The sequence below is a fragment of the Calidris pugnax genome, unplaced genomic scaffold (assembly GCF_001431845.1).
Source record: "Calidris pugnax isolate Ruff unplaced genomic scaffold, ASM143184v1 scaffold14, whole genome shotgun sequence".
NCBI classification, from domain to species: Eukaryota; Metazoa; Chordata; class Aves; order Charadriiformes; family Scolopacidae; genus Calidris; species Calidris pugnax.
This window is the reverse complement of record NW_015090793.1, coordinates 4343260-4415348: the sequence shown is the minus strand read 5'-3', so window position 1 is coordinate 4415348 and position 72089 is coordinate 4343260. Positions and strand designations below refer to the sequence as shown.

General features: G+C 41.1%; 2 protein-coding genes across 2 annotated transcripts in view; both read right to left on the bottom strand.

The window, feature by feature from the left end:
* Positions 1 to 17871: 17871 nt before the first annotated feature.
* On the bottom strand, positions 17872 to 52309 carry CPZ (carboxypeptidase Z). Its single transcript, XM_014936133.1, has 11 exons — positions 51976 to 52309; positions 39625 to 39648; positions 38049 to 38423; positions 37050 to 37262; positions 34792 to 34988; positions 33671 to 33832; positions 28815 to 28973; positions 24728 to 24863; positions 23515 to 23654; positions 20199 to 20298; positions 17872 to 18437 (listed from the first exon to the last, which is right to left on the bottom strand). The coding sequence occupies exons 1-11, from the start codon at positions 52196 to 52198 to the stop codon at positions 18082 to 18084; spliced, it is 2085 nt and encodes a 694-aa protein (XP_014791619.1). The 5' UTR covers positions 52199 to 52309; the 3' UTR covers positions 17872 to 18081.
* Positions 52310 to 66905: 14596 nt separating this feature from the next.
* GPR78 (G protein-coupled receptor 78) overlaps positions 66906 to 72089 on the bottom strand; it is a 7695-nt gene continuing 2511 nt past the window's right edge. Inside the window, exon 3 of the mRNA XM_014966665.1 lies at positions 66906 to 68960. Coding sequence (XP_014822151.1) covers positions 68723 to 68960 — 238 coding nt within the window. The 3' untranslated portion in view covers positions 66906 to 68722. The remainder of the gene's footprint in view (positions 68961 to 72089) is intronic.

Below are 72089 nucleotides of genomic sequence, written 5' to 3'. Positions count from 1 at the left end.
ACTTGTTATATCTTAGGGTCTATGCTTCTAATGCTTATCCAAAACACAGCTCAAATTTCATGCACTTTCTCTTTTCTTCCTATAGCTTTCCTCCTCCTCCTCCTCTGTCCAATCCTATAGCAGTTTTATCCTCGTCTTCAGCCAATTCCCACCCATTCTTCTTTGCAGCAATCTGCCCGCTCTGGCTTTGATACAAGTGAGTAATGAGCTGAAAAATCTCCTCTACAAGCCCTGTTTTTCCAGGAATCTTTTCCTGGCTATTCTCCACCCCAGCATTCTCCACAGTCTTCTTCCTGAAATTTATGCAATGCTTTGAATTGCCTTTGAATAGTGAGAGTTGAAATCAGAAAACGTTTCTGCAGAAAAAGAGATCTGCACAAAATCGGGTCTAAAACACTTGAAACATGTCATCCTTGTATTTTCTTTCTCTTTCATCAGTAACCCTATTGAGGGTATCTATTACATTATACTATATGATGGCTATAGATATTGCAATTTGGACAATTATAAACCTCTGAGCCCTACAAATTCTATTGAAAACCATATCCTGACTTTTGTGAGTATGGTCTATGCTTGCCTTTTTTTTTTTCTGTGAAAGTGATTCAATTTTCCTAGCCACAGACATGTTAAGTAGTTACAATTCCATTTACACTGAGGTATAAATTCACTTCTTTTACTAACACCACAGTGACAGAACTGAATTCTCAGAAAGATTAGTCAATTAAGGTTTTCTTAATAGTGCAAATGCCACTGGAATATTTTTAGAGAAAAGTAAGACATATTTAAAAATTAAATGGAACATCATTGCCATGTCATTCAACCTCAGTTGGCAAGTGGTACTAAAAATGCCCAAACCAAACAAATTGGAACATTTGCAGTGTACCTGTGTAATAAGAGTTTTTATGATGGTATGAGTCAGTCAGGATTTAAATTAATATTTAGTGTTTTTAAAGAAAACCAATGCCCTTTATTAATTTCATGGTACAAGACATCTTTGCCAATTTCACAGTTTCTCCTTGCATAATAATGTCACTGCAAATCTGGGGTCTGGTCTAATACCATTAATGTCAGTAGGAAAACTCCAGCTCCGCTTAGTGGCAACAGGTTCAGCCTCTAAGATTCTTTTTAACCTTGCCTACAAGCTGCCATCAGCTATACATTTGTTCCACTTTATTCTAATTTTCAGTATTTTTTTACATCAGTCTTAGAAACTCTCCTGCAATACTCAGGTTGTACAGATGAGATGAGGTTGCAAAGAGTAGCTCTCTTATACCATTAATAAATATATCAAATTGTATGTCTGTAATTTTTGCAGCCATATAAAGAGTATATGTCGGGAAACAAAGAATGACAGTGAATTTTCAGGCACGGTGGCAAATGTAAGGTCAATGTAAAAGGATGGTAAAATAAAATATTATAGGAAAAAAATACAATAAGAAGGGGAACTTTTTTATTGGGAAAAAGATCAATCTCAAAGAAAGGTAAAAGACTAGTTTTTGAAAAAACCTAGGAGGTAGCAAAAGATTCCCCAATTACATCAAAGTCTGTGCCATGCAGCATGACCTGTCACGTGACCAAGATATTCTAGCTGTATTGTCCAGACATCAAAAGTACTAGTCCTTATACTTTCCTGCTTGCTCTACAAAAAATATGACTTCCAGTAAGCTGTAGCAGTAAATGACATGCAAGAAGTTATGGGGAATGCATATTTATTTTTTGAAACATATTTTAACAGATGCTACTTTTCACAATAGACATTAATTAATGGTAAGAGGAAGAAAAGAATACAGTGAGGTGCAAATCAAGGATAAAATAATACCAGTTGTATTTTGGGAATTTTTTGAATTTAAAAAAGTCATAACTAACTAACTATAAATATATATATGATGGCAGTGTATGTGAAATAGTATATTCACAGTTTAAGTCTGGGCTGCTTTTGCCTTTCACTGTGAACTTGAAGTGGCTCACTTAATTTCCTAGAAAGTTTCTTCACTTATGTGAATATTTCCAAGCAGAAAAGTACTCATTTTCCAGGGAAAGTAAAAAGAGGTGTAATCAGAACCAGACTTATTTCTGAAAGGAAACTGGCTCATTTTTAGAATGAAAATATGTCTTGCATTAAGGAAGTGTGATCATTCTTGATTTTGTGACTTCCACAAAGCAAAAACGCCAAACCCCCAAATCCTATTTGTGAAACAGAAAGAATAGGACTTTCCATACTGGATCAAACCAGAGGCCTGGGTAGTTCAATATCCTGTTTGTCACTACCCGAGAGAGCAGCTACAGAAGAAAGCATGAGAACTCCCCCAGGGAGCTCATTTGACACAATCTGTCCCCCTCCCCAAGATAATTTCTAAGGGTAATTCTAACTTCTAAAGTTGGAAAATGATATAAGCTCTTAAATTAAGAGCTTTAGTATAAGTTTCAGAAATTTAATATAACATATAATGTTGATTGAAGATATTTTTTGTATACTTCTGCTATCGTAAGGTTATAAGTCGCTCTTTCTTAATTTGTTAGTAATGAAGTGTGTGCAGGCACACATATTATTTTAAGATTTATAAGAAAAAGTTGCCAGAAATTACTCTAATCATCTCAATATCTGCAACCAATTAAAGCATTTTTCTCGTTTCTATTGATTCCTCTGAAGTATTCAGAGAGAAAAAAAAAAAGAGGAGGGGGGAGAGAAATGAAAAAAAAAAAAAGGGAGAAAAAATGTTACCTGGTCAAAAATGTTACCTGGTCAACAGTCAAACAATTAAAACAACCCCCATGTAGTGGGGGATTCACGAATGCATGGGGACGGTTGTGCCGTGGGGCAGACACGAGGGACAGGGTGATGCTCCGTCCCTGCTGAGGCAATTGCAAGCTGAAGAACATCGGTGGCCGGCAGTGAAGCATTAACCGCGACGGCCTACCTGCAAGTGGCCTGATGCTAATGTGAAATGGCAGCTGAGAGCAGCTCCATACAACTTTCTCAGCCTCCCTAAGTAATTGGTAACCTCTGAACCCTGCTCACATGCGTAGCTGGGGAGAGCTGCTCCCAGTTAGGCACAGAGGTCAAGCCAAAGCCTGATTGTCTGGACCTTCAAACATGTGACCTTCTTCCTCAAAACTTTCTTTCTCACACCTAAAGATCACGCCACTGGCCCCCAGAATTGCACTTTGATCGGTGCTTGGAGAACTTTGTTTACCTTGTGTATTAAGCCCAGTCAAATGTGCTTGAACTGTACAGTATCAATTTTTCCCAGGTCCTTTAAATTTGGGCGAAAAGAAACTACCTTGTCTTGGAAAACTTCTACCTTATTTAGTGCTGATCTTGGACTTTTGCAAAACTGACAGTGTCACTAATCTAATCCTGATGTCTGCAATGAAGTTTAACACTTGGAACACCCAAATGAAGTTTAACTGGAGCAATTTACTGAACTTTTAGGTCCAGCATTTTTCTGGGGCATATTCTGCTTTTAGATTGAATATGACAGTATGTCCTGATTAGCCCGGTATTGTGAAAAGTGGAATCAAAGCCTTGTTCCAGGCAGCTACCACGTACTATGACATTCCCTGTCACACTTAGCATTTGACCATGCATGCACTAAAGTTTCGCCAGGGCTTTTGAGAGGCCAAATCAAGTCTTTCATTTTTAAACAGGAATGTAAAAGAATGGAAGTCAATCTCTGTTTAGTTTTTACGGGCTTTAAATATTTTTATTTGGAAAAAGATTCAAATATTCTAATATTCAAATATTCTAATTGCAGGATGAAATGGTTATTTCTTCTTTGCTTCCACTAGCAACATTTTCTGGAAATACACCTCACTGGCTGATCATGCTCCCACATTCCAGGTGAAGCTTTTGCTGCATGCTTTTCTCTGGCAGAAGCTCTTCTGTTGCCCAGCATCCTCAACTCTGGCTCATGTTAAATATCTAATTTTCTTTAATAATTAAGAAGACAGTTTGGAGGCAATTATTGTTATTTCCTTCCTACCTATTCATCTGCTCTACTATCAGCTTCTTTTCCTGCATTTTGATTTCTGTTTTGGTAGAAATCATTTTCAAAAGAGGTCACTGAAAAACTGGCAATGGTCTTGCTTACAGTGGTATTAACAATAACCATTCTGGCATCCTCTGATGCTGAATTTCACATAGCAATCACCAGCAAGCCTTAAACTGTTGCAAATCTTACCAGTACAAAAGGACATCCTGGTACTCCAAAAATTTGGTACTCACTTAACCTAGTCAAATTCTTTTACAGTTTAGAAAGCCAGCTGCCTTGCAGTGACCGTCAATTTTATTGTACAAATCAATTTGTCTCCACTGACGGAAAATAATTGCAAAGCAAACAAATTATCCATGCTACATTGAACCCTATTCACTCCGGGGATGCTGAGCTTACAGCTTGAGAAGATTTTCCTCTGCCTGTCTCAAAAATAGGGCTTGCTATTTAAAAAAACCTCAACAAAACATTAAAAAAATCTTACTGCTCATTCTCTTACTGCTGCTGGAGAACTTCAGTATATTAATTTTGCATTTGTCTAAACATTAAGATGCATTACGTGGAACTTTTCTGAGTATATTCAAACCCAAGTCTATGATAGGACTTTGTATACTAAATTTTTAGTATAAAGAGCACTGTTGTTGAAAGTGAAGTATTTGGAAGCTGCTGAAGGCTTACAAAGTCACTTAGGATCTTACGTAAAAGCAGAGCGCAGCAGCTTTTTATATAGGCCAATATCCACAGAGGGATTTAAACTCCTGTATAGACTGTAGGGTTGGAGTGCATTTACTCAAATTTCACTCCTCAAAACCACCACTCGCTTTTCATCTGCCACTGGAAACATTTAAATTCTGTCAACACGCCTAATGCCCAGCAGTTCTACTTCTGCAAACCCCGCAAAGTACCTCCACAAAGGGTGCTGGTCTGGCTGCCCTGCTCAGATGATGGAGACCATCAACTTGGACTCCACAAACTGTGGATGCAGCTCTCATTTCCCAACAAACACCTGCCAGTGACTAGGATTCCCCAGTAAAGGTGGACAGAGTACCCCTACTTGAGCCATGCCATGCTCCTTCTTTCTGCCTCTGGCACAATAAGTATTTAAGTACCTTGGTGAAACTTCTCAGGAATGCTGTCAGACATATGTCTCATCCACTCCTCCATATCCCTACAAAGCCTTCCTGAGGGCAGGGTACCTCCAAGGTGATGGCTCCAGCCAGCTCCTGGGAGGGTTGAGATGAGGCCAGCACCAAATCCCAGTAAGACTTCAAAAAAAGAGGGGTCTAACTTTAGAGAAAGGTCTGCTCTTAAGCCTCAAGGACAGGGAGCACTTCATCCAGCTGGGAAAGTCATACAGCTACCAGAAGAAATATTTTGTGCCTTCAGCACTCCTTAAGGAGCCAGGAAAGCCCACAATTAACATTTTTTTTGCCTCTGGGAGTCAAGGTCATAGTATCTACTGGAAGTACAGATCACGAATGCCAGCTCACAATCCTAACTGATGGTGTCCAGATTCAGACCACAGAGTCTTGCCCTAAATTGAATGAGAGAACTCAATGCCAAGCTTGGAAAGCCCTCCAATGTGGAAAAAAATTACATCCAGTGAAAATAAAAATAATAATTTTATTTATATACTACCATCTGCTTTGGTTTCAGGTGCTGAAGGTGAATCTTCTCCTCATTTGAAATACTTCCTCATTTTCCAATTCTTGCTCAGTGGGGCTATTTATAATCAACATTCAGTGCTATGGCAGAAAAAAGAACCTGGGTACTTTCAGTATTCTCTGCTATCAGTCAATTTCAAAATAGGATCACCTTACTAATTTTTAAATAAAAATGAGGGTTACATAAGCAGGGCTGATGCTGGTGTTTCCATTCTGTCCCAAAGATCACCTGGGTGATAACTTGTCCCAGTAAACCAATCTTTGAATCTGCATTTCATTCCAAATCTAACTATTTTATTTCACTGCCTCAGCATTTCAAACAGAGATGCCACCTGGTAAGAGACGCAGCAGTAAGCTACACTTTTTCCCAAAGATAACTTTGAATACGGTGTTTGATGACATACATCCCACGTCTTCTGTTTTTTAAGGGAGAGGGTTCTAAGAAATGAGTCCTGTGGTGTCATTTTAAGTGTATATTAAAGCCTACTGGACTGTCTGTATCATTTAGTGGAAAATTTTGGGAAAATTTATCAACTTGTATTGATATAAATTTGTCAGGGGTAGGTTGGAAGAGCTCTCAAATTTTCTAAATTGTGGAAATAGGCATTCATTATTACATAAAAGTTGTAAAATTACCTCCGCTGAGGAAATAGTTACAGAAAAAACCCTACTTCTTGTTTGACACCGTAGAACCTACATGAAAGAAAAGCCTTAGGAAAGCTCTAAATGCACAAAATGGGGCACAGACTGGGGTACAGCTTCCTTCTTCTTAGGTGTCAAAGCCAACAAACCTTTAGAGAAACAGCACTGAGAAGCCAGACTTCCTCAGTTCCAATGTTCATCAACCACCTCAAGCTACTTACCAGACATGAAAGAAAAAGAGAGGCCAAGAAGTCAGTGGAGGGAGTTACAAAATACTTGGTAGCATACAGCCTAAATTCTTTAATGACATTTTTAGTAAATGTTCTTGCTGCCAAATGCGGTTTGCTTCACCATCACATCTGTCTCCATTAATAATGCGTAACTCCACTTCAAAATTATTCCTATAAAGCACTTTCTTAATAGCAGGCATTAGCTTTGTGCACTGCTACAAAAGTCAGTAGAATTTGGTTTTTGTGAATGTATGGAGTTCTTTATCTGAACATTTGCAATTTAAAACATCACTTAGAACTACGAGAATTCCTGACAGAAATCCACCCCGAGAGAGGCTGAAGTCAAATCACTGGAGACACATTTCTATGATCCTGACCTGGGAAGAACATTGCCCAATCTAGGCTATGATGGGAAAATATTTGAAACAGGGACAAATTTCTCATTGACCTCCTCTTCCCCCACTGAGCTCACATTCTTCACCTCCACTTCATAATTTTTCATGGAACCAGAGGAACAACACGTATTTTCTCCATATGTTTCTGCTCAACCTCTAGTTGCATTTGCAGAGAGGTTAACTTTCCAAATAAGAAGGGGCAAGAGTATAAGCTCCACATTTGTATAAGAAATAAGAAGAGGCAAGAGTGTAAGAATTCAGATGCCTGCAGGAGTAGAAGATCTGAAAAAAATGGAGATATTTTCAAGAACACACTTTTAATGATATTTCCAGGAGGTCCTTCAGCTGCTCCCCAAATAAAATGAAATATTTTTGCCTATCGTATATAATCATGTGTAACTTCATATCTACTTTCTGCTGAAATTATGTGAATTTTTGGAAAGTAATATTTGTGAGGAAAAAATAGTGTGTGAGGAAAAAAATAGACAAAAGGATTTGTTTCACCCACTCAATAACATCCCAGGAGTCTGTGAACCCACTTCATTATAATTGTGAGTTAATACTAATTATTATATATGTTAAATTATAGATTAAATATTTTAAAATAAAACTTGGCTTCTACTGGGACTTTCAGAAGAATTTCTATTTAAACATCATCCATTTCTCTCTCTCTTTTTGCATCTAATTTATCTGCTAAACACTAAAAACATTAATTATGTGGTTATCATAACATCATTATGTAAAAGGAACCAAGATGAGCTCTAAACTCAATCATGTATAAAGTAAACAAACCGCAAACAGGCAGATGGCACATTTGGGACCTGACTCTGCCCTGTGAAGTCGTTTACTGTTTTAAAACTGAAAGAGCAATGTCTACATGGTCCTTGTCACTGGTTTAGCAAAGTCATTTTAAAACCACCTTTTTGTTCAAACTGGTACAACGCTGCTTGCAATGGCCATGCTTCACAGGCTCTGTACATAAATTTATGAACCACAGCTTTCAGAGCTAGCTGATTTAACATTCAGGTAACTCCTTTACCTTTAATGTGTTTCCTCCTAATTCCCACCTGAAAGTCTGAGGGATAAGGAAGCCCATTGCACTCATTTAATATTTCATTAATTGCATTTTAAGTCCACGGTATAACCATGCACTGCTACTGGGAGGACGAAAGGAAACACTGTATTAAGATAATATTGATTCATTTAACCAGCATAAAATGAAGAAAAGGTCAAATTGGGGCAAAGCTGGTGCAAGTAAATACATCCCCGGCAACTAACTGTTGTGATTCAGCTACCGACAAGTGCAGGAAGGGCACAGGAAGAGACTCTTCAACCCTCACTAAAGTGTGCCATTAGTCTGTTCTTTGGAGTCATCAGACTGCCATCAGAGTTGGTTTTTGCCCCTTAGGCAATCATCACAATTAATTGGGCATGCAATTTATCATAGAGTAATTAAGTGGCTTCTACTGCATTTATCACTGCTTGTAAAGTGAAGGAGCTCATTCTGGCTTTTTATTTGTATCACTCGCAAGGCAGTTTAAAACACATGGATACGGCTAGATTCCCAGCAATGGAGCACCCTTGCACCCAGGAGGGAACGGCATTGGTTTGGGGCAGATGTGTCTGCATTGCAGGTGTATTAGGCTGTGTTCTGCAGGAAAAGACCATGATAAACTTATGAGGGTGTGTGGATGGGTGTGTGCTTGCGATTATCCCTACTCTCCACTGACTTAAATCAAAATTTCAGAGAAGGAGAGGATCTCAAAAGAAAGCAAATCTGCTAAGGGTCCCACTAAGACGGAGACTTTACAGTGAGTTTAGCCCTGATTGGACATTGGGGGATCTTCTTGGGAATTCTATCTTGAGATACAAATTAATAGGACACCAGACATCCTTGGTTCCTGTGCTCACAGAGTTGTGTGTACTCACCACTGGTCCTCTGTGCTGTTATATCTTTCTGCTTCCCCCAGAATATTTGCTTTGCACGTGCTGATCTGGAGGTCATTTTGTAATCATTAAAGAATATGGTGATTTAAAAGGAAATCTCCTTTGAACCAGACTCCATATTTACAACTGTGTCACTTTTAATGGCAAGGTGGATCAGTGGTACCTGTATAGTTATGGTGGGGTACGGTTGCTTCTGAAAGGTGTTTTTTCACCAGAATGCTTTAAGCAGAAGCTCTGCTGGCTTATTCCTGCTGACATTGCTAGTTAAGGCGAGAACATTCATGTTTGGCTGCCTTTGCTTGTGCAACGCGTACTACAATATCGAGCCATGGTAGATATCCCAGTCTCCCCACCATTGTCTAAGGAAATAAGACCTAAACCACTCCAAGGTCAATGTTGATGCCGCCAGACACCTGAAAAGCTCCAGAGAAGTGTGTACAGTATTTTTTATTATTTCAGAATTTAGCTGTGTGTAATTGTCTAAAGAGGAATGAATTACAAGAGGTGATGAAGGATGGAAGAATTTGAATCTAAAAGATAAGAGGGGAAAAAAAAGTTCAGCATTGTTTCTGTAATTGGCATAAGAAAGCAATCTATTCTTCATCAAGATAAGGCAGCTTAGCTACTTTATTTGATTATTAGGGCATTTTAGCAAATACTTGTGAGTCCTCATGACTGTTCCCATATGCCCCAAAGGGTTGTGTGGTCTCTTCTCTTAGTCTGTGCACTGCAAAGTTGACTTTAAACATATAAAATCAAGATTGCAAAAGCATTCCTCAACAAGGGGACATTTCCCATTTGGTCTTCAGCTCCTCATTGTGTTTCCCACCCACTTAGCCACAACATTTATTTTTATAAACCAAGCTGCCAGGAGCACGCCTGCACCACCCTTTTTGCATTTTTAACAGGGGCTAAATAAAAGAAAATGTCTTGTATTATGACAGCTTCAAATCTCTGCCTTTACCTCCCTGTTCACATAGATTTTCAGTCATCATTAAGGGTAGAGGATGTATTTAATGTATAGCTATACTGCACATTAATATGTTGAGTAGTGATAAGTTATCCAAGTTACCTTTAAGCCAAGTACATGCGGGCACTGGAAATTGTCTATCCATAGCTGCATTGAGCTCTTCAAAGCTCTTTTCCCCCTCACTTTTTGATGTGCCACAGGTTTCTCCCTTTTGCAGCAGAACAGGTGAATGGGTACTAGCAGCAGCAGGGGGAAAGTGGAAGAATCCTTGACCCTTACTCTACCCCAAGATGTGTCCTTAAAGAAATATAAGACTTAAAGGTATCACACAGGCTAGTGTAGCTGAAAAACTTTCCCACAGTCTGGGGGCCAATGCACAGTATCTGCTCCATGCCTGCCCTTTGCCAAAATCCAATAGTCCATTCCCACTCAAGAAAACATTCAAACTCACATTCAATGAGGGGCAAGTGGCCAGTTCCCACCAGAGGGATTTCTGCATCACAGTTTCTGAAAGTTGTTCATAGTCTCAGGAGTGGAGCTTAGCTTTATTTAGGTCGTAAACTACAACATCTATCATTTCAATAAGGCTAAAAGTAGTAAAATGTCTGAAAACTATGAAAATCACTGCCTTAGAGTTGAATTGAAGCAAAGCACTTGACAAGAGTTTAACATAATGATTGCCATTAAATAACTCATGAAGACTTCTACAACTATATAATATATTAAGGGGTTATTTTAAGGGAGATACTAGTTATCATACATCAGAACTGTATTCCTTTATATAGGATGGCAATTTAAGATTTCCACCGCTATCCACTATTGTACTTCTTACCCAAGCAGAGAGTTTCTGAGAAATCCCTAGGCGGAGCCGTCTTTCAGAGGAATGAATGTAGTGTATCATGTTGCTGTTTCTTCCTATCAATGAAGAAACATATATTTCTACATGATAATGATATAAAAAGGACATGAAATGGTCCTTGGTAGAATTTGCCAGTATCTTTTAAAAGATGAGATCCTCAAGTGTCACCTAACCCTCAGGCAGTTGAAGATTACAGATTCCTTACTTTTGTTCAGTTCTCCAGTAACCCGTACACCTGCTTCTGTATATGCAAGAATTGTGGCAAAAATAGCCCATATGTTATAAAATGTCTTTATTCCCCACTTGGGATCCAACTAGAGTTGATATGAAAATGTTTGCATCTAAGGTAGTTATCTCATAGCCAATGGAGAGTAATACTTGCAATTTTGGGACAATCCATCCTATTTGAAAGCAAGCATGAAGCAGGCCTCTAGTTTAGATGAATAATGAAAGTGCCTAATTTCCTGCGTTAGAAATAAACTGAAGATATTATCTTAGCATATATTTATGTTAAAGACTAGTGACACGAAGCCCTCCACAGGTAGTCCATCTCTTCACATGTCCAGTCTGGAAGTGTATTCAACACACTTTAATAATTAGAGTGAGGAGCTTCCTGAGAACAGAGAGCATATCCACGAGAAAATGTTCTATCTTTTTGTCTTTTTTTAATTGAAAACATATTTATACAAAAAGTGTAAGAAGTATTAAATAGCTTACCCAGTATGGCTTAGTGATCAGAAAAGGGTCCAGTTAGAGGGAAATACGTGACCACAGCACTTTTCATGAACTGAACACGTAGCAGCCATACTGTAAATGTTGGGCTATTGGAGATGGGGCTCTGCCTTCTCGAGCTGGATTTTCAATGCAAGCTGACACATCCACTGCAGTTTTCAGATGAGCAACATGAGTGCTGACTGGACCAAGCCTTTCAGGGGAGGTAGTCAGAGGAAAATCCAATTTGTGATTCCCAGCAGATGCTGAAATAGGAGCCATTCCCCTGAGCATGCTAAGACTGATGCTTTTGGGCAAGCCAACTAGCAGACATTTAAGTGAGCATTATTAACATCAGAAGCAAAGTAACCTGCATACTTTTGGTACACAAATTGAAGTAGCTGAGCAAGGGTTCTAAGATTTTAAAATTTAGATTTGTTCAATTCCTATGCCTAAAATAAAACGGCCTCCTGGTCAGAAATGGGTTTTGACATGTCCTCTATACAAATAGGAAAATGTATTCTTAGTGATTTCAACAGACTACAGTGATTTATTTGCTAGAGACAGATTGACCTGCATTCAGGTTTTTAAGGAAGCTTCTACTTACTAAGGTCTACTGATCACCTAGTGTCTTCATATCGTCAAAATGAGCCAGCCTGGATAACAACTCTATGCCAGCTTGGTTTTTGCAAGAAAGATTTACCCTTTTTCCTGAACTGGCTGATCAGAAGGGATGGTAAAACCAGCCTTATCCATGTCTGATAATCCTTACCATTAAAGGGATTTACTTCATATGAACTCTGTGCAGTTCAGTTTCTTCATTTCTCCTTGAAGTTTGTAGCATATTTTTGATTAGACTGGGTATCACTTTCTCTGGACTGCAGAGGAGATAAAGTATTCTCCAAAGCTGAGTAGCAGTCATACCATCCAGTCCTCCAATACAGAAGCTATTGCTTTCAGAATTCCCCTTTTCCCTGGATTCTATTGGTGTATAAAATATGTTGCCTGTATTGCTTTCTTTGTACATGTACATCGTCTATCTCCCAGAGATTTACTCTTTCTATAGAGGAAAGATTTTTACTTGGCAGTTTGATTTTTTAGTAGATTTATGGACTATTTTATAGCTACATTTGTGACTGACATTAAGGTTGACTGAGAAATCCAAGGTATGACTTAATAATGTTCATTTGAATACTGGATTATGTGGTTGAAATATATATTTAGCTGAAACAGTATTACAGACATAAAAATGCTACTTAATGCCAGTGTAAGAGCTATGTTGTCTTATTTTTTTTTAGCTAGTGGTACGTTGCTTTCTACAATATATTGCTGCATACTTGTCTGTGATTTTTATCTATGAAACTTTATTTTCTGATGACAAATGTTATCTTTATTCCTTTTAAAGATGAATAAAGCAGTAAATTCTGAAGTCATTTTTTATTAATCTGACTTACATGGGTTTCACCAGTCTACTCATCGTTAATCATATATTATTGCTATCATCTGCATTAGCTGTTACATGTGTAGCTTTAATACAAATTCTCATTTTAAAAAAGATCACTGGTGTTGCACCTAAACTAGCACAACTGTGCAGCTGAGGAGAGCAGGCTCTAGTAAGCCATGGATGTACCTGAATAAAGAATAAGCACAGGGCTGTTTCAGCTAGCCTACTGGTCACTGATAGCCAAGCAAAAGTTAATGCAAATACCTGCTAGAAGAACTGCCATCAGTTTCCATGTGGTTGAAGAAACCATAAGACACGATCCTCAGTCTATCATCACTTCCATGCATAATCTTAAAAGAAATCCTTTAGGTTTTTCACTGAGCAAGCAGTGCTGTGTGTGCCCAGCATCAAAGCTCAAATACCTACGGCACTTGCTGGCTGCAAGTTAGGAAACACAAAACCTTCAAAGCTGGGCAGCCTTTACTTACTGAATTTCTGTGCCAAAGTTACAGTTATGTTCTTTAAGTTTCTTGTAAATTTACCCTTTGAGCTGTTCAAGGTTTGATTTCTAATTATTGCAACACTGCTGGTATTTTTATACATGTAGCTGTGGGATAAGTGGTGGTATCCAACATATATTACGTAGCATGTATTGGATTGAATAGTCTGAGGTTGCTCAGTGAAATTTTAATGAGAAATTAACAGCTTTTACACGATAGCAAGAAAAAAAAAACTTTCTTTAAAACAGTCAAAGAAATTTAATACTGAAATTTAAGGCTTCTATCGGATTATTCAAAATAACAATTACTAATGAGATAGAAAAGAAGAACAAGACTGTTTTTCACACAGTAGATCACAGTTCCTAAAAGGGAAGAAATAGAAATTAGAAAGATCTTCCTCAAAACATAACATAATCTGGGTCAGTCCTGGTTTTACAATGAAATGCTTATTGATGGTGCACTGCAGAGATGCTAAGCCTCTTCCCTTATCCCACCGCGGTGATATTGATACTAGTGCTACTGTACCAATGTGACACCAGTGGCCTGTGGGAGCCAGGAGGAGCTGCCAAACTGGGAGGAAATCCCCCATTCATCACACTCTCATTTAAGCGGACCTTGGGCCAGAAATTACATGGCCATGAAAAAGCCCCTACAGAGAAGCCCTTCTTCTGGTGTCCCCCTGCACATGATGGGTGGCTGGAAGCAGCACACCTCCTTGCTGATGTCCAGCTGCCCCATCAAGGAAGCCGATGTGAAGCCCTTTGGCAGCACGACTTGAGACTACACGATGTCAGAAAAGACAAACGTCAAACAGGATCTCTCCTCTGATATGCCATGAAGACAAAGACAGCAGGGGAAGTATACTACAACCTCCCCATCCACTCCTTTTACATTGTGGTAGCTTCAAAAGACAGATCTTGCACAGTGAAGGAAGACAGCGTGAGAATACCTCTGACAGGAGCTTTGTAAAAAGGTATATCAGCTTCGGCTCACATTTCTGTCTGAGCCACCCGAAGGGCTCCATTCCCTCTTGTTCCTCATGTCCTGAAGGCTGAATCCTCAGTGCTTCACTGCTGCAGGGGGGATGCCCACCCATCACAGAGATCTTCCAGTCTGTCTACAGGCATCATCACAGAGACATACAGTCTTTTCTTATTTTGATGGCTGCTTTCATAATGGCTAAGGACATCTCTGGCTTGTTTTTGAATTGCAGTGCAATACTAGAGTGACGGACACAAAGAAATGGCAGTGGCTTGGCAAACTCTGTTCGACAGCTGGTTCGCAGGACTTCAAAACAGACTGTAATATTGTTTTGGAGTGCTTCCTTTTAGCTGCTAAACTGAGGCATGAAAAGGAGAACTGTATAAGCACTATGAAAAATGATCGCAGGAAGAGCTTCTATTAGTCACTGATTTTGACACTTAAAGTTTTGCTTTCAGGCCATTAGCTTAAGACACTTTTTTCTTCTATGTTAAGGAAAATAAAGATGCTCCTTCCTATATGTGGGTGGCCCAAGACTGGAACATCGTTTTGTTACAGGAGACAAAGATGACAACAGCTGCAAACTTTTCTGCCATTGTTTATTATTGTTATTTTTGATCTAAAAAGTTTTTATGAATGGAACAAAGAGATCCAAAGCTTCTTTGGTATAATGCATGCATACAATCTGTAATTTATCTCCTGATACTTTTTGTACATGTTCTGGAATTTTTTCTGCGATATGAATGTAGAAGAAATTTTACATATGACAATAAGCGGCCCTTTTTCTTCGCTCTTTATGCTTATAATGTTAGTTAGATTTGCATGCTTTGACTTGTTGAGAAGATTCATTGCTGGCAGAGGAATGAGGTATGGACAGTTGGCAGGTCAGAACATTTATTAATGTGATTGCTTTGCGTGGAAAAAGTTTGGCTCCACGGTAGAGAAGATCCCCTTTGAAATGAACATGGAGACTAGGAAATTAATTATTAAGGAGGATGTTACAAAAACGTACGTCAATACTGTTCAATATGTGGTTGGAAGGTAATTGAAAAAAATTATGTAGACTCTGACTTAAAAGGAGAAGGAGCCTCATGAACACACACTATAATTCCTGACAGCACCGTCTGGCTGCTGAACCTGTCACGCTCCAAAGTAGCACTGGAAAAAGGCCAAGTCCAATCTGTAAGGCATGGTTTAGGCACAACGGAGACTTACAGAGAACTTTGGTAGGTTTTCACTTGTTTCCTTATATTTGAGCATTCCAATCCCTCTATCTATTCAGAAAATATTTAATATGCTCCTAACTTTATATTCCATTAAACCCATCACATGAAAGTCTTGCAGAAAGGTGCATGAGAGAGCTGATCACCGTGTTCATTTTTGTTCATTAATTACTGAGCTGTCTACAGTTGTTTAAATTTCACCACCACTTACAATCCTTTTAACCGTATTATAGTTGTGGGTTGGGTTTGTGTTGAGTTCTTTATGTTTGTTTTTTAACAAAACTTTCTGATACTAAACTCACATTTCTTGATTGAAATAAATATTGAAGAAGATTTACGTAATACAGTTGAGGATACAAATTCAATGCATTCTCTCCCAGATAAATGTACAACTGATTCTATATTAATCTCAAGTAAGAATGGAAAGGTGATACTAATTGTAGTTGTATTGTTATTTGGCCATTTTTAACCACCTCCTCCCTCCTTCCTTCCCTCCCTCTCTCCCCTTCTTCCTTCCTTCCTTCCTTCCTTCCTTCCTTCCTTCCTTCCTGCTTCCCACCCTCCCTACCTCCTTTCCTTCTTTCCTCCCTTCCTTCCTCCCTTCCTCCTTTCCTTCCAGTGAGAATCTAGGAAATACTTAGAGAAAGCATCTTTCGAAGCGTACAAGACATTATGTGCATAAAAAGAGCAGCTAATAGATAAGAATTTTGCATATTGTTTTGATTTTGTTAGCTTTACCACTGCTTTCACAGGATGGTGGCTTCAAAAAAACTTACCATAAAAACCAGTAATAATATCTATTACTGGAAACAAAGCTTGGAAATACATCTATTGCTTACTTATCTTTGGAAAATTTAGGATTCAGGGGTTCTTTAATTTGGCAAGCCTGGGGAAGGAACGCTTACCCATGCGCATGCAGTACTTTTACTCCCATATAATTACTTTTTGTTAATTTTGTGGAACTGTTTTCTTTCATTTTTACAAAGTCTTCAGTCCTGCAGCCATTCAAACACATGAATAACAGACGCCTAACTTCAATCAGATTACAACTGGGAATAAGGTACTTAGGCATGTGCAGCATCTGGTTGCAGAATTAAGATCATTCATCTCTTGGGTCTTCTCAGGCAATTACAGTATGAGATATGTGCACATGCAATGTGGTCTTCTTTACCTAAGATGAACAAAAAAGTTTTTAGAAATCAGAGGGGAATCTAGATGGGTAAAACAGCTTCTGTAGTAAATACACCAGCTCTTTAGATAAGAAAATATTCTGAGTATATAGACTTCATTAACCACTTGAAGCCAAAAGGAAGCGTGGACCTATGTGTTTCATTTTTTTTAATCCTCCCAGAAAACCACTTTTTATCTGATGTCTGAGAGAGGACAGAATCTGACAAGACTGCTCTTCACCTAGCTTTACCCAACTATCTTGCAAAAAGTTCATTTTTTTTTAATGTCTACAAATTCCATTAACAAGCACATGGACTCAAAACAGTGCATGATGTTAACACCTTCATGTAATACATCACATTTTAACCTAAATTCCTCAGGCATTATCTTGTGTAATTTTCTACACCGTAGAATGTGCATGTTTCCAGCAGTAAAAGTATTTTTCACTATTTCACTGAAATAGATTAAAAATCTATTTGCTTAACAGATTAAAAACCTTCAAATTATATTAATATTTAAATAGCATAAAGATTGGATATTATGACTCATTAGAATAGAGTTTACCTTCCAAACATTTTCCTTGATTTGATGAGCCAGCTCCATGGTACAAAAGATTTCAAAGGAGGGAGGCTGTAAGGATTTAACACTTTTAATACATATGTCTTCAAAAGATAACTTCTGAAACTGTAGTTGGGAAAATATGACATTATTTAATAATCCTCACTGATGCTGATCTGCCAATGAGCAGCTCATCCTACTGAACATGTTACTTATTCAGATGAGGATTTATTTCCAAATTCCTAATTCCTAATGATTTTATTTTTCTGTCTGAAATCAATGCTTATATCACATAATGGATTTTAAAAGTTCCATGTGTGCTGTGTTAGGAGAGTGAATGAACTGAACTTATTATGCTAAAGTAATGCAAAAAGAGGAAAGGAAAGAATTTTCTGAATGTTTCTGAAAGTTTTTTTTTTTTTAGTATATAGTCATTAATGTATTAAGACATACAAAAATGCATTAAAGGATCATGAATACTTTCCTGCAGGTACTTAGAACCTAATAAATCATTAATGTGATGATTAACTACATGAGCAGAAGTACAGAACATTACCAAGAAAAAAAACTCCATAAGACCTGGACTTTGAATGGGTGTGCACCATTGTTTTTAATATATAAAACCACTTGAACATACTCAGTTTTGTGTGAAGAGAAAACAAAAGAAGTAAGTGTGCTGGAAGTAACATCATATTTTCAAATGAAACAGATTTAAATATTGCCAAGAGCAGTAAGGGCGTCTGGATTTGGGTGGAAGGGCAGCAGAGCCAGATGAGAGGAGCACCATGACGCCCCTCAGCGCTGCTTGAGCAGCCACAGAGGTTTGTGCAGGTCTAGAGAGCTGAAGTAAGACCACCACCAGGGCTTCTCCCTGCCTGGTGGTGACGCCCCGCGAGCCTCGGGCTGCCCATGTTGGGCGTGAGGGTCAAAAAGTTCCAGTGGGTCATATGGGTCATACGTGTCTTCCATTGACCGGCGGAGGAGCTTGTTGGGCCAAGCCTCAACAGGTCGCAAGACAAAGTCAACTCGCCCGGCCTGTTTCATCTTGGTAGGAATGGTGACCCTCTTCATCACCCTGCTGTATCCCACCGCTTGGGCACTGATTATGTACGTCCCTGGAGGCAGGAGCCGCCAGTAGTCTCCATCAGCAGCTTAGGAAAGGTAAAGGCACAAGAAAACTGAGTTTAATTTATAGTCTGGCACCCTTTATAGTATGTGTGTACGTATACGCCTGCATGCACAGACAGCACAAGTAGTTAGGGGGCAGGCTTTGAAAGGATCTCAGATTTTGATTCAGATTTTGAAAAAAGTTCAGATGCAAACACTTGAAGACCAAAAGAGACTCCACCTGTGAAAATCTGACCTTTGGGAGCTAATGGAGTAAAATTCCCCTACAAGTGTTAGTAACTGCTGTGCCTGCATCGCAGGGAAGGGAAGCTTTCCTTCATGCTGCTTTCCCAAGGGTACGAGGAATAACGCCAAAGAAATCAAATGAATTTAAAACTATGTGAAACTTAAGAAAGTGAAAGCAGAATCCAGGCTGCTCTCTATATATACATATATATATTTCATGTTTAAGGAGCTAAGAAATCCCTGCTTTTATTATATTACATTCAATTACTTTGCAGACATTATAGCATATAAGACTATGGAGTCAGAGCTGCAGCTGGTATAAATTGCCATTAGTGTAAAACGGGTGTAAATTTCCTCCAGCTGAAGGTTAGAGCCTGCAGGCAAAACTAGGGAGTTTTAAAACAGAATATTTACTCTACATTTCATATTCCCTTTATTTTGAACGGTAAGTTTCTCAACTCAGTAAATATTGCATTAATCGTATTTTCTCAGGGAATTCGTCAGTCATTTTTAACACTGAAATTAAAAGACATTTTAATCACATGACATTTTTAGCCCCACCTAGCTCAAGAACAAATACTCCTTTTTCCATCAATGTAAACACATATTTTATTTAATTCTTAGTTCTTTAAATGTCCACTGCCAATGGAAAGCCATTGTCTGTGAAGAAGTTTGAAAAAGACCCTAATTCATGCCAGAGTCTCCCACCAGCCTCAAGAATCTGCATCATCTCCACTATTGTATCCCCCCTAATGTTAGTTTTTTTGAAAGCTGGAAAGCATCCACTACATTATAAACCATTCTGGTGTTCTGAATTGATTCAACAACTATCATTAGAGAAAAATGTTACCATTCATGTCTTCTATTTTGCACTCCTATGGCCTGCCCTGTTCTCACTGAAATCAATAATAAAATGAGAGCATTGATTTCAGTGAGAGCCTAAAAGCTTAGAACTTTATGACTGTGAAAATTAACAGTTGCATATGCCTCAATACATGTTTACCAGCTGGCGACAGGTATAAAGTAAACATAATTCAAGGTTCTAGTTTTTTGCATTTGATATAACTATTGTCCAAAAATAGCATATATTTATGATTTTCTAAATGAACAAAAAATGTTGCCTGCCCTTCAATCGCTGCAGTTATTCCAATTGTTAAAATCAGCATAGCTCCTACTCTAATGTCTACACCTCATGCTCACAATATTTCAACTAACTTATTCTGTTAGGGCTCTGTGCATCCACATGCCGAGTTAGAGCCCCTCAGCCAGGCTATTGTCATATTCCCCCAAACATGAATCATAAAAGTAGATTTCTGAATTTGATGGACAGCAGACAGTTCCAGGTGGAAGTTTTTTAACAGCAAGGACTGCATCATCCCAGAGACACAACAGACTCAACAGAAGTGTCTTCACTCCTACTATTCTAGAAACAAACCCACTGCTGAGCTTTCAATTCTCCATTAAGGTGCCATTTCTATCAAATATGACAAGGCTTTTGCAGATTAAGCTCTCAGTGCTTTCACCCTGCCCCAGGAAAAAGCTCAAACTGAAAATATTACCTGTGGTGACATCATGCTGGATGCCCCTGACTGAAATACGGGCATTTTTTATTGGGTTGCCAAACTTATCAGACACAATTCCTTTTATCCCCCGATGAACCTGGCAAAGCAAAGCAAAGTTAGATGGGAGTCATTTATTACAGTACCACCTCCTCATCCTCTACAAGGAAACCCCTGTAGAGAGGAAGTAACTTTCAAGAGGTTCAACCCATTATACAGGCTCTTGCGTACTAATGTCCCTTCAAATTACATTCTCTGTTTTGGGAGCTCCAAGGGGGCTGAGGGAAAGGAATAACTGACCAAGAGCTTTTACGGGCTAGGTAAGTGGCTCTGCACTGAGCGTCCCTTCTCTGCACAGATCACTGGCACCTCATGATCTGACCCTGGTATTAAAGACTGTTTCTGAATGCCTACCCTAGACCCGGAACCAAAAAGAAATGCAAAGTTAAGGCTTTAAAAAACAATCTAAATAATGAGAAGGCATTGCTGGTTTTAAGAGTGAAGTTAATGCTAAAGCAATGTGAATTTAATGGCCCTTTAAATCTACTCAAAGTGCAGCACTAAAGGATGTGTGAAATAAATCAGAATCAAGCAGAATTATTATCTTTCAGACAGTACCACCTATCAAACAACACACTGCCATCCTGGCAATAGAATCCATTCATGCAGGCTATATCAATAAACCAGGTCTTCAGTATTAGTTGAAATACATCGTTTTCATTTTCTTTCACCGCACCTAAAAGGGTCCAAAGCCACTTAGAGACAAAGAACCACAACTGAACAACTGTCTTGTGATAGACACACTATTACTAATTTAAAGTAGAGCAGAAACATAAGAATAAAATACAATACATACTTCTATATTAGTAATACACAATATTTAACACAATATATGTTAATAATTCTCAAATACACTGATGCACATTAATCAGTACATGATATTAAATAAAATTAATAATTTGTTAATATTCATATTCAATATCAGCGAATAGGAATAAGTGAAGGAATTCTTTAGCTGGTTGGGACTCATCATTGCTCTGCTGCCTACATTTCACTGCAGGTCAGAATGTCATGATAGCAGTGTATATAATATCCCTTTTCCCTTCTCTACAAGCACAGAACCCAGCTGCTTGAGCTGATGAGAACCATGCTTGGTGACAAGCTAAGGAGAGATGTGAACACTGTCATACAAGCAGATACACAGCTCACTATATTTGAAGTTCAATAAAACAAATCAGGAAAAAATCCAAGGATTTAAACATTAAATTTCTTAAGGTTCTTTTTTGCAAGATTCTGAAATGAAAAAATTTTCTATTGACAATTCTATACGACCATTTTGAATGAAAAATGCCATTTCAGTTTTTCCCCTAAACTCCTATGATTAGCTTGATCTGTTCTTTACTTGACTTCCCCTCACCCTTCTTTCTCTTCCTCTCATTTTTCTCTCACCATTATCCTTTGCCACAAAAGAATAGAAACAAAGAACAAAGCATCAAACCAATAGAAAAAATACATTTGCTTTTCTGTTGGAATATAGAGATGTTAAAAATAAACATGAAAATACCCAACTTTACAATAATTCTTAATAAAAAGTCTAGTCTAGTGACAGTAGTTTTTTATTTAAGGTGAGGCTGTGTTGTAACTGCTCTTGTTAAATAGCTGTTCCATACTGAGCAGAGCTATTCACCGCAGGGTTTAGGAACCAGGTCCTCAGTGTAAGGACTTGAAAACTGTCCCTTAAGAACTATTATGATGAAGCACTGCAATTTGCTTTTCAGCATGGACTTGAGGATTTATCATATGGATAGTGGGTAAATCTGGTCAGAAGAGTCATCTAAGACCCAAATTTAATTTACAGTGTAGACATACTCAAAGTAGTATGACCTCATCCAACTTCAGTAATAATTTTGCAATTACAACAATGATGGGATAAAAATGTCAAAATTGAAATATCTTTAACAATGTTGATTTGTTTTGCTCTAGTAAGTATACTGGTTTTGGTTTTGCTGCAAGTCTATGCCACATTAGTTTGGGAGAGTGTTTTGATACCATTTCTGATGGGGAGAAGGGATCAGTGTTTATGAAAATGAATTCTATTTCTGCGTGTTAAGCCAAGTAGATTTGTACACACACCAAACAGCCTGGTATATATCAGAATAAGAAAAGTTTGAATTGGTTATGGCAGACTTAATCCTTATCGGGAGTAATTCAGTCATCCTTATCTACAAAGTTGTTTTGCTTACTGTCCTGCATTTACTCAAAAAGCTTTTCCAGCACAGACTTCTACAGTATCTCACACTATAAAAATCTTTACATCTTGAAGACTTCAACTGCAATATATATGGATTTAACCCAGCTCCATTTGGATTCACTAAAACTCATTTTCATCAGACAGCTGTAAAATGAAATGAGTTTGGTGGTCTGTACTGTAGACTTTATTGAATGATAATACTTACCACAAGTAGCAAGAGGTTGCTTAGAAAGGCCATAAAAACACTCCTAACAATTTTAAATTACTGCGTACTCTATCAAAATAAGGCATGACAGAAAGCTAATCTACTAATGGGTAAGAGAAAGATGAGCAACTTCTGTTTCTGTGTTCACTTACTTATTGTCAGGGAGGTATTTGTTTTTGTTGAGCTTAGACTTATTATTAAAAATGACTTTTAAATGGCATGGTTTAATGCTCACAGACATACAGTTGTTCCTTTAGAAGGTCAGGCTTTAGATGTTTTTTAACTACTTTGAGCAAGAAATCAAGCTGAAAAGTGTGGGAGCTAATTTCTAGCAAGATACTTAGAACCTCCCCATTTCAGCTGAATCTAAATCTCCTGCTGCCGTGCAGTAGGGTTTGGGCCACAAACATGGAATACGGAAAGGAAAAAGTTCCGAGAAGCTCTCTGGAGAGCGAATCTTGTTGGTTTATTCTTCAAGAGTAAGGCTCATCTCAAAAGTCTTCTTCATCCTACTTGATTCTATGAGTCTATGATCCACATTTTTCTGAATATGCAGGTTTTCTCTAGGATTAAATTTTGGACAGTTGATTTATAACATTGCACAAAGTATTTACAGACAAATCCCTTTTTCACTGTTTTTAAGACCTTTAGAGTCCTCAATCCCCATCCTTCCTGCAATATAGGAAAAATATTATCTATGTGTCCTGCTAGGCAAACTGAGGCACTGAGGCCCCCTGTGGAAAGTGATGGTTGATTTGGTGCCATCTTGATAACCAACTGGGGAAACAGTAAAGAAAAAAATATTGACAAAGAATGAAGAAAAAAACCCCGTAAGCAGGTCTGTAAAAGCAAAGCCATACCATTTCCATGTAATTCAGAAGGGCATCTCTGTTTTCATGCCAGATTGTAAACAGTTCTTCCTCCAAAGGAAACTTTTCGCATCCTACCTCCACAGTAATTTCAAAGCAATTTGTGTGAAGGTAATTAAAATCTGCCATGCCTATAGGTTTAAAAAGAAAAAGGAGAGATCATGAACAAGCCATTTAACCCTTAACTGGTGCTTTGCTGTGGCAGTCAGCTAAATGAGTCCTTGTGGATGTGGATTAATATAGCGTAAAGAGTGTGCATGGCCAATATATAAAAAGTATTTAACAAAATCAGAATTCTACAACTCATTTCAACTACAAATTAACTAATGGCAATGACAATTCTTTCAGGCGAAAAAGCATCATTTAAAATTATTATTCACCTGACCAAGAAGTAGCGATAGAGAGATAAGGATTGGTTAATCACAGTAATTGGATAATCGGCTGTATCAGAGGTGATTGCCAAGGGTCACCACCAAAGAGATGACCTTTTGCCATTTGTATGTTCAAAACTGTTTCTGTACAAAAGACATTGGATATAATTTTCAGAAGAATGTAAGCCGAAGATATTTAAACCTAATTCTCACTCATGCCTCAAAGCTCTCTAAATGCCTAGTTTCAACATAATTATTTGGGGATACAGCTGAGTCTTATTTGAAAACACAACTGAAGCACTGCTCAAAATTTTATGAACACTGATATTTCATCCATGCCAGTATTTCAGCAATCTTGAAGAGAACTAAATACTATTATTGGGGAAATCAAATTAGCAACCTAAGCACAAATGAATGGGATGTTTGTCTCTGTTGTAGTTTTTTTCCTGAAAAAGATTTTATTTAAACTGCACTTACAGAGTCTGCAGGATGGATTCAAATTTATGCCACTAAGAAATGAGAGTGTAGCATTAAGCATTTATTTCTACATTTTAGATTTTAAAGTTAGAATTATATTATGTGCAATAAATAATTTAACAAGTAACTTGGTGACTTTTCTTAGGTCATATCAGGGCTGAATACATCCCATGGTATCAGAATATATATGTTACCAAAGCACATTTAGTTACTAAATCCCTTACAAGTTACTTTTTTGCAGAGGTCTGACCTAAAGCAAACTGAAATGAATAAAAATGTTTCTTTCAAACCCTTGTGTCTCATAAAGGTCATATAGAGGTTTTACCTCACTTGATATGATGGTAAAGTGGTTTTACCTCCAGTGAAGCTGTACCACTCAGCACCATTTATAATACCTCCGCGTTTTACAAAATTTCCACCACAACGAAGCTCAGACCGGTCCGAGATGACTGGATGTGCATCTGCGTAGGCTTTAGCCAGCATTTTAAACATCTAGAACGAAAGGGTTGGAAATACATTTTACAAACTGTAAACACTGCCAATGCTGCTCATGACTAGTGCTCTTGTGAGCCCACACAACGAGCCCTCTTGCATCCTCGAGGCTGATGGAGGGGGTGAACCTCCGTGCAAGGACATTCTGCCAGGAAGTTTTCACTTGCTACCTTCTTCAAGGTCCCTCCCTGCAATCCAGTATATTTAGCCAGAGATAACGTTGAATATCAGTGGATTTGTGATATTTGGCTTCAACCTATCGTCTGGGGCAGGAATAGAGGTCTTGTTTGGTTGTACTTCAAGTCCCAGGTTTCAAAGCTGAAATTAACTCTTCCCGTTACATTTTAGCTTGTACTATTTTTACCCTTTGAAAAACAGCTACACCATCCTCAATCCAACCAGATCTTTGCATTGGCTGCTGCTGTTTAAAATAGACAGTGTCAATTTGCTTTGCACTTATCACTCCATGGGACAACCTGCCAGTTTGATCTCGATGACAGTTGCTTCTTCATGGAGCAGAAACCATTCCTAAAAAGCAGAGGATGGGATGTGGTGATGGTGGATGTCATCACCGATTTCCTAAGAGTGTTGATACTGATGTATAACAGAGGAGTCACCATCCAGAAAGGAAAAGTGACAGGTAGATGTAGTGAAGACAGAAGAAACAGCAGTGATCTGCAGAAACCATTTATTTGAATCAGGTTCCTGCCATTTTCCTCCAATGTTTATTCCAACTTTGTACAGAAATTCCCCCTCTCCTTTTTGTTTATTTGATCCTCATCTAGAAAAGCTATAATTTCAGATTTCAACATTGAAATAACAGCAAATATCGGATGCTACTTGATCTTACTACTCAGCATCATGAGTTTCATTGCATATTACTTAAGATATGTGCAAGAAGTTAGGTGGCTAAAATCCTGTTTTTAGAAGTGATACTAAAACTTTATCCTTGATGTTCTCACAAAGGATAAAGACCCAAATGACCCAGCACTCAATTTTGATATAATATTTACAAATATTTCTAATAATCACAAAGTTGATCCAACTATGGGATCAGATATGTGACCAAGGAAAGGTGGAGAGTGTTATGTAACCGCAAAGACAATTTACCAAAATACTTCTGATATCCAGACACTGAAAATCCTGTCTTAATATAAAATGCTTTTGCATCTCTCTTGAGTTTCTATGTCTCTAAGTATTGCTCAGCCCAGACAGTTAAATATCCTTCAAAGTTCTGCTGGAAAGAAATGGATGTTACTTAGATATGTAAAGATGTACTTTCACTGTCAGTTGTCTGGGGCCAGGCCCAATATCTTTAATTTCTATAGAAATTTTGGTCCCAGTTCTGAAAATTCCGTGAAAGATGTTTGCTAATAGTTTAGAAGGTGTCTATGTGACTTCTGAGTAGGTTCCTCACACTGCCCAAAGACATCTGCAGATGTTTTATTTCAAGTGACCAAGTCACACCAAGAAGCATAAGGCTTTTGCCTGGCCACTAGTCCAAGTGAATGAAGATGGGTGGTAGTGAGAAGAAAATGTGAGAAATACCACATCAAGTGAATTTGATTTAAAAAAAAAATAAACCAAAACCACTTAAACTTTTTTAAAAAAACATTAAAATATGCTCGGCTAGCAATACATTTTTTATCACATAGCAGCTAACGTACAATTAGTCATGGACTTCAAAAAACCTTAGACATTTAGGCATAATACAGTGGAACAAAAAGGGAAAAAACACAGAAGAATCCTTGTGACTTTGGAAGTGCCAGTCTTTATTTGGTAAGATGAGGTCACTGCTGTTACCTCCACCAGCACTTTTACCCCACTGTCACAGGTTGGGGTTTTTCAGGAGGAGGGAAGGGAGTGTTTCCATTCACCCAAAGGATTGAACTTGACTTGATGTGCACAGACATCAGTACAACTTCTTGTGCGACACAAAGCAACAAGAGCCTGCTAAAAACATCCATCTCCACAAAAGCCAAAAAATGGGAAAGTTCTGGATTAGGTGGTCTGAACCACATGCAAGAATGGAGTGTAAGGACGTGGCCTCAGCAAGTACCAGCCTGGGCTGTGACTCGGGCTAAAGAAGCTTAAAATCTTCTGTGTCTTGGGGCAGGTGGCAAGAGACTCCTTGTGCTCATGAAGGACACAGGGAGGTGGGAGTACCTGGACGCATTTTCAAACAGGACAGCCTGGTTTGAATATACTTCACAGAATTTGCCTTTTTTAATTCCTGGCCATTACCTGCACTGCAGCATCTCACCCTGGGCTGAAGCCAAGGGTGCAAACCTGCCTCGTTTCCCCTTGCATGGCAAATTCAACAGGTCAGCAGTCAGAACAAGGGTTATGGGTAATGTATGGCAGCTAAAACAAGCTGCTATATTTCAGGATGCAGGTTCCCTGGCAGCAGCAGCTGCAGATGACATTACTTAAATGCAGGTCACTTCACAGGTACAGATTTTATAACTTTCTGGACAAAATTTAAAGTGATACAGGTAGTGTTGTTAAGGTTTTTCAAATGCTGACTCATTTGAAAAATTGGTTTTAATTGGGGACATCCCCACCCCTGCCCTGTATGTTTGAAACTTCCAAGTTTGTAGCTACCTTACCGTTCTTTGCAGCCAGCGACTATGCAGCAGCCACCCATGAGAGGTCCTCTGTTTCATGCTGTCTCAAACCAGGGGTGCCAGTAGGGCTTGCCCAGCTGTGCACTGCATTGGGATGGAGCACTTTGTTTGTGTGACTGCATCTTTTTACTCAAAACTCACGTGCTGTCCCTGGCTGGAGATGATGGAGGGACTGATGTCTTTCCATCCCACATTTGAACTCCTTGGTAAGGCACACATGGCCATATTCCTCCACCATTCCTCCACCATCTATGTGTAAATTGGGATAGCCCTGACCCAGGTGATGGGATATAAGTGCACAGGTTTATGATTTCTCCTAGTCCTCACCAAGAGCTTCTGTAGCTTTCATTACCACCCACCAGACATTTCTTACATGTGCTTTTTACTGTGCAGTGCCTGGTCTATTTTACTGCCAAATCACCATCAGACACTTGTAGCCAGGTATTATACAGCTCAGAAAAAATGGATTGATATAGAAAATGTTCACAGTTATAATTATTTAATTATTTAATAGGTGCTGTTGAGAACTGTGACTTTAGAAGAAGCCAGTCCAAAGATATATTCTCAAAGATAATGGATGCTTCGAGTCAAAGATCAACTTCTGACTATTTTCAACTGCTGTTTGTTATATAAAGAACCACTTTTTCTTAAGAGGCCAGGGACATATTTAACATATGCTGGAAGGCTGAAAAACTAGCTGTTCTCCTAGTGGGCATGTCGGCAATGAATACTAGATTGAGGAAACCAGAGGGAAATAGGAAAGATGGCAAAAAATTTCACAGAAGATTTACTGTGAGTCCCAAATGGGGAACTTTCCAGGGACAGAGATGGAAAAAACATTCCTGTTCATCTAACCTGGAATAAACGTTACAAGGCTGCCACCATATGGCAACCAGCATTTTTTTTCCTACAGGTTTCAACAGAAAATAACACTGCTAGCCACGCTTTTCTTCAGAAAATCAGAGGTAAAAGTATCGTAGCCTTCATGCTTTAAATAGTAAAAGCCTGGCTTTTCCTAACCTGTGCCTTGTGAAGTCATGTTTGGCATAACAAAACATGGGCAAATCTTTACAGATCAGTGTGTAGCTGATGCTGTATTTTAAAGCACATTAAATAAGTGTATAAATCATATTATATATGTGTATATATACATGCATTATATATATAAACATGTGATTTATTACGTATTTCATACATACATGCACACATATACAAACATGCATACAAGCTAAATAAATCAATGTTACTTGTTAAAAGAAAAAGGTTTTGTAGTTCCCCACAAGGAAACCACACTGATGGGCTCACTGTGCAAAACCAAAATTACCTTCTCATCAGGTGTAGGGGAGAACATTTTTTCTTCCATAGGATGCCTTGAATAGTCGTAAGGATAGGTCACAACCAGTTCACCCCCATGGAGGCTGGCAGAGAGCACAAACGGGATTGACCTCAACCACTTCATGACTGCTTTCGTCTCAGGGGCCACCTGAAATCCAGGAGAAAAAAAAAAAGTTGTGAATAGTCATGCAGCTCCAAAGGGATTTGGTCCTGGGTAGGATGAAGCACAGCAGAGGTCAGTCTGTCAGACAGAGGTCTGTCAGACAGAACCATGAGGCTTTTGGGCTTTTCCATCCCAAAGGTTAATGGGGAAAGAGTGTGAGTTTGGTACAGGGAACAGATGAGACACACTGCTCACTGCAGAAAAACTGAAAAGGAAAAAAAAAAAAAAGAGAAACTGTAAGGGAAAATAACTTTTTATTATAGTGACATTGTCAGCAGTTCAAACTGATAATGGTGGCATTTTTGGCTTGAAAAATTGTGGCCCTGTACCACAACTTGCAAACCAAACTCCTTATCTAATTGCTTTGTGAGTCAGCAGGATTGACTTTGGATGGATAAACTGGAATAGAGGGATTAATTTGTAACTCTCAGCACTTCCTGGAAATACATTGTCCTCTTTCCTATCTTTTTGTCCAGGTTCTTCTGCAAATAAATGAAAACTAATGTATACAAAGCACAGGCACGACTACAGTTTACCTGTGGTGAATTGCTGCAGATAAGCCACAAAATTTGTCTTTCTAACAGTCCGTGCTCAGTGACAGCTGCCAAGGGAGTAGGCACCAGACAGCTAAAGATGTTCAGGCCCCTATTTTCCACCCGGCATGCTGGAGGCTCCTTCATCCCCTTTTCTGAGGAGTAAATTCACGGACCTGCTCGGCTGTTAGTTAATTTTTAGGGGTAACAGTGTCATCTGGTGGTTGCCCTCTGCAAGCCCAGACACACACCGGTGACCTTGGAGGAGGTGATGTTCTTTTCCTTGCAGCTTGTCAAGTTACCAGGGGAAAGTGGGTGAAGGCAGAAGCTGCTAATCCAGACCCTGCTTTCCGCAAGAGCAGGTATGCAGGTTTTAAAAAAATAAGCAAGATGTCTTATAAAAATAAGCAAGATCTCCTGGACTTAGTCTCTGAATCTCTGTGTTGCAACCCTTTCAATCTCAGTAGTAGAAATGCAAGATGAGATGTAAAGGGTAAAGTCTGATCAACTCATGAGCACCCAGAAAGCACTTTGCACACTAGGAACATAACCAAGGTTTTTTGTATAATTGGGAAGATTAGACAGTTTCCAGGAAAGGCATGACCTGAAGAACATTTTTTAAAAGGCAGATAAAGGGCACTCTGAAAGGAAAAATGCTCTGCGCTTTTTGCAGTCTCACACAACAACTCACACAATGCAGAGGTGGGAGAAGAACCTGGCAGTGTCTGAACAACACTAGTGGCAGAAGTCAAAGTATTTGCTTTCCTGGTCTTTGTGCAGTACCCTAGGATGGTCTGATAATGACCTTTATCCCTTGGGAATTACAGACTGAACCAGCCACTCTCACCTGAACCCAGAAAACGCTTTGTTCATTCTTTAAGTCTCTCTCTTCTGAAAGCCAGGAGACTCCAAGTGTCTTGTAAGAGGTTGCAAGCAGCACCGCCTGCCCCATGGGTCCTTTCTTGGGGGTTCACAGGGTGGCTGAGGAGCTGGCACCAAGCCCACGCTCTCCAAGCCCCCAGCACCAGCATTCCCCAGGATGTTGCTGCCTCAAGATCTCAGCAGCTCCCTCAGCCCCCACTGCCCAGCCAGAGAGACATCAGAATCAGCCCTGCTTTCAAACAGCAGTCTTGAGCCTCAATAAGAAGATTTTTAATTTGTTTCTGCAATTCAGTGGGCAAGGGCTAAATGCACAGTTCTCTTTAGAGAGCTCCTAAATTCAGTCCCCCCGATTAACCAACTTGCTCACTAGATACCTGCATGAGCCATAAGACACTGCTGTGTCACAGAGCCAACGTCTTATTGAAGCGAATGTTGTGGAAAATCAGGAGTTTCAGTGTCACTATTTTTATCCTAATAGCATTTCAGTGACATCACGTACCGTGATTAAGGCTTTGAAATGTGCACATCCTGGTTCAGCTTCACTGGATGACATCAGATAGCATCTGTGTCACTCTGGCCTTTGACTATTCATAGACTTTTCCTTTAATGTGGGTTTTGATTTTTTTTTCTTTTCACCAGTGATCTTGCTTTTTAGTCAGAGGAGATTTTAAATTTTAAACTATCAATTTTAAAGTATCCACCTCACAAGAACAATTTGGGGCACAATTAGAAAACAGCAAAATTATCTCAGCATAAGTACAGGGAATGGCCACTACCCCTTTTAAACCTGAATCTTATTTCTGTTGATTATACTGCAATTAGTCACTGTCTCCGTGGGTTTCAAAGATTTCTTTTTTCTCTTTTAGAAGCAACCAGGCTCATTTTCCTAAAGACTATGCCAGCCTCCACTGGCACAGATTTCCAAATTCTGTTTGAAACAAGCCAATTTAACTGACTTCATTTCAGATGAAGCCTGAAGTCTCTCTGTCTGAGCCCTCAGACCACTTATTACAATAATTCATAACAGCAGGGAACAAAACACCCTGTACAGCAAGGGTTATGGGAGGTAGGAGCTCTCCTGAGTTTATACGACTGGCTGGGAACTTGCTTTCCATTTTCTGATCTTTATACAATGCCCTGCAATACTCAGATAATTATTTTAAGAAGGCAGGTAATAAACACTATTAAGTAAATGAAAGCTGAGAGGTTAGTGTTGAAACATCCAATCCAATGCACTCACAAGGCCGACTACTGTAAGAGCCATAGTTTCACCTGCCTGACAAAACTAAAGCTCATTACAGGAGAGCTGATTTGGCTGTCCTGTGATACCACCGGCTGAGGAGAGGGACACAAGACTGCAAGACTGCTTAGTGCCAGGTTTCTGAACCATGTGAAACTGCAGTCATCAAGGAAATTTTGTGGTGCCATCCAGGTCACAGGCAAATTAGTTCCCTCATTTGTTCTGCAAAGTATATGGATTTGGAGATGATCTGGAATCACCTGGGTTGGAAGGGACCTTTAAGATCATCTAGTCCAACCAATAAAAAAAACAAAAAACCAAAAACAAACAAAAAAACCCACCAAACACTAAACCATATTCCTGAGCATCATGTCAACTCATCTTTTGAATATATTCAGGGATGGTGCCTCAACCACTTCCCTCGGCAGCCCATTCCAATGCCTGATAACCCCTTCATTTTTCCTAATATCCAACCTGAACCTCCCCTGGTGCAACTTGAGGCCATTTCCTCCTGTTCTATCGCCTGCAACTCGGGAGAAGAGACCGACCCCCACCTCTCTACACCCTCCTTTCAGGTAGTCGTAGAGGGTGATAAGGTCTCCCTTCAGCCTCCTCTTCTCTAGACTGAACAACTGACTGTTGTTTAGTTCAGGACCCATTTTGGGGTCAGGAGATCATCTAGAGGTTCCCTGAGGTTTGGTGCTCTGAGGAATGAACCATTGCACCACCACCTTATTTCAATTTATTCTTCAAAAACAATAAAAAGTTTATAGGAGAAGGAATGTGTTTATGAGCCTGGGTCTGCACCCACTGAGGCAGAACTCAGACAGAGGGCAGTTGTGTGCCAAGTCCTCCTGGTCCCTTGTCTATGGTGACAGACATCCCAGGGTGACCAGCACGCTGCAGCTGGGGCAAAGCTGGGCACAGCAGTAGGGGTCACTGTGGAAGAAATGTTAGTCTGTATCCAGCCCTCTATAAACTGCTGTGATGTTACACAGCATCTAAGAAAGCTAAATACATGTAAAAATGACTTCTGCAAGTGGCAGAAGTGAAATTGAGGCATCATCAGAGATGCCTTTGGGATTTAAACTGAGCCTCATATGAGACCACCTGAAGCACAGTACAGAACCAGAGTATGGTCTCTCAAATCTTATGCTAACACACCAGCTGCTGAAACAACCCTCTTCCCCATCTGTCTGAGGTTTTGTGCTAGCAATAAAAATTGAATTAGCATAAAATGAGTTTAAAAGCAGAAAAGCAGAGCATCCAATATCAGAACCACTGATTTGGCTTCCTGTATCTGTTCTTTCAAGGGGAACTAAGCTCCATTGCGAGTCGTTAATTTCAGGGGCTGCTGGGCTGCCAGCGACAAGGGTAAGACTGAGCTTTGGACATCACATGACATCACATGTGGACATCACATGACATGATGTGAGATGTCATGTGGACATCACATGACATGATGAAGATGACTGTGAGGCCCTGAAGTGCTGCCTTTATTCTGCTCCCTGGGACTGGAGGCGGCAGCAGCTCTCCCTTCCAGCCCCATTGCAGCTTGACAAGCTGTTTGCACTGCTTCAGCTGGTTACAGTCTTTTATAAACATCCTTTTGTGGAAGCTGATGTCACACAACTTCACATGGAGCCTTTGTATGTTTTCCAAGGCAGAAACCACTACTGCATCTAACCTGTGCAATGACAGCCAAATCCATAAAGTCTTGAACATGCTACCACAGTTTTAGTAACTAATGGTGAATCATTACACACGTGACCCCCTTCTAACAATCATTATTCTTAATCTAATACAGCAAAATCCAAATTATCCACAAATTTCCGCAATGATTTGTGACACCTGCCTCATTGGCCAGACCTACACCATGATTTTTCATGCCAATTCTGAGCCTGTCCAGTTTAGTCCTGTTTATAAAATCTAATTAACAGAAAATAACCTCAGACCAAGCAATCTGTGTTTCTTAATTTGTGAGTTGCTCTGTAGTATATGTGATTTATAAAATCTGTAATTCATACCTTACCCCACCAGTAGGATTGTGGAATGGGGATGTGATCAAGGCGGGCCCCCCGAATCCCAGCTCTTCTGTAAGCCTCAGACGTCAAATCAGGGAAATTTCTGTTCAGGTCCAAGTTCTGAGCTGTCTGTCGTCCAATGACCCATCCATTGTAACCAGCTCCCTAATTTGTGACACAGAAGTCAACCTCAGAATAACTCCCTGTCTCAAAATAGCGCTTTGTGGAAATTGTTTAAAATGCCATTTTAATCAAGGGGAAGTCTTAAAAGAAGTAAACTGAAAATGTCGGTAGTGTTAAAAAACCCACACTTATTAATCATTTTTTATGCCCGTGAACACTAGCGCACTCACAAGCCTGCAGGAGGCATCTCACTCACCAGTGATGTGACTCATGAGAGGAACACAGCAGCTTCTTACTCAGCAGAGAGCAGCATGCAGAGTGGGTTAGAGGAGAGAGAGAAAACACAGCTGACGCTCCAAGACAGGATGAGGCAGAATGCAATAACCCCAGACTCACACAGACAGAGCTCACCAGAGGAGTAACACAGACAAAGAAAGGTCCTATTTTCATGATAATGGTGCTAGCAATAAAACTGAGCTGAGAAGGAGAGAGTCATGTAACATTGAAGAGAAATTTTGCTTTCACGGGTCGTCTCCTTCAGACCCCAGCTGATCTCTGAGAATTGCCATCCATTATGGAAGTGTGACAGTACAGAAAATATTCACATTTTATTATACCTGCTCTTCTAAAAGAGGAAGAACATCTATTCCACAATATTAAACTACATTTCTTTATAAAATAATTTAACAGGCATTACAGTGAGTCAGTGGGCATTTTGTTCTAGAACTGATAGCAGAGAGTGCTAAATGTGTGGAAAAGTAACAGTCATTCCCACGTCATTGCATACGGGCAGAAAAAATGACAAACATGGCTCTGATTTCCTCTTAGCTCTGTTCACATCATCTTTGGAAAGCAACCTACCACCAAACCAGCCTGAGATTCTGGCTGCTGGTTATTAACACCCCTTCCCATATTTGACACTCCCCTCCCAGTTTGTCCTTTCCCGTGGGGAATTTTAGAAACATGAAGCCTTGAGCACTTCCTTATAAAAAGTTTTTTACCTCTTCTGCAGCCAGTTCATACCCATCAGGGTTGAGTGAAGGCAGGAGGTGAATTCTGGTGTTATTAATCAGGGTCTGGATGCGAGGGTTCCCGAGAAGATACTCCGAACACAGATACTGCGCGAGGTATATTAGCAGTTCTTTCCCCACAACTTCATTTCCATGCATATTGCCAATGTACTTAAATTCTGGCTTGACTGTGAAATATGAAGTAATGATGCTTTAATTCGATTATACCTGGATGGCTTCCAAAAGCAGAGTAACCCAAATAGCTTACTGATGAGTCAGAAAGTTTTATTTACAGTCATTTAATGCACACGCGTTCCTGTAAATAGCACACCAGTTCCAGGTGAACTTCCCTCCATTACAAGTCAGTTCAGCAACACTTTAAATAGTATGAAATAAAGGAATTCTGTACTTTCAGGACCCCAAACCATGAGAGGTAACCATTGCTTGAAGCTTTTGCTGGACTCATCATTAATTGTCAACAAAGAATGTTGCAAACAGAAGCATCAAGGCATGGCTATGAAGGAACAAAATACACCCCTGACACTTTCACTTACCTTGGGCAGCTTCAATGCCTTATTTTGTCACAGATCCTAGAAACGACCTGCAGACGTGTAATATATTACCCCTGTACTTGGAACAGAAATTAGGTCGTGCATAAAAAGTGGCTTTTAGGCTAAATAGCCTTGGAATAAGACTATTAGAAACATAACCTCGTGATTCCCTGCAGTTGTTCTCTCAATTTCCATCCTTCCTTACAGACTAATGGAAAGTAGAAAATAAATGCACTTTGGAGACACCCTTTCCTGTCTATCCCTTCATCTTCATCTTTGATCCTGGCCAGCCTCAAGCACTAGAAGCTGGAGGAGGGCTGGTACAGAGCTATTATGCCACCTTGCTCAGGCTGGCAGCATCTCCAGCTCTAGAGCTATTTCCACTCTCCTTTATGCTGTCCTGAGCAGCATGAAGCAACAGTTTTAGAAGGAAATGCTAGGTAACCTGTTAAAATACCATCTTTAACATGGCATATTACAGTTATAATTGAAAGGTGTGATTCACAGGCTTTGTGTTTTCCTGGCATCAGCTTAAAAAGACACCTGCAACTTCTTTTCTTTACACAAGAGTGAAATGATGTTAGGCTAGGAAAAGTAGTAGTAAAGTAGGTCTTTGCTCTGTTAAAGATGTCTGCTAGGAATTTCATCAAGTTTAAAGGCACCTAAAAATACCTCTACACCACGAAGCCAGTATGGCTGAGAGTAGACAAGGCTCACTTCAGTCTTCCCTGTCCTCTCTGTCTCCCCTGCAGCATAGCCCACAGAGGACACAGCTTGATTTAAGACAATAATCTCAGTAAAGTATTAAGTCAGATGCAGTTCAGTTCTGCTACACAGCTGAGGCTGGTCTGGTGCTGGAGCTAGTCTGATGAGTAGCAACCTGAGGCTCTTGGTATGCAGCAGCAGCCATAGAAATCCACCAGATTTAGTCAGGTGCTATGTTTGAGCTGGGAGCTGGTAACTGGAAAATAACTCCTAATACTCCCCAAGAAAATGGTCTGCATTTTGAAGAATTCAGAACATTTAAAAATCTGGCCCTTGCTGTCTCCGTGATGGATCTGCAAAATAGACATCAACACTGCTCCCCTTGGCAGAAAAAGTTGTGAGGACTCATATCCTAAAGGCATTCAGGTGCTACAATAACATACATTCCTGGTTTCATTTGCCTGTTACACTGACAGATACTGCACTGACCTGAACTTCTTTTCAGGAGGATTTTTTTCTGACCTGCATTGCCTTTTTTCTGTATCTGAGTTGTACATATTTTAGGATGTGAAGGATGATTAGACTCGGGACAGGCATGATTTGAAGGAAGTGCATAGGGTTTAATGGTACAGTGGTAAATAAAAGGAGACTAAGGAATTAGCAGATGATGTAGAGGGCAGATCAGTAACAGAAAACTGTCCCAACTTCTTCGTATGCTGGGCACAAATAAATAATACCCTTATCACTGCAACTAAGTGCATGGTCATACATCTAGGAACAACAACTGTGGTCATAAACTGAGGTCATAAAGTCAGGAAACTGGACTATACTTGCTACAGTGAATCCTCAGCTATCACTGTAATTCAGGAACAAAAAGGAGCACAAATGTTTTTGAATCAATGTTTTTACAGTTTAACCTCTTAAAAGACCCTGGTTTCATTTGGGTAATCTGAAGTTCCCTCAAGCAATCTGATCAACACTGATATAACTCACGCAGTTCATGATGTCCAGGCTTGGTTGAAAACTCAATCACGAAAAGGTCCTTCCCTTCAAAACTGCGACCTATGCTGTACGTTGTTGCAATATGGGAGCATTTAGAAGCAGTCTTCTTCAACGTGCTCACCATTTGGGCATATGAATGGTGTTTGAACTGAATAAAAGTTGCTGGCAAGTCTGAAGGCAAATCTTCCTCAACATCTACTTCTCCTGCAAAGAAAAATCATAGCAGTGTTTAAAACCACGGTGCTCAGAGGACTGCATGAATGCCTGCAGTTTTCCACAAAATATCTTTTTTGGTAGTAGAATTACAGAAAATACAGCCGCAACCAAAATCTCAAATCTATGTAGTGCATCCTGTTTATTGTGGCATATTTTGTCTGCAAAACCATACTAATGCATATGCATGCTGACAAATATTTTGTGCAACCTCCAGTTATAATTTGGCCTTTGGCATGCTTAGCTCATTTTAGTCACAAAATGTACAGATTTTTCCCTTTGAATCTGGTGGATCAAACTCAGTTTTTATGAGATTCAGCTGTCTTCAGCTATCTGGATCTTCTTCATCCAAACAAAAATCTGTGACAATCACTAATGAGATTATTTTAATGAGCTGTTAAGCTTGTCAAGCAATCCTGAATTTAGGAGTGCATTAAAGTTTCAGTTTTTAAATAAAATATTTCAAATATACAGACAGCTATCACACAGGGCAGGACTTATCCAAATGCACATCAGCAGTCCAAACATCTAGCTCTGAGCTGCCTGTCTTGATGCTCTTTCTATATGGGGGAGAGAAACAGATGCTTCTTGAGCACAGTTTAATTAAGTGTTTAAAATAGGTGGAACAAAATGAGTCACACCTTACAGGTGTCTCTAAAGACGACAAGCTGAGATGACAAGCGGAGAGGTTTTGTGCCATAGGCATGTCAAGCTGAGCGGGATGAGACCTTTCCCATCCAGACAAGTCAGATGTGTCAGCAGAGCTTCCCTCCTCACCTCGCAGCTTTGCCAGCGGGTCAAAACATCCTTCTTCTTCCCCTGCGAAAAAGCGGTCGCAGTCTAAGAAGTAGGGCCAAGCCATGTCTATGGCATCAAAGGCAGGGAGGCAATTTTTTTTCAGGTTTTCACAGACGTGCCTGCAGGGCTTTATAACTTTGTCCTTTTCACACTGCGGGGCCAGCACGGAGCAGCCCAGGAGCCTCAGGTCCGGGTTGCATTCTCCCTGCAGCAGGTTGTGCAGCACGCTGATGAGAATGTACTCGGAGCTGTACTCAACCACTTCTCGAGACTTCTGATCCAGAAAATTAGGATACATCATCTGAGTATAGGCAACGTCAGTACAAGAACTTAAGGCGATGTCCACGCATTTTGCTATGAAAAGGAGATGAATATATGAAAAACAACTTGTTTCATTGACACCCTTAATACTTGAAAGACAATGTAACAAATAACATATTCATTGAACTTTTTGTTGTTGTTGTTCACGGATAGACTAGAGGGAGTTTGAAAGACACGTATATGAATTCAATGTCTAAAACCACTTATAGAGAGATGACAGAAAGCATATTTGGTCTGGAGATTGATTGCAAACAGATTGATGCAAGGAGATGTCACTCAAAATTCAAATGATATCTGACAATTTGATGGGCAATCAGGGGTTATATTGTTAATTCAATACATGAACAGCAATGAAAGGGCAAATCCCTGGCCAGGAAACACTGGAGTACCTGGCTCACATGGGAGTTCATTTAACAAATAGCTTGGAAACCACCAAAATTAATAAAGTCTGGTTTCCAAAGGAAAGGCTGTCTCATACTCAATTAAATCTTACCTGATTTAAATTAAGAGTACAGTTTGAGCTTATTAAATACTGAAGAATCCATAAGCAGAAAAATCCCTTGTTGAGATGTGAATTTGCTGGTGTCAAACATGAGGAAAACTCAGATTCATGAATACAGTATATTCGTGGCATCACTCTCACCCCTGTCCTTGCCTTTTAGTGTGGATTCACATACAGCTTTTTCTTTAGTAGGTAAGGTATCAGTAGGATATCTCTCCTCTTTGCTTGGCCATGCAAAATTAGTAAGACTTTAATACCTCTGAAACACAGCCCCTCTGTGAAGTTTGATTGAAATTGCCCAAAGAACAGTTGAACAGTTATTCAGAGACTTGGCTCACAGGCAAGAAGGCCCATAAATGTGTTCACACGTATATTCCCATAAATCTGACACACTTTAAGAAATCAGATTAAAAGGTTTGAGGAAGGAAAAACGTTGGTAATACCATCAACCCACTCAGAGGTGAAAAGGAAGTAATAGAGAGATGTCTCATCATAAAATTGCTGGCTATTACATTAATGGGCTCATGTTTAAGTCTCCTTCTCTTGTTAATGCTTTGACTGGCTACAAATACCTTTGTCAAAGCAGCAAAATCCTACCTTGTGTGAAAGAGATCATATCTCTAGGAACAAGACTTACTATAGTACCAACATTAGAAAACTTGTCAGGAAATAAGGGAGAAATACTTATGGTTTCGAGATTCTCCAAGGACAGCGAGCAAAGTCACATCATACCTTTCTGTACAGTTTGGCATTGACCTGCAAATACAGAGGGGAAAAAAAATGACATTATGGGGCAGGTATCCGTGGTACCTCCCTCATGTTAGGAATTGTGTAATCTGGTAGCCCCACCAAGGCTGCTGCAGCTCTATGTCCTGAGGTCCAGCCATACCAGGGACAAACATGCATTCCCAACAGGCACATATGACATACATACACAAAGAGAAAACACAGTACAGGCAAACACAACCAGCACCAAAAGCGTCATCCCATTCCCCTTTCTGGCTAATTAGGATGAAATACCATTGATGGAAAAGATAGGTGGATCTTTCCAGAAGCTCAGCTTAGACACACTGGAACCACAGTAGTGAGGCTCAGTATCTGGCCCCTGGATCTGTTGATCTCCCGGTTGCCTCATGAGCTGACACACATACTGGTCTCTCTGGTAGCTGACCCAGACCTAGGGTCTCACTGGTAGCCAAGCCCCAGACATGGTGGTCTTCCTAATAGCTGACTTGGACCTCCTGGTTCCTCCAGTAGCCAACTCTGGGACCCTCCGGTCTCTTCAGTATCCAGCCCAGGATCACAGCTGCTTAAATACCCAGTTCCAAATCTTCTTCCCTGTCCACTGCTAGTCCAGCTTGGTGTTTGCTAGCAGTTGCACACATTGACATACACACTCAAAGCATGTGCACTCTGGTCCCGCCAGCTGCTGCACCCAAGACACGCAAGTCCTTCTGACCTGTGGTCTCACACCAGCTGCTGGCATGTGGAGTCCCATATACACCCATACACACATGCACAAAAAAAAGAGACCTTCATCCAGGCAAAGAGTTGGAAATTGTGTTTAATAAGGAGACAGGACAGACTGCAGTGATAGGGTGCAGGGTATGGGCAAACAAGCACACTGATCAGCCAGACTTTGACCCACTTCAAAAAGGGAGGACTTGACAATATATCTGAAGTGTGGTCGTACAAGAAATCACGGCTATGTTTGAAAAAGGCGCCAAGCTGACCAGCCCTGACAACTTGACAATATTTCTAGACATGCCTAAAACCCGTAAGTTAGGTGCCCAGGAAATTTCACTAATGAAAATGTAGGTCTTTAGTAATCTGGTTTAGTCTAAAAGTCCACGTGAGTCCTTCTGTACATACCGAGATGCGTTATGGATGTTCCCCTAACAAATCTATTGGTCACACATAATGCTGTGCATATCTTTCTTGTAAAGCAATTAAGCCTTTGGTGGGTATGAGGGGACGTATTTCTTCCCCATCCTACCTCATCCTACCTCTAGCAATTGCATTTTATAATCCTTTTAATAACATCTTAAAACTAATTATTTCCCTCCCCAACTACTCTCATGGGAAAGCTTTTCCAAAAGCTCACTCCTCTAATGGCTAGAAATTGCCTTTTAATTTCCTGCCTAAAAGTATTCGTGGCCAGTTTATATCCATGTGTTGTTGTGCCAGCACTGTCCTTTAGCTTAAATAGCTCTCTGCATTCCCTGGTGCATGCCTTCATGGTATGTTTGCGGAGAGAATCAGATACCCTTAGCTTTCTGTTTACTAGGTCAAACCAATGAAGCTCTCTTGATTTGAAGGAATGTGTTTTGATGACCCAGGAGAGACCTCTTTTGCTCCTGTAGCCAATGATTCTATATCACTCTTCTCCAACACTGGCAACTGAGAAAAATACTGCTACCAAGGTATCGAGCAGTTTTCACCAGTTCCTCATAGGACCTAAGCCACTACATGCAAGCTTTTTAAACACCAACAGGTTTGCTTTCCTTGTGATGTGTTGGAGATCTAGCTATGTTGTTATTTCTTCTAACTCTTACCAGGGAGACAGGTATCTATCTTCTTGCTCAGTGAATTGAGCACTTGTCTGCATAGGATCAAATACATTATGTTTTCTTTTTTCCTACTAAGGAAAGTTTAAACTTCTACTCATGGCATATTTGTTCAAATGTAATCATCTGCATATGTGTTGCTAATGAGTTGATCATTCTTTAGCCAAAACAAAATAATTGCAATGAGAGCAAAATTAACCCTGGAATTTTATCTTGGAGGAAGACATTTAGCTGGAAATGAGTCTGGTTCTGTATTATGAATTGTCATTGGTCCACATTACCTCATAAAATAAATGAGGGATCAGAACTAGAAGAAACAGTCCATCTCCAACACCAGCAAATTCCGGTAACCAGCAAGCTGGAAAAAATTATATCTGTGCAGACTGCTTTCCTGGTTTGGTACATTACCCTAATAGCAATAAGCAATACCTGGTCCATCAACAGTGCCTTCTGTTAGAGTGTTACACAGATTTCAGTGTTTCTCTTAGTTAGGCACAACCCCCTCTGTGAGTTGGTTACTAAGGTTAAGGCATTTCTAAAAAAAAGCTTCATCTCAGCCAGATAGTGTGTGTAGTTTTACATCTGGGGATAATAAAAGAATAGAATTCTGTACATTGTTAGCTGGGAAACAGAAAGGAGCAATCTCTTGTTAATAAGAGTTCCAGCAATTAATCCTGCTGATAAAATTGGATGTCACTACCTCCCTGAATCTGGATAGTCCTATATTCTAATGCCATTACACCCACAACAACTTGTGAGGCCTTGTACACAAGTCTGGAGCCAGACAAATGTTCTATACAAAGGGGAAAACTTGGTGTGGATGGAGCTGGCTCGAGTTCAGCCACGTCCCAAGGAGCAGAGTGACACTATCTCTGGCTATAACCAGGGTCATTGGCAATGAATCCCCTCCGTTACCTTGAAGGGTGGCTATGAAATATTTGACACTTTTTTTCCTCTGCAGCATGAAGCTGTTATTTTAGACTAGAAGGCCATGTGTGCTGAGAGCAGTTCTTCCTTGGGTTCATTAGGGGAGTACAAATGATCTTTACCATGTTTCCTCAAAGGTAAGAGGCATTTCCCCTCCGTTGACTCCGTGAACAAGCTACAAGTGTCCTTTTTGTTTGTCTCTCTGACATGCACTGATCAAATAAGGAAACCGAGACACACACAATCTTCCACAAACAGCTCTTACTGTGCAGGAGTGCTATAGCCATCAGCCTGCTTGAAACGTGGCACAAACCTATTCTCAGTGTTGCCTCGGTATTCTGCTTATTCAGCTGGAGCAGCAAGGTGCTTTGGCAACACGCTGGAACGAGCAGAGGAAACCAAAGGGAAAATGCAGCAGGCGGGGTCTGGGCACGGTGCTTCCCCCTGCTCTGGCTCTGCAGAAAGCAGCAGCCCTGCTGCCTTTAGCAGATGCCTCTTTCTGCCCAGCTGGCCAGGAGGAGAGGTGTCGAGAAGCAATGGAGAGCTGATGGAAGAGACATGCGAAATTTCGCTAAGTCATATGCTGTAGCTGGGTTCACAAGAGGACTGGCTCGTTTTGTGAGCAGGAGCAGATGTTAACACAGGAGAGGCAAAGGCAGCTCTGGTTTCAGGCTGTCTGCTACCTGGCTTCTACACTTTGTTATTTTTACCATTCTTATAGGGAGAGGCAATCTATTTAGCAACATGGCTATTACTCGTTAGCAAAGATGCTGACTGAAGAGGACAGATTTATTTTTTAGATGAGGAAACCAAATCAATATAAACCTTTCCCGTGGCAACTGAAGGTGTTCATCTCAGTATGTGATAAGCAGGGATGTTTCTTCTAACACAGAAACAATCTTTCCCACTGCTTTTGGCCCAGGATGTCCCTCACAAACTCAGAGCTATCAAGACTCACTCATTGACTAGCAGCAAAACTGATTCCTTCCTCCTGGGTCCTAAACGTAAGCTTCACATTTTTGCAGCACACTGTGTTGCTTTCTCCCTTTCTCTCTCTGCCAGAGACATCTATGCAGCTTCTCAGAGGCCAGCTCTGCCCAAAATGTAGCACCTCTCCCCACCACAGCCCCCCTGCAAGCTGCAACATGAACCATACATCAGCCACAGCTCTGTCATGTAAACATCCAGGAGTGAAGCAGCTTGAGCTTTCAGGTTATCAGGTGTTAATATACCTGGAAACAAGAAAGAAAAGCTCTAGTTTACACCAGACTTTGCTTTATAGCAAGTCTTAAATGTGTATGTGTGCTGATGTGGTGTTTGGACTTTTCCTATGTTTCCTAATGCCAATGCTTACATATGTTTTGGAGGGTGCGGCTCTGCAAGGGCCAAAGATAATTCTCCAGTGTGTGTACTTATATAAATAAGTGTGGATGCACGTAACTGGGCCAGGGCCTGCCTGCCTGGAGAGCAGGCAGCAGGAAACTCTCTGAGGCCAGCTCCTGGGCTGCGTGCTCTGCTCCTGGAGCCCTGCACCCAGGGGTCTGGGTCTCTGCGCACAGAAATGACCAACAAATCTACATCCCCAACCCTTATAGCTTGTTTTGTCAAAGCTCCAGCAATGCCAGCTAGAAGAGTTCAGCTACTCCCTTTCTCTTTTTCATAAGAGGAATGGCAGGCAATGATAAACAGAGTTTCTCAGGTCTCCAAATTAACTTGGCAGGCTTCAGTCGCTGCTTCTGCTGTGCTTGAAAGAGCTTAAACCTCCTCCATTTTTTGAGCAGAAACTTCCCTGGGCTCAGAAGACAGTGCCACCTCCTCTCACAGTCCCATCCACAGACAGGTTGGTACAGAAAGGCCTTTTTCTTCCTGACCCAGAACAGCCTTTTCAATTTTTTATGTTTATTTTTTACTCTAGCTATTCCATCAGAGCTACAAAAATCCTTTCAGTAGCACAGCTTCTATTTAAGATTATGGATAAAATAACTTATTGAAGAGGAGAAAAGCCATTTCAAGCTTTCTGAGTCCTCTCTATAATATACGCTTCTGGTTTTAATTTGCAAAGGCAAGCTTGAAAAACTACAATGCAGCACATACATATTTTACTGCCAAGCTTACATTTTTTCCCCTTGATGATTCAGCACTGAAAGAAGAAAGCTGCTGTGATTAACCCTAACCCAGACAATAGAGCTCAACAGCTACTTCCAGTGCCATGACTTGGCCGGTTGCCTTTTCAAGAGCAAAGCCAAAAGGAGACTTGTGCACTTGAGGATATGGATTAAACCCAAGGGCCAGTCCTAGATTCAAAATATCTAAATCATTCAGTGAGGCTTACACAATTGTATTGTTATGAGTGACAGATCGAACAAGATTAGATAATTTATCTTGCACAGACCAGCACACCCCCTACCAGCTTTCTGGGTTTCTTACAATACTGTTTTAAACTGGAAGACATATGTATTCATTTTAGTCTGTTTATAGTCAAACCCTCTGTTTTTCCAAACAAAGGTTTTCCGTTTCTGATCATATTAGTATTACTCTCCTTGCAGTTCTGCACGGTTCATCGAGGCAGTCTTTGCAACGATAATCTGCCTTGTCACACTGAAGAGGCAAAACTTAGCATCAGTGGTGATGTGCAAACGCTGCTGGGCTGTACCATTTTGCAAAACATTGCAACCACAGCTGCAAAAGGCAAAGCCCAGCCTGCCTCTGGAGCCAGCTCCCGCCTATGGCACGAGGACAAGATCCATTACAGAACTCTATAATGGATCAGAATCACCAGAAGGAGGGTGAAGGAGGAGTGGAGAAGGTAAGGGACTAGAGGCAGAGGAATGAGGCAGCTGAGTAGCTTGGCTAGAGGGGGAAATGGTCAGAAAGCCCAGGAGAGAAGGCAGCTACTTATCTAAGGTGTACGTGTAGGGGCAGAAGTGACGATCCCCAGCCGCAGAGAAGGAATTCCAGGAAAACTGGAGGAGAGAGGAGTGACTGCAAAAAGCAGCCCACGTGGTTAACTCCTTTTCCTGGACACATCAAAGCTTTTGTGAGTAGAGGACTGAATTCCTGTTAACCTATCTTCAACTCCAGCAATTGCAGTAACCACCCCAGGGGAATGATGGGTCTGCAAACGGGCAGAAGCAGTATGGAGAACCCCCAATGTGCAGGCAGTGAGACGGGCCCTGTTTGAGCCCTGCTCCCTCGCAGGAAGAAGCCTGAAAGCACCTGAAAGAGATTAATGCTTAATCTGCCTTCACTTTGCAGAGCAATATCACAGCAGGCAAGAGCACAAGCCAGTATTCCTTATTAATCACCCTTCTTTCTAACCCACCTGCTGCCTGGCATTCACTTAAACACTCGTTTTTATTGAATTGCTAAAGGTGTTCCCACAGCAATGACACTGCAGCTGGCTCTTCCAGGGCTGTTTCTCTCACAGGACTTCTCTGGGGCCTGCAAGAAGATGCTGGAGCTCTCCCATGGCTGATGGGAGTTCACGCAACCTGCAGACCACAGGTCAAAATCTGTGCTGATGCACACAGAGACCTGCCACTTGGCAACACTCGGAGCCATCCTCAGTAGTGGCCAACGATTCTCCCCTGTTTCTAATTGTGCAGATGCAACTCAATCAGGGCTGCAGCTGTGGGAACCTAAAAGGATTGAGAAAGAATATTGCTGTCCGCCTGTCTGTCCCAACCACCTCAGTGCCTCTAGTGATATGATCCCCCATGCCATTCCAGCTGTGCCTCTAGCCAGTAAATACGACTCCAGGGAGTCATTCCAGCTGAAAACACTGAACAGAAACATAATCCCAACCCAAAAAATCTCGAGGTGAGCTTTTTTGGCCTCATCTGAGATGTTTTTCCAGTTGTGAGGGGAAAAACTACCAGTTAGGAAAACAAAACACAAGGAAACAACAACAAGGGTGACAGCAAAATGGCCCAGGAGATGCCAAATTCTCTGAAGATTTATTAGGCTGCACATGTGGCTGCTGGACCTGAAGATTTATTAGGCTGCACATGTGGCTGGTCTGCTGCTGGATGTGCATTCGTTGTGCACCAACATGATCTCGAGACACATAGAGACTCTCTAAGTGCTTTGGCCAACAGTTTACCACAGAGTCAGAATCTTACCTTTGAGTAAGCTCAGCTCTGTTGAATGCCACAGGACAAAGGACGATGTCTGACAAAGTGATTTTTTTTATCTATGGTGCTACAACCCTTCCAAACCATTTGCCAAAACAGCATTCCATCCTCCTTAAACACAGCCCCCTGGTATAACTGTCTTGTCATTAGTTTAGATGTATGAGAACTATTGTAATTAACATCACATCTGGTTCTTCTGTAGGTAGCTGAGTTTTAGCCAAATGTGGTATTTTTATATTACAAAAGATTGGCAGTTAATTCAACAGCCTTGTCTAAAATCTTAATAACAGTGGAATTTTAAATCCCTATCTTAATCTCACATTGTCTCCTAGATAGGGTTGTCCTGTTATAACCCTGTAAAACTGAAATAGTGCCAATTAAATCAATGGAGTTACAACAGGATAAACAAAGGGATTGAAATTTCAGTTTTATTTCTGCAATGGGCAGAGCAACTCCAAGTCCTTAAACTCCATTGACCTGTGACAGCTGGGGGGGGGGGGGGGTGACTCTGCTCAAAAAAGGTTCAGCAGTCATAAAAGCCCAGCAATGAGACCAGGACATTGCCCACCAGCCTCAACCCCCATGTTTACAACAAGATAGATGACTTCTGCATGGTATGTCCATGCTTAGTCCCTCCTCAAACAACAGTACCTGTGACATTTATCTGACATTTGGTCCAGGTTTAAGGAGGGGATGGCTCCCACGTGGCCTGGGCAGCCCAAAGGGGAGTGTGGCAGCTGTCAGCCAGTCAGCACCCCTAAACCACCACTGACTGACTGTGTGAAGGGAAACTCAATGTCTAGAAATGTTAAAGAGGATCAACCATTAGTGCTCCTAAATCGTGCTAAAAGCCTAGCTGTGCCTTAGGGCAATGGGCTTTTTGTTCAAGTTTTGATATCTAGGTATTTACACACCCACACTTTAAAAATGTCTGAACAAGTAAGTATTCTGAAGAAAATTTTGCCTTCAGATTAAAATAATGTATAAACTATTTCAGCAGTAAAAAGGATATACCCATATATTATGTTTTCAATATAAACTTACTTTCCCCACAGAAGTGGTTGTTTCTGATCCCATTTCCCATGTTAAATGTAGCTGAAAATTAATGTTGCTGAAATAATAATTCTGTAGAAATCCTAGCGTCAGTGGTGGGAATGCAGAGCAGCTCACATGACTCAGTGATGAAAACCAGGTTTACGAGAACTGGAATTTCTCATCTTGTGAGTACGCGTGATGTAGACACTAGTTCTGCATTTTTTTGTTTTGACAAGGCTTGGACACATCCATCTTGGGTGCAGCAGGCGAGATTCTCACAGCTTGGGCTTTCCCACACGTGACAGCATGGTGCTGCGGCCGTGCTCCGTGTCTGAGCCTGCCCAGGCCAGCCCCAGCAGGGCAAGGAACCAGCTGGCACCACTGGTCCTGGGGCAGAAGAAGAAACCCCAGGCCATTGCCAGGTCGCTCAGCTCACACACATGAGAGCAGCAGTAGCTGGAGAGGCTCTACCTGTGTGTGTGTGCACAGACAGGGGCTTCACCAGGAAACAAGCATTAGAAATGTCCACAGCAAGTGAAGTAACGGTCCTGTGAAGCTTCAGCCAGTGTGAAGTTCACAGATTGTTACTTAGGAGCAAACCACGACATGCTATGGAGATGGGAACACCAGAGAGGGAGAGGGGAAGGGTATAGCATCTATGTGTGAGTCCAGATTTTCAATCAGTCTGACTTTCCAGAAAGCAATCGATCTTATTTGATGCTATAGCTTAGAGAGAAGCCAGTGCCACAGCAGCTGTTCTGGGTCGCAGAAGAAATGCAGTGCCTGTCCCCTGCCTCCCATCCTCATGGCTGTTTGCTCCCCAGCTCTCTTTCTTACTCCTCCCCGTTCCCTCCCGCCTCCAGAGGTTAAACTCTGGGACCCTCGAGATGGGGCAACGCCTGGCCCAGGAGCAGAGCGAGCCAGGCTGATGGGAAACACCAAGGTGATTGGGAGAGCAAAAGGCCCACAGATGACAAGTATGCCAGCCAGGGCTACCCCGGGAGCAGCACTCCAGCTGCTCTCCCACCTCCGCAGAGGTCCAGTTTTGGGCCCCCTACCATAAAAAAGACATTGAGGTGCTGGAGCGGGTCCAGAGAAGGGCGACAAAGATGGTGAGGGGTCTGGAGAATAAGTCTTATGAGGAGACGCTGAGGGTATTGGGGTTATTCAGCCTGGAGAAGAGGAGGCTGAGGGGAGACCTTATTGCTCTCTACAACTCCCTGAAAGGAGGGTGTAGAGAGATGGGGGTCGGTCTCTTCTCTCAAGTCACAGGCGACAGGACAAGAGGAAATGGCCTCAAGTTGCGCCAGGGGAGGTTCAGGCTGGATATTAGGAACAATTTTTTCACTGAAAGGGTTATCAGGCATTGGAATGGGCTGCCCAGGGAGGTGGTTGAGGCACCATCCCTGGAGGTGTTCAAAAGACGGGTTGATGTAGTGCTGGGAGGTATGGTTTAGTGATGATGCTCCTTGTTTGTTGTGTGGGTGTCTATTTTTGTCAGTTAGGTTGACGGTTGGACAAGATGATCTTTAAGGTCCCTTCCAACCTAGAAGATTCTGTGATTCAGACCCACCAGCTCTGGTCCTCAGCAGTGACATCTGAGGGTCCGTCCCAGGCACCCCCAACATCTTTCAGATGTTCAGACAGGGACCTGGGGCAAAAGGCTAGGGCATCTCTTCTGCATTTAAACTCGGTGCAGCTCGGGTGTCTCCCCAGGAGCCGACTGTACGAGCGGAGGAGCCCACACGGTGGCACCACAGACGGCGGCGCGGCACCGGGCCAGCGGCGGAGGCAGCGCGGGGTGCCCGCCGGGAGCGGGACCCGGGCAGCGGCCGGAGCTCGGCTATTCCCGCACACCCGCTTGAGCACTGGAGTACTTCTGCCCTAGAAGTCCCCGATAAAGCGCTCTCTGAACACGAGTGGTCAGGAGAGGTTTTATGGCTGTGATTTTGCAGCCTCAGCCTGATCCCCCGCAGCATCTCAATGGTAGAGCTGGCCCCAGCTGCAAGGAGAGTCCCCTCCTATTCGTATATTGACACTTCAGCCTACTGCTGCCTTGCTTTTAGTTTTGTTGTTCAGTAAAGTGCTGCGTTTAACTAATTACCACTGGAACCCATCAGTCAGCAGCAGACGTGTACACAACTCGGATAAAACAGGAACCTGGGCTATTAGCTCCCTCTACCAAAGGCCGGCCACCTTTCAGGGGAAACATGCTAAGCTGTGCTTTTCTCACCCAAACTAGAGGCTAAGAGGCCAGTAAAACTCATCAGGGTTTGGAAATGCAGTGCGGGATCTTATCACTGGGAGAGACAGTGGCTTGCTGGCTCCTCAAGGATACAGGACACAGCTGAGGAGAAGGGACCTGCCCTCTCTCCATGCCATGGTTCCCAGCTGCTGCTCAAAAAGCTCCCAACACAGTGTGTGAAGCCTGTGCCATATTGTGGGGCTGGATGACAGTAATTATTTCCTTATTTTTCTAAGCAGAAGAGCACAAAGCATTTCGTAAGGATCTTGGTATTGTTAATCATGTTTCATTTCAGTTTCTTATTTAAAAAAAAAAAGCAAAGTGAGTCACAGCAGAGCAAATATCACCGGGAAGGCCAGGCAGTCTGCAGAGACCAGCTCCAGTCTTGCTGTGAGTTAGATAGTGGCACTGGTTCCTTCTGCCCTTCTCTCCTGCCCTCTTGCTGCAGGGCACCGCAGGTCTGGCCACCGAGATCCACAGAGATCTGCACAAGGGATCCCAAAACAGGGGAGAAACTCCCACTGCTGCAGCTAAGGACATAACCTACTGCCCTGGATGTGGAGAGGAGACCCCTGCGAGGTCTCCTCATGAACATGTTCAGCACCGCAGTCCTCTTTCTTTCCACGTGACCTGACATGACCTTATCTTCCCTTGAGAAATCTGGCAGGTCTCTCAAAGTCCAAGTTCTACTTTATTTCCTGGTCCAACGTCCTCCAGTATGAAATGTGCCCCTTCCTCCCATTGCACATCACTAGTGATGTTGGCAGCTCACTTTCCTTACCACTAGCCATCCCTCTAGGGCCACATTCAGCAGTGTAGTCCCACCACATGCAAGGTGTATTTCCATTGCCTGCTTATCCTCAAGCCCTCCTCTAAAGACAGTGCAGTTGCTGACACACATAGAACATTCTGCAGCAGCAGAGTTACCCCTCAGTGATCCCTATGTTTGTGGTTGCCAGGATTAATACCCCATGGCAAAACTTCTATCAGCTGGAACTGGAGTAGAATCATACCTCACAGAGAAAGGGCATGCTGCAAACCACACAGCCTCCTCCTCTAACTGGCTGTAAATAGGCTACAACACTTCTCTTTGTGCAGCTTTATCCAAAAATAAAATCCCTTCAGGCTGCGGTAGACCTCACTTTGATGTTCATGGGAACAGCACTCTCAAATTATATGCAGTACACAGCACATGGACTGCATTGTGCAGCAGTTCAATGCCAGTGACAGTCTACAGCTTATAGTTAAGCACTGAAATATAGCTGAACTTCCTTGGATAACATTAAGGTCAGTTTCAAGTTAACTTATCCCTTCCTGTATTCCCATAAAACATTTCTCTGAATTGTTTTGAGTTTGAATCCTCTGAAAATAGTTTTCCTGGAGTAGACCTTGTCACTTCACTGGAATTCACCTCTCTGCTGTCCCCACATAAATGAAATCTGAATTAAGTCCACTTGATTAAAAACATCATGTATTTTTAAAAGACACTGTTAATATTTTTTTATTAGTCAACTGATTGCTGATCTGAAAGCTTTTAATCCATTTAGCAGCATGTTCCTATCTAAACTTTATTCTAATGGGTAAATTTGCTTTTCCAGCCAATCAACTCATACAAATTCCATATTGCTTATAGCAAGCTAAAACACACCCTACAGCTGTCAGATCCTAATAAATCTTCTCATACTTTGGACTTGAAATAAATGACCTAAAGCTAAATGTAAGGAAAATATTTTTTCTTAAGCAGAAAAGCGCACAGAAGGTCAAAAGTTCATTTTCTTGCAATCCAACCACCGCGTTCCTAGAAGGCAAGGCCAGAGATGGGGCTAATCCTCTGCATTCCCCACGACAACGAGGGGGATTCTGCTGTTTGGGAACTCCACACATTGACAGAAAAACACATCCACATGTGGCCTTGAAAGTCAGTGATGGGGAAACATTACATTCCCTTACATCCTAGACTTGTTTTTCTGTTGCAGAGCCCCACCACTGCCTGCCTTCCCATCCGCAACCCCAGTTTCATCACTGGCAGTCTGCAGATTTCCAAAGAGCTGGTCCCCTCCTAGGGGACAGTGACAGCTCCCGCCTCCCTCGCCTCAAAGCTGGAGCTCTTTTCTCTGCTGATCTCTAAGAGAAGGAAGGACAGAAGAAGGGGGACTTTTGGGGTGGTTAGCCTTACCTAGGGTCTCCTGGCCGGTTTCACAGCGGGGTGCTGGCTCGGTGGCCCTAAGCAGCCCGCCGAGGAGGAGCAGGAGCCTCAGGAGCATGCTGGAGCCCCTTGCACAGGCAGGCACCACAGTGATGTGGCACTGGCTGCCTGATGGAGCAGCTCCTCTGCCGGGAACCTCAGCGCGGCTCTGGCTCTCCAAGCTGCGGAGGAAATCAGTGCAGTGCAAGGGCATGCCCACGTCTCACTGTGTGTGCAGTCCAGGCGTCAGATTTCAGCGAGCATCGGAGCTTGGAAAGCAAAAAGGCTTTGAGACAGAAAGGGAGGAGGAATGAGCTCCCCCCTCCCCTCTGCCTCCAAACCCTCTCCCTCTCGCAGCCTGGCTTGCAGTTTTATAAACAGAGCAAGCGGAGAGGGGGGTCCCCGCAGGGATGCGCCTGCCTGCTCCTCAACCCGGGGTCCCATGCCTTGGGTCTTCCTGCAGCAGTTTTTCTAAGGGACACGGGAGCTTTGTTAAAGTCTGTCTCAGCTGAAGCCGAGAGCAACCGCCTGGAGAGAGCAGGGGGAAAAGCGGCAGCAAAAAGCAATCAAAACTTTCCTCTTGAAGAATGGTGTTTCATAACCCACTCAACTGCAAGTTTAAAACACAACGTGACAGCAAAGGGACTCTAAGCTGCACCCCCTCCAGCACAGTGGGAAGGGGAACCCACAAAATATCCAGTAGGATCCCCCTCCACATGCTGCTCCTGGACATTTTACTTAAGGCAAGATGTAGTTTACAGAAAAAAACGTGGAAGGATATCAGTCTTTTCTGTTTATTCTTTAAAAACTGCAACAAAAACCTACAAAAATGTAGATAAGATCCCAGAAAAACAATACAAGGTTTAATTAGATGGTAAATATGCATTAAGTTTATCTTAAATTGATTTGTTTTTTATTTTTTTTTTTCAGAGAAATATGCACGGTATGTTTTTATCCTGATACCTAAAGCAGACTTCTCCACCAAGTCTGTTGTAAGATGTGAACTCCTCATTTCTTACCTACACATTAAAAAATATCCAGTGTCACAGGAAAAAGAATTTTTCTTCAAAAATCTAAACCAAAAAAAAGACCACAGCATCGTATCTTTACAGGTAATGCATGTTTCTTTGAGGACAGATACCTGCTTACACATGAGAGCAGAGAATCTGTCCTTGCAGTTGGAGCCCACTGGCTCCTGCTGATCACTATCAGAGAGATCAGTAGGGAGTTACGGTGCTATATGATAATGTAATCAAATAAACCCCCCTGTAGGGAAACACACTAAAGAAGCTGACAGGGCAGGAGAAAGCTGTATGTGTCTTGAAAAGCAATTGATGTCTCATCATATTTGTGAGAGGTTACACTGCTGGACGAATTGGGAAGCTCAGCAGTAAAACACGTCCTCTGCTGTGGGAGGGTGGGTTTCTTGCCTCTAGTATTTCCTACTAGATCTGGAAACTGCAGCGTCTGCCCTGGGAGTAAACAGCACCAAAGCCCAGCAGAGTTCAAAGAACAAACTTCTAAGGAAAACAATATTTAGCTGCCTTTTTTTCTGCCCTGATCACACAGCAGCATGTCTGAACTGTCTCTCAAAAAAATAGAGTACCAGCACAGCTCTGAAAGCGTGATCTCCAAGGACAGGAGTACTTCACCTTCTGCCCAGCAGCCTGTGGGTTGGCTGCTCTGAATACCAATACATTCGTACCTGATGTGCCCAAGTACAGCCAAGGATGCATCCGAAACCAAGGCTTGCTGTGTGCCTGGGCCATGCATTTTATGTTAAAGGGAAAGAATGAGGCTTCCCAGAGCTAACCTGAGTGATGAGGCTAAATTTATTACAGCAAAAAAAGCTGTAGAGATTAAACCTACAAACAGAAGCTGACCCCCAGTCCTTGGAAACACTGATGTCTTTCTAAAGTATGGAATGACATCTTCACCATACATCCCAGTGCTTCTGCAGGTGAACTCTGCTGCAGAACTGGTCCTTCAGTAGCTGTCATCTCATCAGCTTTCCCCTTTTCTGTCTAATTTCTTGTTGGTATTTATTTGTTTCCACCTGTGATGTCTCACTTGATTTCCCGTCCTTCAGCCTAGACACTATATCCTTGGAAATGTCTCCTCCCATCCACCACACTTCAGGCCACCAGCTCCGGTTTAGATGCCACATGCTTTCTCACACAATCACAGAATATTCATGGTTGGAAGCGACCTTTGAGATCATTGAGTCCAACCACAAAACAAACAAACAAAAAAAACCCCAAACAAACAAAAAGCCCAACAAAACCAAACCCACAAAACACATACACACACACCCCCCACACCCACCCACAGACAGACAAAACCCAACAATCTCAGGCACTAGAGCATGCCCTGAAGTGCCACGTCTACACATTTCTTAAATCCCTCCAGGGATGGTGACTCCACCACCTCCCTGGGCAGGCTGTTCCAGTGCCTGACCACCCTCTCAGTAAAATAATTCTTCCTCATATCTAATCTGAACCTCCCCTGCCACAACTTTAGACCATTTCCTCTGGTCCTGTCAATATTCACTTGAGAGAACAGGCCAACACCCACCTCTCTACAACAATTAGGTCCCCCTTCAGCCTCCTCTTCTCCAAACTAAACATGACCACACATGTTAAAATACCAGCAAACATAAGCCCAGTTTACCAGGATCCCCCAAAATATTTTGCAAACCACTGACACCTGCTTTCACCAGCGCTATTAGCCCTACTGTGCTACTCCACGCTCATACTGCACTCCATACCCTTTCTCAAATACTAATGAGACAAAGTCCCATCACACTGGAAATACTGGTGTCATTTGGGAATGTCCATTTGTTATTTTCCTGAATTAAATGCTTGTGGTGCACTTTATATCATTTCTTGTTTTCAAGATTGAGATAGTCAAGATTATCTAATAGTATTTGTACCTTGTCTGTGCATTGATTTCCACACATGTCCCCAAGTTCAAACAGCCTTTGGGAATTATATCATTTCATCAGAATTAAATGGAGACAGTATTTTCTCTGCCTTGTGTAAGGCAGTTCAACGTAATGATGAGCTCTGGAACTGAAAGAACATTTTATCTCATCATCATAGCAATATGCTTACCCTAATTAGCCTTGCCAAGCGTCAGGACTCCTTGGCCTCAGTGCAAGCTTTCCCGGACCAGAGATACTCCCTTCATACAGAGCTGCAATGTGGTACCCTCACCATGCCTGATCATCACCTTGGGTTTCTTTATGACATTGTCCAGAGCTACAGAGTGGCTTTAAAGATCCACCATCTCAGGTGACAGGAACAGAGCTCTACCCACTCTTTGTGCTTTCAAGGCTATAATCCTGCCCCACACCATAATTGTGGTTATCTAACTATGATAAGAGTTAAGATTATTTAACTTAACCTTATTGTAGTGATTCAAGTGAAAATGATTAAACACAGTTGATGCTCCTCATCACTCTGCTTAGACCTTTCTGTTAGCCTACAGTCCACAGTACAGCAGCAATCCAGAAATCCTCAGACAGGACTAAGTACCAAAACTGGTTTATGTCTTTGGCAGGTACTCAAAATGGGATTAAATACAGTACGTTTAACTTGCTTGCATTCTCATGGTTCTTACTATTGTCAGAGAAAATTAGTAGAGGGACGTATCAGACTCAGTCTGATTTTAATTACCTGGTTCTTTTTATTTTCACTCTGCTGACAGGAGGTTGAACCATAAACAGAAGCAGTGCTGACTAGATAACTGTTTTCTGAGGGGCATAAACAGACAGAGCAGATCAAAATGCTACTTCATGGCTTGTTATTCTCTCCCTCAAAAGGTGTCAGTGAAGCTGGCAGAGCAGTGTATGGCAGCACATCTGCTCCAGTACAGTCAGCAGGCATAGTTTTAGAACTTTACAGTAGTTTACATTAATCCAGGAGATATTTTCATTTGAACAGCAGAAACCAATCCTTATTCTGATTTTTTTTTTCTCCTCTTTCAGTTTCTGCAGAAGAAGAACAGGGCAGAGAAGAGAACCTGATCTCAAGATAGAGAGGCAGTGAATTAGCAACTTTCTGCAAAGCAATAGCAACTTTTTAAAAAAAAAAACAAAAAAACAACCAACCAAACTATTCTACTTATCTTTGCAAGACTTTATCCCCCTATGCCCTGATGGTGCATCATGCAGCAGCAGAGATCTGAGAAAGACCCACAAGGTCTTCTTTTTCAGCTTCTAGGTGCTAAGTAGAGGAAGATATATTTGTTCTCTAAACAGATCTTTCTAATTCAAATTAACATGCATGTGGATAAGAGAAATGGCTATTTCACTATAAAGATGCACAGACTGTTCTGAGCTCTGCACTTGTTAAGAGGAGCAGATATTTTGGGATGTTTCTCTGTGCCTTCTGGGACCATCTACATTATGCTTGTGGAGCTTTTAGCTTTCTCACACAGACTTTTTTCAGCAGTGCCTTTCATCTCAACTTTCAGTTTGTTCCCTGTATGACCCACAAGATTAAACCAGCTTTAGAAACTACCACACATAAACACTGAGTGTCAGAAACCTAAGAGAGAGACTAAGAGTAGAGAAAAAGACCACACAAACAAAGAGTGTTCCTGTTTTTTCTATACTGTACCCTAAGAGTTTAACCTAGAATAGATTACGGACTGCAACTGTCTACATGTCTCAAATACTTCACAAATTCCCTGTAGCCTCTAGCAGTTATTTTTGATCACTATTGACCAAGTCCATATTTGTACCAGCTCACTAAGGGAGGAGGAGTGATGTCTTGGTAGACCTCCCCAGAGCGAGCCAGTCTAGCCATACTCCCAAAATTAAATTTCCTGCAATGGCTCCAAAATTGGACTTTAATTATTTCCTTTTTAGTTCTATCATTTTGGCATGTTTTGCCAATTTATTTCCCCCATTTTTTGCTTATATGCTGGAAACAAAAGCCAGCAATGAGTGTGGGAGGGTTTTTTCCCCTATTATTAGAGTCACAGATATTTCTTTCCTCCCTGTTTAAATATAATAAATGTAAAAAAAAAGTAAAAATTGCAGCTCTTGAAAAATATTTAGATCATTTAAATTCAATACAAGTACTGCCAGTGATAATTAAATTCTGTTTTCATCTTCTGACTTGTCACAGAATAACTAAGTCAATGACCCACAAAATTAGTTTCTTATACCACTTCCAGGTGATCCACTGAACTGATTGTATCATAATGCAGAGGAATGCAATTAAAGCAGAAGGAGGCCCTACCATCCCATAAAGATTCAACTGAATACATGTCTTTCTTTTAGCGTATCCTCCATATGATCTCCTTGCTTGCTTGGGCTAGTCAGTAAGAAATAAAGCCACTCAGAAAATTTCTTTTGATGACAAGAGAAAATGACGTCTAGTTAAAATTCAGCCATGATCAAAGGCGCAAGTGGTACAAAAAACTGGAAGGGAACCTGGCACCAGATGGTAGAATGAGACCACAAAGGGACAAAAGTAATAAATATGATTCTATATCCAGGAGAACATGTGCAAAGTAACATGCACTGATTACCAAACCCTGCTATAAGCTCACAATATTATTTAAACTTAAACATTAAAAAGATAGAACTGACATGAGGACCTTGGTATCATCCCAAAGGCTGCCTCTTATTACTCCCACATGTAAAATAACAAAGTAGGACTACTGCTAAGGGGTTACTGGTGATGCGTTTTGTGGTTATAGTTCAAGATGAGGCCCAAAGATGACTCTGCCTGACTCCCATAAAGCAAGAAAAAAAATACAAATAACTCAGTGAATCACAGAACTGAATATATAATGGCTACATGGAAAAATAAGTGTGCTCAAAAAAGATCTGTGCTGAGAACTAAAGGTCTTCCTTTTCTTCTGATCACAGATGGAGTATTAAAAATTAATGTAAGCTCTACCAGAAAAGAACTTGACAGTCCTATTTTGAGACTCATTTCACTTCATCTCTTTTCCCTGTCTCACAGAACATTAATGCCAACACATTCAAAATAAGTCCTCTAGGGCTTGCTTTGCACATTCACAGGGGTGCTGGGAAGTATTTTGAAAAAGTGACTCTGAGTGCTTTAGTTTGTTGGTACCTGGTGGGGGAAACACTTAACAGACCCCAGTTCCTTAAAGGCAGATCCTTGGCACTTTCCAAAAATCAGGCCCTCCAAGTCTGACACTCTCCAGAAAAACAGGTTTTAAACTTGGACAGCAAGAATCAGTATTTTGGGTGATATTAGCACAAGAGGTCTGAGGACTTCACCTTCAGAAATCAATCTCCAAGTCAAATGAAGATTCAAGCCCCACAAAGTCAGGAGAAATAGGCTGTTAAACTCGTTAAACCTGAATGTTTTTAAAGGTATTTAGGGACTTTAAAATTGCATATAGTATACTGAGAGTCATTGTCCAGCTAAATATCTGGGCCATGGTAAAAGATTTGTTTTCTGTGTCAAGGTTCCAAGTCTTTAGAGTTACACAGACTAAGTGTCCCTAAACAGAGGGCCTTTTAACAGGTAAGGAATTCTAGTTCAGTTTTTATTTTCTTCTTTCATTCAAAGAATTTAGAAACCACCAATGGAAACTAGAGACCAAATATAAAACAACTGTAAGGTCCATTTTTTCCAGACAACCTTTGGAAGATATCATCTCTAGCCTGCAGTATGCAGGTCAGTTCCAATTGCCATGCTCAGACTGTCCTTTGAGGACAATTTAGCACATCTTCAAAGACCAGAGAAGCAGAATAGGGACAGCAAAGTTGGGGAGACCAGGTTGGGACCATCCTTGGGATTGTGCAGGATCCCATGCAGCCAGCATATTCAACAACATGATACCAGCTCCACAGAGGCATCATCCCAAACACCCTGTCTGCTCTACAGAGAGCAAGCTGACCTCAGGGTCATTGTCCCAGCTTTATCGAAGTCTACATGGCATTTAGATTATGTGCCAGACCCACATGCAGCATCTCACCTCTCAAGTTATTTGTAAAGAAGTCATTAACTCCTGGATATGGATATCTATTTCAAATGCAGTCTGTAACAGTGTCTGGGGTGGGGGTCACTGTCTCAGGGCTGCCTCATGTAACTGGTTCCAGAATTCAGCTAGAGTCATGCACAGCACTGCTATGTGCCACTCTTCTGCCATGTTATTGTCCATCCAATGACATTAAAAGCATAAGTGTTTTCATTTCAGCAAAAGCATTAACAAATTGGAGGGGATTTGGAGAGTGGTAGCAAATAGGATGGGGGCCTTAGGCATTGATTCATCAGGAGAAATAATATCAGCTACTAAATATGAGTTTTTCTTGGCCAAAAAAATGACTAACTGATATTTAGCAAGTTATGTACAAGTATTTCCAGTATGTATGATTCTTCTGAAAGAATAAGTTGCACAGAACAGTCCAAGCCACAGTTATGAAAGGTCAAGAGGAGGGATCAGGCAGCGAGAGAGAGTAAAAGAAAGACTACAGGGTCTTAAATACCCGGCCACAGGCTAAACTCTGGGAACACCACCAGTCATGGGCTGAGCTCTGGGAACAGCTCCATCAATTAGTAAAATCCTTCTCCCTGTTTTTCAAAAAGCCAATATTTTAGATTAAAACCTCTGCCAGTGTAAATTCTTCTAGTGTTACTGATATCGCAATGTTGCTCTCTTTAAAGATCTGATACTGAACTGCTTAAGTTTTGTACAGATGTGAGAAATGCCATATCATCCACATATCAAACTAAACTCTATATATGTTTCTTCTCCATTCCTTCAGCCTACAAAGCTTCAGGACAAGGACCACAGCAGCTCAAAAGTTGTTGTCAGTTGTCCTACCCATGCTGTTACTTCCTAACCTACTGTAACACTGAGCTCCCTATGACAACTGGGGATTTGTGTTTTTGTAATTTCCCTCAACTGTTCATTTCACAGAGTTATCATCCTCTTTTACTGCGGTTAGGGAACAAAAAAAGAACCAGTGGATCATCAAAAAGATTAATATTACTTGTCAAAATTTTGATTAGTGAGGGCCCTCCATTAAACCACTGCTAAGCAGAACACCTTTGGAGCTCAGATATCCAGAGAAATACCTGCAGCAGCTGAATTTTTTGTATTTTCCTACAGATTATTGCGCTACACACAGCTCTCAATGGCTCCTTCTTTCTCCTTGAAGTAAACCACATTGCACCAGGAGGCAAGTCCAACCCCCAGCTTCTTTCTGTGGAGGAGTCAAGCTGTCAAGAAACCTTGCTAGCTCAGAGCAAGCCATTTACATACTCCACCTTATGTTGGACCTGTTTAGCTTCAAGTTGCCAAGCAACAGCTACCCTCAAGACTCATCAAATCAATGCAGCACCAGTTCGGGAAATTACAAGGCAAAAGGTCCTGGGATCCATTTAACTGGGTTTTTTGCAGGTTCGTATCATGTACAATTGAAAGTCAAAAGGTGACTGACACTCTAAGGGCTGAACCTGAGAGCATCAGCATTGGAAGTAGAAGCTACGAGCTGCCAGGGCAATAACAGACATTTAGCCATTGCACAACAAGCCTGGAGAAACCCAGTATGCATCCACACTGGGCAGTTGCATTTCCATCCAATCTTCCCTTCATGAGGTTTATTGGGACAATAGATGGGAAATTTTCTTGAAGCTCCAAAAATAAGAGCTTTATTTTTATAAGGAGTTCATGTGGAACACCTTGATTCAGCCATAAATGGATATCTGGTAATTTTATCCAAAAGTGAAAAAGTGACAGTAGTTGTATTACTACTCTCTGTGTGCCATTGACTGCAGAAGTTGACAGGCTGTAATCCCAAGGGAGAAAATCGATTCAGTAAGATTCTTGGTTTGATTCCTTTGCCTGCTTTCTTTGTTGAGCACAAAAAAAGTGAGACACAAAGCTTTCTTTCTAGTTTGTTTAATTTGCATCTTACAATCCTGCTCAGCTGCACAAAATTAAAAACTGAAAAGGCTGTCAGTGTAAAACTAATTAAAAAACAACAAAAAATGCACACAAAACCAAACCCACAGGGAAAAAATGTGACAGTGCCACCACAATAACCTGAGGGAATGTAGGTCTCAAAGGTTTAAGCAGTTGTCAGAGGATGGAATGCGGCTTCCCCTATAGCCATACAATTTGCATTTTCCGTCTGTTATCATTTGAAAAAAAACCTGCAGCTTCCAGGTTACATTTCCATTCAGTGGCCTTAACGTGTTTTGCTAGGATATACAAGAATCTAAAAATTTTTTTTTTAAAATGTGATTAATTCAGTGACTAGACTGCTTAACTGAGGCTGTCTTAAATGCCTTTTGGCGAGATTTCTCCAAATTCAGACTTGGACTCTACTGAGTAACTAAAATCTTGGCTTACTACCTGAAATCAGTGAAGCTGTGATCTTATCCTTACATATTTCCCCCTTCAGTTGTTCCTCTGCTCACTAACAAAATGAGAGGAATATAAGCAGCCCTCCCAAGAGGAGCAGGAGCATCGTGTCCTTGTATGGGGCACTTTGTAACAAGTGCCCTACCCACTAAACTTCTCATAGACAGTGTCTCAAACTCTCGTTTGTACAGAGGGAGAGCAGGACCCCTTTCCATCCAGCCTCCAGCCTGGCCAAAGTAACATTCTCCAAGAAGAAATATCCCAGCCTGAGCTCTCACACCCAAGGAAGATCATTGAAGCTCCATCTAGAAGCACATAAAAGGAAACTGTGGCTTAAACACATGTAGCTGTGTTTTATGAGTAAGGGGTGTCTGTCACTCCTTTTTACATGGTGTTGGTGTGGAAGCGCCTCAGGATGATAAGAGGAACATCTTATGCTTGTATCCTAAAAGGTTTTCTCTCAGGAATCCCAGCCATCATGAGAAGCACATTTTTAAATGCCTGAGAAACTTTGTGCAAAAGATCAGCAGACAGATTCAGGATTTCAGGATGAAAGTGTTTGTCTTCCTTTCCTAGGTGTCTTCTAAACCCTATTTCATGCAATTTGATCATGTCTTGGTTTTGTGGTCTTTCATCTGCCTGTGCCTCAGTCTCCTGAGAAAAGCAGTTCTATTACTTCACTGGCTTCCAGCAAGGTAGTAAGAATAAAAAGATAATGAGGTATTCAGACTACTGTGTGGGGAACCCAAAAGATATTTTAAATGCCTAAAGCAGGCTTCATCAGCAACAACAACAATAAGAGTCTGATTAGCTGAAGAACTAGCTTTCAAGCTGAAAGCCAGTCTGAGCTATGGCACCTGTAAGGAGTCACCAGCAACCATTTGTAAAACAAAGGACACGTATCACCAAGGGACATTTTGTTTTACCGTGAATAAGGACAAATATGAAACAGAAGTCCTAAAACATTTAAATATTCTCGTGCAAATGCTCACACGAGCCCAGTCTCTGGTCCCATGCCGGAGCAAGGGCATTGAGTAATTTATTGGGTTTCAATGAAACATTCTGAAAATGTGCCTCAGGGTTGACAGCTGCAAGCAAAGAGAACAGAGTAGCTAGATATGTAAAGACAGGAGTTATAAAAGTGAAAAGAAGGTGGTAATGAGTCTGCCACTTAAGGTCAGGCTCCACTGAAATACAATTAGAGTGCTAAGCCTTTAGCTGAAAAAAAAACCGAGAAAGTGAGTTAAGTAAAGCGACTCTAGAGTTAGGCATGAAGAGCAGGGGTATTCTTGGAAAGCATTTTAGTTCAGGAAAGGAAACGTGGAAACTTAAATGCACGCTGGATAGTTTGCTCCAAATTTGCTGGATACAAGCCTGTATACGCTATGTGCAAACAGCAGGATGCAGTAAAATGGATGAAACATGCACAACATAGCTCAGATTATGTCCTAAAGGGGATGGGTTTGGGTTTTGTTTAGACACTCTTTACAGTCCACAGTGGGCTGCTCAGCAACTTGCACAAGCAATACGGGATAGTGGATTGGACTCAGAAATGAAGACACTTCGGTTGTGGTTTTATAAGGTTTCTGAAGGCACCTGCTTAAAGGAGTGGTGCCAGTGGACTGGAATGATCTGCAGTTCTCAACACTCAAAAATACTTTTAACCATATGGACCCTATGACATTTAACATACATGCCTTACAAGATGTTTCATTTGCATAGAGAACGTATGAAAAGCCTGGCTGGGAGCACTCATGGTTCATGCATTGCTCACTCACAGAAAAGAGCAGAAGCACCAAGATTGCATCATGCACCCTCATGTGCAGCAAGTTAAAACTGCTGGTAAAGGAAGAAGAGCCAGGGATATGCAGAAATGGGACCAGTCGTTTGGCCTGTGTCACATCCACAAGCCACAGGGAAAAGCAGCTCGGGCCCAGAGAAGGAGCTGGTTGCACACAGTGTGCCAGGTGACATTTTGCTTTCCTAAGCTTCTGGCACTAAAAGACATTCATATATTTACAACCTTTCTTAAGGTCATCTCTGCTGTGTCTCCAGCTGAGCCATTAAATATTAATTGGATCTGCTTTCCAAAAATAAAAAGCAGAACCTCTAATTTACTTGTGTAATTAACACCTCCCATAAACCAGGTGTCCTCCTGAACCAGACCGAACAAGCCATTTGCACTTCACAATCTTAAAATATGCTGTGAGCTTTTCAGACAGACACACAGTTGCTTGTTCATTCTACATGAACAAATGCACATAATAATTCTGGGGGAAAAAGGGGCTTAAACACAACAGAAAATATGCCCTCCAGGTGATGTAGTCAAGCCTTCCCACTTACACAGGATAGGTCTCTTCAGTTTGGATTTTTTTTTTTAAGCACTTTACCTAGCTTAGTTTGAACATTTTGTTACAGGTCATTTTATTCAACAAGGCTGAAAGCCGCTAAATTTCTCAAAGAGCTCTTATTTTAACCCATAGTTGTAAAGACTATGATCTCTCTCTGGTCGTATAATAGCATTTGCATTAAAGAACTTTGGTTCCCATGTGCCTAACCATGTAATTAGCCAAACATTACAATTAGCTCTGAAATATAAGTTCAGTACCACCATTACTCATGTTAAGACAAGGTAAATATGTATTCAGTAATCACTGAGCTGCACAGACTATTTGCAAAAGTTTAGTAAGTGCTAATTTACCCAGATGAATAATATGCCTGCTCTTCAGTAAGGCTAACAAATTAGTGGAGTGGCACAGAACCCGAGGTCCTCACTGTTCAGCTGCCACCTAAGCTCAGAGGCACATAAACTTTCAGCATTGCACAACCCAAGAAAACCATCCTAAATTTGCACTCGGCCTGAAGCACATCTTGTCAAAGATTTAGCAGGCTAGGATCCAGCTCGTACCTAAACCTTTGGGGAATCTATAGTCTAAGCACTGCTTCACCTTTATTGCCTCAGAAACCGAGCCCGACTCTCAGTCTCAAAGCTTACCTGCAACATAAGTTCTAGGCAAAAAAATAATAAAGTTTCTCTTCTCTTTGGAAGAAGAGACTGATAAATAAATGTCAGAGCACTCACCTAGGAAAAGGAGCATGTGGATTCTCTTCCATAAAGGCAGATTCAGAACTCCATCCTGGATCTTTTCAGAAAATATCCAAGCCATCAGGCCTGGCAACACTTCAGTGGAGGTGTATTAAGAAAAAAATATTGCAGTTTAACATCACCTCAGTTGCATGGACTAATTAAATGTTTGTTGTGCTGCAGAATTTATACTCTGCCACTAGGATGAGGGAGTCACCCAGGGAAGGTGCAGTCCTCAACACCAGACTCTGCAGCCAAAGCACAAGTCTGGAAAACAGGAGAGGATTTTTTTGGCTGATTCAGATGGCAACCAGCAGCTTGTCAGACCCTACATCTACTGCTCTGAGGAAATAATGCTTCTTTCACATCCTCTTTTAACAATTCACCATTGTTTTTCCTAAGCAGCCACAGGTGGGTGGCCACTCCTTCTGCTATGGAAGCCATCCTATCAGGCAGTTCCTGCTGATCCCTGTGGCATTTCCAACCCCACAACATACCTACCAGCTGTTTGCCAGTCTCTTGTCTCCCAGCAAAAGCCACTCCAGGTCATTGGGCAGGAAATCCAGATAAAGTTTCATGGAGCACTACCTTCGAGTTGGCAAAAGTATGTCAATGGCAAGATGCCATTTTGGATATCATGCTTCAGCTTTTTTGGAAATCTTCTGATCCAAACTAAACCGTACTGTCAGGACTGTGTATCCAATGTTTGTTTTATCTAAAATGTCAGTAGGAAGGAATCCACAACCTTGCTATCTCTGGCGAATGTTCCTATCGTGTAACATATATGTTCTTACCTCTAGTACAGCACTAAATCATTTGATGCCTTTTGCAGCATCCCAAAAAATGTGGGCAAAATGTCATTTCCCCCTACGTCCTCCTATCCCCAAATAACCCAGTGCATGGTGAATGAAGCACCAAGCTAACAGGAGTTTTGCCTGCATCAGGAAGCTGGGGGAATGAATCTGAGACCTCTCACTGAACACTTCCTGCTCCTGGTTAGAAGAGTAGAGCAAGCCCTTCTCTGGTGGAGCGAGAGTGGTGAGAAGAGAGAAAGAAAAAATTACCTGCAGAACTGGCTGTCCATACTGAGCAGAGGAAGATGCCTTCTGTTAATACTAAACAAAGCACTTAAACTTCATTGCAAATCAAGACTGAGAGGAATACACCTGTCCTCGCCCTTCCTTAATTTCTGGTGTCTTTACATTTGGAGCATACTGCAGACCTTAGCTTCCTAATTCTCTACGGAAATTACAGAATCACAGAATGATAGGGGTTGGAAGGGACCTCTGGAGATCGTCTAGTCCAACCCCCCTGCCAAAGCATGTCCTCCTAGAGCAGGTTGCACAGGAACACAACCAACATCCAGGCAGGTTTTTACTGTCTCCAGAGATGGAGACTCCACCACCTCCCTGAGCAGCCTGTTCCAGTGCTTTGCCACCCTCAAAGTAAAAAAATTCCTCCTCATGTTTAGATGGAAATTTCTATGTTCAAGTTTGTGCCCGTTACCTCTTGTCCTGTCACTGGGCACCACTGAAAAATGACTGGCCCCATCCTCTTGACCCCCACCTTTTAAGTATTTATAAGCATTGATCAGATTCCCCCTTAGTCTTCTCTTTTCCAGACTAAAAAGACTCAAGTCCCTCAGCCTTTCCTCATAAGAGAAATGTTGTAGTCCCCTCATCAGCTGTCCTTGCCCGCCCTTAGTTTCTGGTGTCTTTACATTTGGAGACCTTAGCTTTCTAATTCTCTATAGAAATTAAATCTAAAAGGTGTTTTGGAACACCCAGCACAGGCTCAAAACCTTTTTTTTTCCTTCCCACCTCACCCCCACATCCAGACCTAAGCACCTCTGGGCACGTTCAATACCTTGTGAGGTTGAGTGGTATTGTAAAGTGTGGGCACGACAACACCCTCAGATGGCTTGAATAGGCTTCATTAATTAACTTAACAGCGGATATAGCAGTTTAACTATGTCCTGTATTATACCTTTAAAATGTGGCTTATAGTTGAATAACTTTAAAAGTTTATTACTGTAATAGGTTTAAAGCTTTTTTTCCCTTTTCCTTTACTATTTTCTTCATACTAAAATAGAGAAAATCAAATTAAAGCTTTATTTCATTTGTATATCTTGGAGGTGACAATTTAATACACTTAAATGTATGTAACATTCCTCTTTAGAGTGAGCGCCATTTTGTTCAGGAAATCAAAGGTAAGCTAACAATTGCAGGTATCATTAAATTCATGTTTATTCACTGATAAATGCTGTAGCCTATCAAAACTTTTTGACACAAAACTGACTAAAAATAACTGAAAATGTAGCATCCCTCCCACCCCTCCCCAGAGATATCTGGTCCCTGTGTTGCAGCTGAAATGAAAAACTGAAGCATCGGGTTTTGTAGGGGCATGACGGGGGGGGGGGCAGCATGGGGAGACAGCAGGAAGATAGTAAAACTGGAAAGATTCCAAAGACAACTTTTTTTTTTTTTTGTCTGAAATACTGTATTTACACAAAATCGGAGAGAGTACAAATACTTTACTAAGAAGACAAAACCATTATAGTACATTCATTTTAAACACAGGCAGAACTATAGATGCAAAACACAGAGGCCTAAGGTACTTGCATGGCAAAAAAAAAAAAAAAAAAGCATCAGAAAGGCCTCAGAGATTAAAAGCAGGAAATAAGGAACATTGTATTTGTTACGCAGCATCACTTTTCCTTGACTTCAATGGGATTGTAATAAGGTGCTCTCCTTCTTCCGCATTGTGGGTGGTGGGGAAAGCCCTCTCAATGTGCTGACCACTCAACACTGATTTTACAAAACAGTTAAGTGTGTACTTAATTTTCAGCACAGGAATAGAGCCGTTAACTTCAAAGGAAATTCTATTTGTGCCTAATCACATGCTTATACGCTTACTTTGACCAGGAAGAGTCTTCTCAATGCTTAATAGGGTTAAGTCCATTGTTACATAAAAAATAAGTGTTCTTGACTGTCTTCTGTCTTTTTTTTTTTTCTTAAAATATATTTTAAAATTGCTTTAATTTTCCCCTTATGTACTTGATTAGAAAATAGTAATTTATTGAATGCCATAGAATTTTTGAATCATGTCTTATACAATCAAAGGAATATTGTTCAAAAATAATTCCCACATTTTCCTAAAGGCTGTTTAGATTTATAAATAAATAAAAGAGAAAAATACATATAATAATAAAGCAGCTTTGTGTTTCTGGGCATTTGGCAGCGGGTCTATTATAATATCTCTCAGACATCTCTTGGTATCAGTTAAAATCACCAAATCAATTGATCATTATAAAAGAAAAGATTGTACAATATTATTACAATCCACCAAATATAGCCAATGCATGAAATATTTTACACATCATATATCCCTCAAAAAGAATTAATATATTTTAGGCTGTTCTTTGAAAACAGATAGCTTCTGAAGTAATATATCTTAAACACAGTGGTATCTGTCACTTCTACTCTCTAACTGATTTTTTTTTTCCTGAATAAAAGCTTGTTTGAATAGGACTACTAGCTCAGTGATGGAACTACAGTGCTATTTAACTAAATTCCATATATATCTTTGTTACGGTTGCTGCAATTATTATAATCACATACCACTGAAGTGCTAAATATTAGTAACTCAGATATGTGGACTTTGGTTATGCTTGATAGAATACTGGCATATCAAATATATGTACCACTTCCTAAAGGCTATGTTACAATCATGATGCCTAGTAATAAATAATAATAATAATAACAATCTCAGATTCAAAGTGCTGACCCATATCACTCACTTGAGGCACCAATACAATGAATCAATCAATTAAAAGATTTATTTGTAACGTTTGAAACTAACAGAGCAGATCCAGGGCTGCCAAGTTACATGCGCAGCACGGAGGACACTGAACCGCTTCTTCCAACCTGGGGATTCCTGTGGTCCCAGAAGATACTGGAATATCATGTCTGATGTGGAACGCTCCAAAATATACCAGGTCTTCAGACATGAAACGTTAAAAGCTTTCTAAGCTCCTCTAAAGCCTCCAAAGGCTCTCTTAAAACCCCTCAAGCCTACTTCATTCCCTCAGGAGCAAGGCTTTGCCATATATTGTACTTGGCTGCAGACCAGGGAAGAGCCTTTCATGAAAGTCCACAATGAAATGCATCGCATTAATGCAGCTTTCACACCCTGGAGACGCTGTCACCACTGTCAGCATGAGAGGGAAAAGGCAGCTTTCCAGCAGCAGCAAACATCTGTCTCACTCGAAGGGGGATGCTTTTCCTGTTGTTAGTTTGTTCTGTGCAAGCAGTAATCATTTTCAGTGTCCAGAGAGCTGTTGTACCCCGATGACGGGTACAGGTCCCTCTTAAGTATCCTGTTGACGATGTTGATCAGAACTTTTTTGTACTGCTGACGTAAAAGTGAGTAAACAAACGGATCTGATGCAGCCTTACTGTAGGTGAGGCACTTGCTTATAATTCCCCAGTAGTAATTTATGGTAACAAAAGGAAGGAGCTCTATCAACCTGTTAAACATTAAAGAGAGATGGAAACACTTGAGTGTTATATTCACACTGAGCCCAGTGCTAAACTCATGCTTCATGAAACATTAATGTATCACTTATTTTCTTACAGCACACGGTCCCTGCAAGAGAAAGGCCCTGACTCCTTGGATGTAAGAAAGGCAAAGGGAAATTTTCTAGTAAGGCCACTGGAATACAACAATTGTTCCCTCTATAGAGAGAAAAAGTGTATTTTCAACTGCAAGAGAAAGGCCCTGACTCCTTGGATGCAAGAAAGGCAAAGGGAAATTCTCTAGCAAGGCCACTGGAATACAACAATCATTCCCTCTATAGAGAGGGAAAAAGTGTATTTTCATTGTCAATGCTCCCATGCATTGGAGATAAGACAGAGCTGCCGTTTATTGCTCACTTTCTGAATTTAGGAAGTGGTGCTAGTAAACGGACAAAACCTTGGTAACATAATCGAGTACTCCTCTCCCACAGTGAGCTTGAGATAGACACATGTGACTTGGGTATCCAGGCTCTCTCAACTCAGCTGCCTAAGTACAGCTGTCTAGTGACACTTGAGACATTTGGGCATAGGCCCCTTGGCATCAGGCTGCTGTTCCTAGAAGTTGTGGGTCTCTTCTAGTTCCTGTGTCACATCTCACAGCCTCTGTAGAGGTTTTGGATACTATGCAGCAACTCAAATGACACCAGAAACCTGGTCTAGAACACTAAATCCACCCCCTCAGATACCTGCATTGTATCACTGCTGTGAATTGTAACATATGCAAAGAGAATTCACATTAGACCATTGTTGTATGAACAACAACATGGCAATATCTCAGAGAGATTTGGGTGTCACCTGCAATCCCATAGTATGCTTAGAAGCACAACTACATCTACTTACCTGTGAAAGTTTCTGTGTGCATTTGGCTGACCACTAGTTTGGCCAAAGAAAACAAGGAGACAACACTTTTATCATCATTATATGACCAGCCAGCTGTCTCCAGACCTGTGTTTCCTGCTTGGTGCTTCACAGATGATTAGTGGCCTCAGCACCTCAGTTGAGATGGGTGTATTAATCATGGGTGGAGAAACTGCAACTAAGTTAAAGAATTTTTCCACAGAAGTGAGAGTAAACCTTTAGACTATTCCAGCAAATGTCTGGCATATAGCTCATCTGCAGTGGGCAAACTCTCCAGGAAGGTGGAAAGAACAGGGTCAGAAGTTTTTATGATCTCCACATCTTTTGTGAAACCTTTTGTAACAGCAAGAATATACTATTTTGCTATATTCATTCCAGAAGAAAAAAAAAAAAAAAAGCACCATGAGATAAAATAACCCTTTTCTGTACCCTAAAACATCGCTGTTTGAAGATGTAAGATCAGAAGCTTTCTCAAGGCTTGAAGAACCTTTTGGCTTCCTTCCAAAGTGCAGAGCTCTCAACTTGCAGGGCGTTGACTTTTGAAGCTGTTCCGATCCCTCCGCATAGAAAAGCTGACTTACCACCGCTAGGACTGAACATTGCAACAAGTGGCTGAATTCTGACAGACAAATTTCTCATTTGTGTGCATAAAAGAGAAATCATTCCTATGGCAAGTGCATTTAAAAACCTGATGACTTCCGTTTGAAGCTGCTTGGAAAAAATTCCAGTGAATTCCAAACAGAGAGCACACAAAGACACAAAATGAAAGGAATAAATAAATGTACCAGACACAAAATGTGAGAAATAAACAAATGTACAATAAATGACACTTGCTGCATGGTTGCTTAGGTTTATCCCACCCTGTGTATCATCCTAATACAAGAAGTATACATTTGATATTTACACAATTGATGTTTTATAAAGGCACTAAATAGGAAGAGTAAGGTATCCTTCAGTCATGAAAATAGATGTATTACTATGTGTTCCTTTAATGTATTATGGTCCCAAACATAATTACACTGAAGCCAACAGAAGAAAAATTACAGAGATTTTAATAAGATAATGGGCCTGGCCGAATCAAGTCAGCCTTAGAAATATCCATCTGAATGCATCTTAGTATCATTTTCTTCTTTTCAGTGCTGTTTCATCAGAAATGATGGAATTCATCTGTCGGCTCTTAGTGAACAGACGAATATATTGCTAATGATCATAATCTCATTCACATTTCTGAAATGAGAAGCAAATACTGACCCTACAACACAAACTGATTCACGAGGCCAGAGAGCAAGAAAACAGAAGAGGAGATCTCTCTGTAGAGATTACTTTAGTGCCACCCCTCTAAAAACCAGACTGAGGGAAAAATGGAGAAATGGGCATGGGCAGCAAGTTCCCCAACCTCATTGCCACCATAACCTTTTATCTAGTTCTGCTTGGACACTGTCTTGCTTTTGAGGCAAAGAGCCTTTGAGGATATTCTCCCTAAATACTTTCCATTTTTCTACCACTGAACCACCTCGGGTGTTTGTGACGGAGACAGAAGCTGTACCTTGACACACACACATTTATATAAATCAACCCTCAATTTTCTCTCTCGAGAAACACGAGGTTCCAGTTTGTCACACACAGAGAATAAACTGTCTCACATTTGCCAAATGCAAGGCCTGAAAAAGGAAGTCACTTCTATTTTAGAAGTTTATGAGAAATATCTTCACCCTGTAAAATGTGGCAATGCTGGAATTTGCTGAGCTTGGTAATGTTCGGATGGAAAGAAGATGGCAAAATCCACTTTGCTCAATATAATTATATCCTGATTATGGCAAAAGTGAACAGAAAATGACTCAGAATGTACTGAACAGTGATCAATTAACCTTTTAGCTCTGTGATGTAATGTTAATATTTGTAATAATCCTTTCAGCTGCAGAAAAAATGCAGTTATCTAGGCAATCAGTCAGGAATCCCTTTCAACATATAAATGGGAACTGAAAGAAATGTCAACCTAAAGGTTAGAAAACATTGCCATTTTTGTGCACTGGCCTCAATCGGTCCCCCTACCCATGAAAGAAGAGGGCAATTACAGTGATCATGAGTGGTGTATATATGTATCTGTGACTGTGTAAGATCAGTGCTCTAAAGATGGCCAGTTTCTGTAAGGTGGTGTGGCTGCAGACCCTGACAGCCTGGCAGCAACCTTGAGGAAGCCATCACCAGGGTGGTTTTGCAAA

Coding starts and splice junctions, on each gene's coding strand:
- CPZ (XM_014936133.1), bottom strand. CDS start 52,198: ATGCCCTTGCACTGCACTGATTTCCTCCGCAGCTTGGAGAGCCAGAGC. Junction 34,989..37,049: donor GCCTGGACATCATGAACTGC/GTGAGTTATATC, acceptor CATATTTCACAG/TCAAGCCAGAATTTAAGTAC. Junction 28,974..33,670: donor AATCCTACTGGTGGGGTAAG/GTATGAATTACA, acceptor CCTGGATTTCAG/GTGGCCCCTGAGACGAAAGC.